The 72,089-nt window shown below is 39.8% G+C and overlaps 2 protein-coding genes and 2 non-coding genes across 4 annotated transcripts; 2 read left to right on the top strand and 2 right to left on the bottom strand.

Annotated features, from left to right (window-relative positions):
- Positions 1 to 32,982: 32,982 nt before the first annotated feature.
- Positions 32,983 to 33,089, bottom strand: LOC140828751 (small nucleolar RNA R71). The gene has a single exon (XR_012117317.1). It is a non-coding gene; the product is annotated as a small nucleolar RNA R71 (small nucleolar RNA).
- A 13,923-nt stretch (positions 33,090 to 47,012) lies between these two features.
- Positions 47,013 to 47,636, top strand: LOC140827134 (uncharacterized). The gene has a single exon (XM_073189741.1). The coding sequence runs from the start codon at positions 47,013 to 47,015 to the stop codon at positions 47,634 to 47,636; it is 624 nt and encodes a 207-aa protein (XP_073045842.1).
- A 2,305-nt stretch (positions 47,637 to 49,941) lies between these two features.
- LOC140827133 (uncharacterized) lies at positions 49,942 to 50,735 on the top strand. Its single transcript, XM_073189740.1, has 2 exons — positions 49,942 to 50,079; positions 50,193 to 50,735. Exons 1-2 carry the CDS (start codon positions 49,942 to 49,944, stop codon positions 50,733 to 50,735), a joined length of 681 nt encoding a protein of 226 aa, XP_073045841.1.
- A 5,705-nt stretch (positions 50,736 to 56,440) lies between these two features.
- LOC140828719 (small nucleolar RNA R71) lies at positions 56,441 to 56,546 on the bottom strand. The gene has a single exon (XR_012117287.1). It is a non-coding gene; the product is annotated as a small nucleolar RNA R71 (small nucleolar RNA).
- Positions 56,547 to 72,089: the final 15,543 nt, after the last annotated feature.

Genomic DNA, 72,089 nt, shown 5'->3' with positions numbered 1-72,089 from the left:
ATTTAAATTTTAAATCTATTGCCTATCTGAGTAAGCATGAACTTGTAACTGGTTTGCCCAAAATAAATTTTTCAAAAGAAAAACTTTGTTCAGCATGTCAGTATGGAAAACAAGTTCGATCCTCTTTCAAAAACAAAGGCTGTAAATCTTCATCCCGATGCTTAGAATTATTGCACATGGATCTCTTTGGTCCAATACCAGTCATGAGCTTAGGGGGAATGAAATACACCTTAGTGGTCGTAGATGACTTTTCAAGATTTACTTGGGTTATATTTCTCAAATCCAAAGACCATACTGCTGCACAACTGATTAAACTCTTCAAAAGACTTTTAAATGAAAAATCAGTTGGGATTGATCGAATCAGATCTGATCGAGGAACTGAATTCATCAATCAAACACTTTCAAACTTTTTAGAAAATACTGGAATCAAGCATGAGTTCTCAGCAGCAAGAACACCTCAGCAAAACGGTGTAGCTGAGAGAAGGAATCAGACTCTTAAGGAAGCTCCTAGAACGATGCTTGCTGATTCAGGTATTCCTCAAAGATTTTGGGCAGAAGCAGTAAACACTGCATGCTACACTCAGAACAGATCAATGATTAATAAATATCACAAGAAAACACCATATGAGATCTGGCATGGAAGAAAAAGCATAATCACTTACTTCAAAATATTTGGCTGTAGATGTTTTATTCATAACAATGGTAAAAATTATCTAAAAGCATTCGATATCAAATCAGCAGAAGGAATATTCCTTGGATATTCATCAGTTAGCATAGCTTACAGAGTATTTAATAAGAAAACCTTGAATGTTGAAGAATCTGCACATGTTGATTTTGATGAAACTGCACTAATCGATAAGCCAACTGATCAAGTTGAGCTAGCTGATCGATTTACAAATATCAGTCTGGAAGATGATGACTCAGACGAAAGTCGTAATAATCAGAATATCTTTCATACACCTGGACCTGAGATATTGGATCAACCAGCTGAATTGAAAGCAAATCTTGACAATCAGTTAGTGGAGCAAACTAATGAAAATCAATTATCAACTGAATCAGCTCCAACTGAAACTGAGAACATTCAGTTACCTAATGAAGAATTTGCTGGCTGTGAAGCACCCAATGCTGAATTTAGATGGAAGAAATCACATCCTCCAGAACTGGTAATAGGTAACCCATCTTATCCAGTAAGAACAAGAAATCAGATGCTCAATTTATTTATTCATTCAGCTTTTGTATCTCAAATCGAACCAACAAAAACTGCCGAAGCTCTTACTGATCCTAATTGGATTAATGCAATGCAAGAAGAGCTAAATCATTTTGTTCATAACAATGTCTGGAACTTAGTTCCAAGACCAGTTTCTAAAACTGTTATAGGTACAAAATGGGTGTACAGAAACAAACTAAACGAAGATGGTTCAGTTGTGCGCAACAAAGCAAGGTTAGTGGCACAAGGGTATAGACAAGAAGAAGGAATTGATTATGATGAAACATATGCACCAGTTGCAAGACTGGAGGCAATCAGAATATTTCTTGCCTATGCATCCTTCAAAAACTTTAAAGTCTATCAAATGGATGTGAAAAGTGCATTCCTAAATGGTCAATTGCAAGAAGAAGTCTACGTTGAACAACCTCCAGGTTTTGTCAATCATAATTTTCCTGATCACGTTTATCATTTAAACAAGGCATTATATGGCCTCAAACAAGCTCCACGGGCTTGGTATGAAACCCTCTCAAAATTCCTAACTGATCATGATTTTTCTGTTGGATCAGTTGATAAGACTTTGTTTAAATTCTCGAAAAATGATCATATCTTACTTGTTCAAATTTACGTTGATGATATTATTTTTGGGTCAACTAACCCCAAATTATGAAAGAAATTTTCCAAGCTGATGCAGGATAAATTCGAGATGAGCATGATGGGTGAGCTGACATTCTTTCTTGGTTTACAAGTGAAGCAACTGGATTCAGTAACATTTATTAGTCAAACCAAATATACCAAGGAATTGCTAAGAAAATTTGGCATGGAATCTTGTTCAGCAGCAAGCACTCCAACGAGTTCATCAGTTAAATTAGACACTGATCAAGGGGGAATATCAGTTGAGACGACACTATACAGAGGTTTAATAGGTTCTTTATTGTACCTAACTGCTAGTCGCCCTGATATTATGTTTGCTGTATGTATATGTGCAAGATTTCAAGCTAACCCTAAGCAGTCACATTTTTCTGCGTCCAAACGTATCTTGAGATATCTTAAAGGCACGGAAAATGTTGGTTTATGGTACTCTAAAGACTCATCTTTCAATTTAGTTGGCTATTCAGATGCAGATTATGCAGGATGCAAACTTGATCGTAAAAGTACAAGTGGATCATGTCAGTTTCTTGGAGACAGACTGATCTCTTGGTTCAGTAAGAAGCAAACATCCATAGCAACTTCCACAACTGAAGCAGAATATCTTGCTGCTGGAAGCTGCTGTGCCCAACTGCTCTGGATTCAGCAACAACTGAAAGATTACGGTGTTGATGCAAAGGAATCACCAATATTCTGTGACAACACTAGTACAATAGCTATTGCATACAATCCAGTTCTTCACTCCAGGACTAAGCATATAGATGTCAGACATCATTTCATCAGAGATCATGCACTAAAGAAGAACATCAGATTAAAATACGTCTCAACGGAACAACAAGCAGCAGACATCTTCACAAAACCTTTACCAGAGGCTAAGTTTTCTTATTTCCGAAATATTCTTGGTTTAATTGATATAACTTCACTAACAGAATTAAGTGCAGAAAATAAGAATACAACAAATTGATAATAATATTTCATTAAGAATACCAACGTTCCCAATTTACAGAAGAAATCATAGATCCAACTGTATCTAGCCATGCCCTAATCCAGTCATTCAACTCATAAATTCGAACTCCAGCAAATGCCCTTGACTTTGAAATCTTATCAACAACATGCCACTCCTTCCATAGCATTGCTTCTAAAAGACATTTGTCTTCAACCAAATCATTCACGTGGCTAACCTCAAAACGAGCAAGGTATTTCAGTGCTCTTCTCTCCTGAGCACGAGTAGGAATGACACCACTGTCACTCACCATCTTCAACTCATCAATCTTTTCCCAGGATGTCAATACCTTCTGAAAAACATATTTCTCCATCTTTCTTTTAATTTCAGCTAAACGAGGGGCTGACTGATCAGTCACATGAACATGCGTGCTACTGCATGCATCAGAATCAGACATGTTGAAATAATTTTGAACTGATCACATTATCACCACTATCATCTCATTTATAAGAAAAAGGTGTTGAAGAAGTTGAAGAATCACAAGTCAATTAAATCGACTCTCACATTACCGAGGACATTTAAGATATCAGTTAATAATAGTTTGAATTTTATTAGTTCATTTACTTTTCAAAACTGATGACTGTTAGCATGTCATTATATCATATAACAGGATTACATAATCATTGATCGTAATTTGTTGTTAACCTTTACTGAATATATAAATGAGTTGCTTACTCTTATGAGTTCTTAACTAATGTCAGCAAGTGTTTGTGATTATATCTCTTCCAGATCATTGCAGGCAGAAATAAAAGAACAAAGACGATAAAACATAATAAATATTTTATTAAGAAGAGGAGCCGGTTACAATTTCATATTCATTCTCCACAGCAATTATCCACAAACTCATCCATGCAGCTAGTGCTTTGGAAGAGGTTTTGCAGAAATTGTGGGAGGCAACGATGCGGCGGAGGATCTCTAGCTCCTTCAGAAGAAAGAGCTTGTAGAGATAACACTCTTTAAAAAGGTCCACCCCCGCAGGAACCTCTAGGAGCTCTCGCACCTCTTGAAGTTGGGCCTTTCGCCTGAAAGAAGAGACCCGCCCAGAGTAATACAGGAACTTCAGTTCCTGCATCTCCTCCCAGTAAGGAAGGCTAGCGTAGAAGACTTCATCTTCTATGGACTGCTTCCTGGCCTGCAGTGTAAACTGAGCGTCGCTTGAGCTTCCAGCTTCTGCCATTTTCCTTATCTTTGAAACTTACTTGCTGAGATAATTTTGGCTAACCCTTTCACTCTTATTTATAGGCCAAGAGGGAAATGAAAGGACCCTTCACTCTGTGACGATTGCTATGCCGAGCACCATACTCACTTTAATCATTACTGACTATAGCCGTCATTTTGCGTTAATGCATTTATTAAGAGGGAATAATGGTTCAAGAAGTTAACTGAGAAGACAGTTGTTAGTGAACTCTCGACTGAAAGAACCCAGTCTTATCAACTGATCTACCAGTCGAATTTTCCACTAATCTTCTCATATAAGTTAACTAATTAACCAATTATATTTCAAATCAAATGATGTGACTGTCTGCTAAACTAATGATGAATTTTAATTTATGACGTGGAATCAATTTTAACCGCTCATTATTTTACAAACACGATTATAGCACACGTACACATATTTTTACTCAAAATTTTATTGGACTGACACGTGTCCAAAAATTCAAACAGTCACAAACATTAGTACAATTACCCGCTTCATTTCAGTTTTACTTTTCGACTACTTCAAATCATCTTTAGAGCAAGAACTACCTCATCATTCGAATTTTGTTTCAAGAAATTTTTCAGCATTCAATGGCGACTCAAATTCCCGCTTTCATGCTAAATGCTATGGCCATCAATTTTGGATCTATCTTATCCTTCGGCGATGCTGAAGTTCAGAAAGTATTTCAGAAACTTGAAGCTGCTGGTCTAAGAACATTTTTGGGACAATCCTCTCAGGATATCTATCCCAAAGAACTTCAGGATTTCTACTCTTCTGGCGTGATTAATTCTGAGGGAAATATCAATTCTACTATCAATGGTCAGTTACTGATCATCTCTGAAGATTCTCTTGGTGACTTATTTCTCTTACCTTCTGAAGGAATGGCACAACTTTCGGATGTCAAAGCATCTGATATTGAGGAAATGCAAACCCTTCTCTCTGCTGATGGACAGAAGATTAAAATTTCTGATCATAAAAAGAAACTCAAGCATGAAGTTCAATTGCTGGCCGATTTAATTGCTAAAGGGCTTTTGGCAAAAGCTGGATCATTTGCTGCCCTAACTTTGGAGAAATTTCAGGCCATAACTGTAATAATGGCTAATCACAAATTTAACTGGAAGCATCTCATATTTAATATTTTGAAGAATATGTTTCTGTCTCCTAAACAATTCAAGGGTTTTGCTGTTCAAATCAGTTATTTGCTGAAAGCAAAAGGTTTAGTGGCTGAGGAATCTGAGAAGACGTCGAAATTTAAGGTGTTCAATGCAAAGAACACGATGCCAATCAAATCCAAAATGGACATATCTCCTACTCAGTTTGTGCGAATCAAACAGGAAATTGGGACTCAGTTAGCTGCTCCCAAATCAGTCAAGAAAACCAAAACGTTGGCTCAACTGAAGGTTGCCACAAGGAAGTTGATTTTGAGTACATCAGAGTCAGATAAGACTTCATCACCTCAAATTGCGAAGAAGCCAAGAACTCAAAGGGTTAAAACTACTTCTGAGGTATCCATTCCTACTGACAAAATGATTTCCTTTACTGATCAGCAGCCTATAGAAGCAGTTCCTCTACAGATTATTCCACAAGCTGATTCAGTAAGTACCATAAAGAAATCCGTTAGGACCCAAGCTCCTGTTACTCAAATACCTCGACCAATTGGTGTAGCAACTGCCAGACCCAAAGGAATAAAGTTTGTAGAACAGATTGAATCAACTCGAACCGGACTGGAAATTCCTCATATCATGAGTACTGATAAAGGGAAAGGGAAGTTGATTGTAGAACCCAGACCCTCCAACCCGATTCAAACTCATATTGATTTGGTATGGGGAAAAGTGAACAGTTTTGCTGCTGCAAAGACTAAGTCCTATGATGCTTGGGTAGCCTATCGTACTGAGGTTTTTGCCAAGCAACTGAAGGAAAAGTCCGAGCTCAGAAAATTCATCAAGCTGGAGGCCTTTGTTCTTCGAACTGTCAAAGCTGCCTCTATTGCTCAAGCCTTAGAGAGGAAAAGTTATTTCTTTGATCAGATGAGAGCAAAGAAGTTGGCTCAATTTGTAGCTAAGCTTAAAAACAACTACTTGCCAACTGGTCCTACTGCATATGCTGATCAAGCTGTAATTACTCAGCTTGACACTGACCTTATAGGGCTACTTTCTAGAATTAAATTTTGGGAATTGGATCAAGAACTAGTAGTCTACCAAGAAGATTCAGATGATGATGTGGAACTAGTTGAAGAAGCACCCTCTAACACAACAGAACCATCATCAGCTTTAGTTCTTGTTCCAACTGAAGAGCCAATTTCTGATAAGCTTTCTTCACCACCTGTTGAACAACAGCTATATACTGAAGCAGAGCTGTCTTTCGCTCATATTGATGAAGTAATTCAAGCCGTGGTAGAGGAATCCCACCTTAGTGGACCAGTGAATGATAAAGTTGATCACTCTGTTGATCAAACCAATCCAGAGGTCACTATTCCTTCAGTGGAAATTGTTCCACTAGATCAAACTGCTGATCAGGTCATACCAACTGATATGCCAGATGACTCAATCGATCATTCCCTAGAGACATCAGTTCATATTGTGTCACCATCAACTGACCAAAAACCTTCCTCACCACCTCGGAATCAATCAGAAATCCCTGCTGCTGATATTTCAGTTCGAAATTTTACTAAAACAATTTCGATTGATCAAGCCTTGATCGTGTCTGAACTTGATACAAGTAAACCAAGCACTTCTCGACAATCCAATCCTCCATCTTCAGCAGATTTTGATCTCATTTTTGAAGAAGTCCAACATATGCAGGACAGTATGAGTCAAATAATTACTGTCTTCCCCAAAATTCAAAATACGCAACTTTCGCACAGTCTGAAGTTGGATGATAATCAGGAATCCTTGAAAAGACTGAAAGATATTCAATCTGCTGTTACCGCTCTCTCTTTTGCAGTTGGTGATATTCAGAAAAATAGAGGTATCATGTCCAGTCTGACTGCCACTCAAGAATTAATTACACAACGCGTCGACAATGTGGAATCGCTTGTGTCTCGGAAAATTGAACTACTGCAAGTCACAATGACTACTGCTATTGAAAATATGTCATCCTCTATCACGGTTCTTTCTTCTCACGTTCGCAAGCTATCTGACAAGATGGATATATTTGACAAAAAGGGGGGAAAGCAGCTGAAGAAACTGATATCATTTGACAAGTTATTTTATGATTCAATTATGCTAAAGAATTAGATGAAGAATTAATCAAGCTATTATTATCAACTGATATCATTTCCTCAGACTTCTATATTATCTACAAGAAACTCAGATATTCTATGATTCAGTTGCGTAATCTATTATCAACAAAGAGCTGAGTTAAATCTCTTGGTTTTGTCAAACACCATAAAGGGGGAAATTGTTGGAAACTAAATTCTGGAGTTTGACAAAACACAAATCAAACGATCAAATCAACTAATACATGAAAGCAAATTCGGCAGCTGGACATTCAACTGAAATCAGTTGACCCAAACTGATCAGTTGAGAACAGATCAGTTAAAACATTCAGCCGAAAACATTAAAGCTTCTCAACTGAAAATACCTCGGGAAAGATCATTCAACAGACAAAAAGACATATCAGACAGCAACTGAATATGGAAAGCCGCACTGCATAGAACAACGTATTTCGGCTATTGAGATTAATACGCCGTCGTACAATAAATGATGAAGCGGCAATCGAGAACATTGTTCAAGAAATGATAAAGTGGCATCAACGGATACGAGAATTCAAAATTACCGTTGAAAGATAAGTCTATAAATATGACTAAAGAGCAGTTAACAACATATACGATTGATCAATCTCAAACTTGCCATTACTCCGTCAAAATCTCAGCTCACACTTATCAGATCTACTCGTAGCAATCAAGGCTACACATTGAGCAAATTAGCACTCTGAAATATTGATAATTTGATAAGTGCTAAGTTCAGTTACTTACAGAGATCATTGTATCATACTAAGAGTTTCAGTTCAGGCAATAGATAAGTCCTAACTGAAGTGGGTCTGTACAAGCGTTGTACTCGATCAAAGTCTTTTAGTGAATATCCTATCCTTGTGATAGAAGGGGTGACGTAGGAGTTATTCAATTTTTCGAACATCCAGAAACATATTGTGTTATCTTTACTTCAGCTCTTTATTTCCAGTTAGATATTCTATCTTTCAATCAGTTTATTTTCCGCAACTGCTTATTCAGTTTAACTGATTGATATTGACCGACGGGATACTTAGTTCAGTTTGTAACAAAACTGAACTACCTTTTTTGAAAAACATTTAAATTCCTAGAAGTGTTTATTCAACCCCCCCTTCTAAACACTCCTTAGTCAATAACCGATCCTAACAGAACTGCTCAAAAACATCGGTCTGCTGCATATGAACCTGCTGGCCTAGCTGGGCCTGCTCCATTATCCCCTCAAGTACTCAGGTAACTGGGTCCCCTGGTGGTGGTGGTGGTGGAGGAGGACCCCTGCCACCCTCAGGGATATCATCATGTCTGTCCATGCTGGGCTTGCGTCTAGGAGGCATATCTGAATATAGTCCAACTTAAAACGTAACCCTTCATGAAATTAAATTATTTCTTAAAACAATAAACCTTAAAGAGCAGTCAAACATGTACAACAAATCATGATAGCATGTATGTGATAACACTAAATCATTTTAAACATTTAAAACATAAAGTTTAAAGACTCGAGGCTTGAAGACTGAGCGACAGAAGCTGGCGGTGGAACAACCTTATACAGGACCCTTGATCTGATACCAATTTTAATGTCTATCGTTTTAAAGTGCGGAAATTTTTTTTTTTCAAGCTCGCAATTACAAAAATAACATTTAAAATGATCGTATTTATTTGCCAATAAAAGTAGCGCAATTTAAAAATAACTAACAAAATCCAAAATCAACGAAACAATAAACGTGAAAAAAAAAATCGTAAAATCATCAACATATATAAATGTTTAACTCCTCTCAAATCTCATAAATAAATATGCGGAAAATCATGCGGTCCTCGGGTCGTGTCACTGCATCGGTGCTGCATGCTCAGAGTCCAGCACCTCCAGTCTCCTCAGTAACTAGCTCACCTACATCACACACGCCTAGTGAGTCTAAAGACTCAACACACCTGTACCATTAATAACAAGTACATATACATGGCACACAACAGTGAAAAATAGCATAATCAACATAGATTTCATGTCTGCCGTAAAATCGTATACGTAATCGTATCCTGTCAAAACGTGGTAAAACTCATAGCATGTATCATCATATCAGCATATACGTGTTAAATTTATTAATTTGAATTCCGTTCATTAGCTGTGACTTTCGTATCATCATGTCAATCGATGGATCCATCTACGTGTAACAGCGGTGCGGCGGGGATCATCAGCGACATCATTATCCGCCTACTGAGTTCCGGCCTTACATGTAATCGTGTCATCATGTTAGTCACAACTAATTAACTTCCTTCAAAACGTGTCATCATATTCATCAGTTAAATAAAAGCATGCATATACGTGATTTTTCCTTTAAACCAAGCATGCACCGTACTTAACATAATTGCGAAAAAATCATAAAAATGATTCATAAACATTTAAAATATCATAAATTTGTGCTCAGGGCACTGCCAGAACCAAAATCTCACAAAAGGTGCAAAATGACCATTTTCCCCATGGAAACCCAAAAATTACCGTTTTACCCTTGTACCTCTAAAATTGACCCGAAGCTAATCAAACTACTTAAAACGTCTCAAAACATATTTATAAGCATTCCTAGACGTAAACTCGGGCCCATTACAAAACGTGATCGATTCGTTTTAAAACTTGGAACGGGATCCAGGTTTTAACCCGAATCGACCCGAAACAAACCCAAATTTTTCCAAACTTGAACCATAAGTTAAACAACTCATTCTAAACCATTTGCTACATAAATTATGTCCTCTAAATCCATCATGTTTCGGCCAGAACCTACTACCCCTCGTTAACACTCGACCCTCTTCTTGTATACTTATATACCAACACGTTTCCAACCCCTTAAATATTTCAGTCCACTTCTATCATCACGTGTCCAGCCTTTAAGGGTCACCATTAAGACCTTAGTGAACCTCCTAAATCAAGCCTAACCAAAGCATAAATTTGCTGTGCAAACTAAACGCAGAAAACGATCGAGCCTCTTCCAAGAACAACTGCCCGAGCCCTTCGATCTGCCTAAGGAACAACACCAGCTGTGCTCAGACATTTCCTAGCCATTCCACTGACCCAAGAGGGTCTGATTTGAGGCTGGTGTTGAGCCATGCACAACTATCACTCCAAAAACTCCCGATCTAGTCCTCAAATACCCTCCCCTACGCTAGGCCGAGTAAGTTTCCTTCGAGCTTGGCAACCTCGCCTCTCCAGCGCCTACACCTCCACACTATCGATCTGCACAGTCCCTTGACAACCTCAAACAGCAGCCCCTTGCACCACATATCAGCAAGATAATGAGCAACCACCGAAAAATTCAAGCTCACAACGGAAAAATGAAAATCGTGCATGTTCATGAATAGATCAAAACATTTCATACATAAGCATTCAAAACAGCAATAATATTGACGTGCATGACGCAAAAAGGAGTAACAAGCCTGCCTTGATGATTTGATGAACAAAAACGAGAAGAGGGAGGCCCGAGGGAATTTTTCCTTTGCAAAGAATGAAGTGGCCGAAGGTGTTCTTGAGCTTACTGTTGAGAAAACCGAGAGGATGGTGTCTAGAAACCCTAATGCATGAACTTCTAAAAATTTCATGAATTACATCCTATCATGCATGAATTATGCATAAAATGCATAAAATAATTAAACACATAATTTAGAATAAAACCCTAGATTGCATGCATTCAGGTTACGTGAATTAAATTCATGGACCTTACAATTCCCCTCCCCCCCCCCCCCCCCCCCCCCCGTAAACAAAATTTTGTCCTCCAAATTTAAAACGTACCGAATAACTCCGGGTAGCGACTCCTCATCTCGGTCTTGGTCTCCAAAGTAGCCACCTCCTTAGAATGATTCGGCCACTTGACCTTGACCATCTGGATCACCTTGTTCCGGAGTATCTTCTCTGCGGTGTCAGCTAAAGCGACTCATAGTTCGGTATTTTGATGATATCTTTCAACTGGATGATTCAAATGACAATCCACCAACTTGATTGATCAGAAAACTCAATTTGGAACAAGTCGTATTTCACGTCAGTGGACAAATTCGGATGTTATCAATGTCACGCCCCGTGTCCGAAGTGTCTGTGACATCCGGCATTATTTAAATATTTCAAAACAATTAAGCCTCGTATCAAAACAAACCTGTCTTTTTCATAAATTAATATTGTCTTTACAATGACAATGAAATGAAAATTACATCAGAGTTTTAGAAGCGGAATTAAAATAAAATCAGAAACTCTTGAGTCTTGATCTGGATTATCGATTCACCAACCCCAGAAAGTTTCCAGCTCCTCTTCATTTATTTGCTCTTCAGTTTTATCTGAAATTTGTAAGGGATGACTGTTTTGGGAAACACTCAACAAGTGGGGGTCGATCGATTTTCAATGATACATAGAGATCTTAATCTTTAAATAGTTCTTTAACAATCTTTCAAATCTTATTACTTTTAACCCATCATAATAGAAACAAATCGAACAAAAGACAGTTTTCTTTTCCAGATGATTCGAAATAGTTCAGAAGCAACTCAGATAATTTCAGACAAAACAGACACAACACTGTTACTCATCTTATTTCCATGGTTAAATTGTCCCCAATATGTTAGCCCTCTAAGGGGTGAGGCAAGAACACGGTTTTATACCCACCGGTGGGCTCCAGACAGAAATGGTTTTATACCCACCATTGGGGGCCAGAACAGAATCACAATTCTCGACCCATTTCAAATCCGAATTTTAACAGTGTACACAGAATTCAGAGACAACTGACAGAACTTATCAGATTTCTCAGAGTTCAGATTTTCAGATAGACACAGCGGAATCAAAGGAATTCGAAGCATAGAAGAAATATATAATCGATCGAAATTTTAAACAGAATAGATAGCAATTTTTGAAAATATGAACATAAATATAAGCATGTCATATTATGTATATCCAAGTTTAAAATACAAAAGATTTCGTAACAAAAACCCACTTACCGTAATTTGAAGGTAGGTTCGAACGTTGCAGATTCATGTACAAAATCTCCTCTTAAAAATCGAGCAGCACTTCGACGTAAACTTAACAAATTTTGTCTTTGATCGAGCAGCACTTGTCACATGTTAGCAACTGCACACAAAAATTCCTTCCTTCTCCTTTCCTTGAGTTCGGCCGAAATGGTTGTAGGGGTGAGGGGAAACCGAATTTCTTGCTTGGTTTTTTGAATGGTTTGCAATGCATGGAGTCACATATTTATAGGCAAAAATTTTCCCCTTCACCTAGCCTCATGGCTGAAATCTTGTCTCTCAAGAAAGAAGTAAATGTGCTCATAATGGTGGTCAAGGTAACTCAAGCACCAAGGGTCATTTTCTGCATCATTAATGTGTCCTAACATCTTAGCTTCTCCCTTAGCTCCTTCATGGGTTAATTCAAAGGTTATTTCTTGCACCATTAACTTGTCCAAACCTTTAGCTCTTCCCTTAGCTCCTTCATTGGTTATCTCAATGGTCACTTCTTGCATAATAAGTTTGTCCAATTCCTTGGCTCCTCTTTTAGTTCCCTTTTTGGTCTTGTTAGGACAAGCTTGGTTGAGCTTCTTTGGGCTGAAAGATCAAGTCCTGAGCTGGGGTTTTACTCCTCTCGTGGCAACTCTTTAATGGATGCGGTTATTTGCAGCTCGGCCTCCCGTTGAGCTAATCCTCGAGTTTTGAAGATATTTTCTCGAGTTAAATTTACTGAAAATCTAAGTTAACATTCAAGTTTTATAGTTAGAATGAAAGTTGTTAAGCTTAGTTTGAGTTAAATTTCAAGTTCGAATTCCTTACATGATTTGCTTCGGATCGGAAAATCCCGGGTTCTCACATCCCTCCCACCTTATTGAAAGTTTCGTCCTCAAAACTTGGATTAGCTCGAGCTTTTGAATAATTGAGGGTATTGTGAACGCATTTTCTCTTCGATTTCCCAAGTGGCCTCCCTCTCGGTATGATTTGACCACTGCACTTTGACGTATGGGATTGTCGGATGCCTCAACACTTGGTCTTTTGTGTCCACTATTCGGATAGGGACTTCTTCGTATTTGAGTTCTTCATTGAGATTTCCTTCAATCATCAATGGTGTGACTTTGAGTACATGACTCGGATCTGGGACATACTTTCTCAGTTGTGAGATGTGGAATACGTTATGTATCTTGGACATATCAGGTGGTAAAGCCAGTCGGTAGGCTAAAGTTCCCACCTTCTCGAGTATCTCGAACGGTCCCACATATCTTGGGTTTAACTTTCCGGATTTACTGAGCCGATCCACTCCCTTCATAGGAGAGATCTTGACATAAGCCTTTTCACCGACTTCCAATTCCAACGGTCTCCTCTTCAAATCTGCCCAACTTTTCTGTCTATCTTGGGTTGTCTTGAGTCTTTCTTTGATAATAGCGACCTTGTCAATGGTTAATTGAACAAGCTCTGGTCCAGTAACAGCCTTTTCTCCGACTTCGTCCCAATACAGAGGTGACCTACACTTTCGACCATACAAAGCCTCATACGGAGCCATCTCAATACTACTGTGGTAGCTTTATTATAAGAAAACTCTATCAATGGCAATGGCTCATTCCAATTTCCATGACAATCCAGTGCACATGCTCTCAACATGTCCTCAAGGGTTTGAATTGTCCTCTCAGTTTGGCCATCAGTCTGAGGATGATAGGCTGTGCTGAGATTGACTTTGGTTCCCATCGTCTTTTGAAAACATTTACAGAACCTTGATACAAATCTTGGATCTCTGTCAGATAATATACTTGCTGGAACTCCATGTAGTCTCACTATGTTGTCCATATACAAAGTCGCTAATTTATCCAAATTATAATTCATCCGTACTGGCAAAAAATGGGCAGACTTGGTCAATCTGTCAATGAATACCCATATTCCATCATGACCCTTCCTTGATCTTGGTAGCCCTACAACGAAATCCATGGAGATGTTATCCCACTTCCACTCCGGTATTTCCAATGGTTGTAAAAGTTCTCCAGGCCTTTGATGTTCCGCCTTGACTTGTTGACAGACTAAACACTTTGCAACAAAGGTAGCTACATCTTTCATCATCCCGTTCCACCAGAATTATTTTTCAAATCCCGGTACATCTTGGTGCTTCCTGGATGTACTGAAAATCTCGATTTATGTGCCTCGGCCATTACTTCTTCTCGAATTCCATCGATGTTTGGCACGTACAGCCGTCTTTTCATCCAAAGGATACCATTTTCATCAATTTGAAATTCTGGAACTTTTCCTTCTTAAATTTGTTCTTTAATTTTAAGGATGAATGCGTCTTGACTCTGCTTCAATTTGATGGTTTATCGGAGGCCTGGTTGTACTGATAGTGAAGATAAGCTCACCTTCCCAAGGTTCCTTCGGCTCAACGCATCTGCTACCTTATTTGCCTTACCCGGATGGTAATTGATTGACAAATCATTGTCCTTGAGAAGTTCCATCCACCTTCTTTGTATTATATTTAATTCCTTTTGAGTGAAAATGTACTTGAGGCTTTGGTGATCAGTAAACACCTCACATTTTACTCCATAAAGATAGTGCCTCCAGATTTTGAGCGCAAATACTACTGCGGCTAACTATAGATCATGCGTGGGGTAATTCTGCTCATACAGTTTCGATTTCCGTGAGGCATAAGCAATTACCTGACCCTCTTGCATAAGCACACACCCTAATCCTCCCTTTGAAGCGTCACTGTATACAGTGAAATTCTTACCATCCTCGGGAATTATTAGTACTGGTGTGGATGCTAGTTTGATCTTCAGGGTTTCAAAACTTCTTTCACACGCTTTATTCCAGATGAATTTCGAATTTTTCTGAGTAAGTTTGGTGAGTGGAATGGCTATCGAAGAAAATCTTTCCACAAATTTTCTATAGTAGCCCGCTAAACCCAGAAAACTCCTTACTTCAGTCACTGTCTTTGGTTGTGGCCAATCCTTGATTGCCTTTACCTTTTTAGGGTCTACTGACACCCCTAATTCAGAAATTATATTACCTAGAAATGCCACACTTCTTAACCAAAATTCACACTTCTTTAATTTGGCATATAGTTCCTTTTCTCGCAGTGTTTGCAACGTGATACGCAAATGTTCTCTGTGTTCTTCCTCACTTGGTGTGTATACCAAGATATCGTCTATAAAAACAACTACAAACTTGTCGAGATATGGTTTGAACACTCGATTCATAAGGTCCATGAATGCCGCAGGAGCATTTGTTAGACCAAAAGTCATTACCATGAATTCGTAATGTCCATATCTTTTCCTAAAAGCAGTTTTAGGGATATCCTCTGCTTTGACCTTCAACTGGTGATAAACTGATCTTAGATCAAGCTTTGAGAAAAATTTGGCTCATTTTAGCTGATCGAAGAGATCATCTATTCTCGGGAGTGGGTATTTCTTCTTTATGGTGATCTTGTTTAACTCTCGGTAGTTAATACATAGCCTCATGCTTCCGTCCTTTCTCTTTACGAAAAGCACCGGGGCTCTCCACGGAGATGCACTAGGGCAGATCTGCTTCTTGTCCAATAATTCCTGAAGTTGCTCCTTTAACTCCCTTAATTTAGCTGGAGCCATTTGGTATGGTGCCTTTGAGATTGGTGCAGCACCAGGGACCAAATTGATTTCAAATTCTACTTCTCTATCGTGTATCTCACCCGGTAGTTTTTCGGGAAAAACGTCTGGAAATTTTTGAACAATTGGAATATCTTCCAACTTTGGGGCCTCTTCTACTTTTATCTCATCGATCATTGCCAAATAAATTTCTTCTCCTCCTTTTATGGCCTTCCAGACTTGTGAGGTCGATAACAGAGATTTTATTTCTTTGGATTTTCTGTGATATATGACTTCCTCTTGTGTCGGAGTCTGAAGTCTAATATCTTTCTTTTGACAATCTACTATGGAATGGTTTTTTGCTAACCAGTCCATTCCAAGAATGATATCAAACTCAACCATATTGAGTTGAATCAATTCCATTTCAAAAGTTTGTTCACTGATACAAATTTTACAATCCCGATACACTTTGTGGGTCTCAATTATTTTACATGCCGGTGTTGCCACTCTTAACGGTTCACTAAGAGTATCATGCTCATGTTAAGTTTCTTAGCAAATCTTCTAGATACAAATGAGTGTGTAGCACCACAATCAAACAAATTGTATGCAGGTATTTCATTGAGTAAGATAGCACCTGCCACCACTTCATTGGTGTAATCAGCTTCCTCCTGAGTTATTGCATACACCCGGGCATTAGTCTTGTTTTCATTCTACTTTCTGGGTCTCGTTCCTTTTTCTTTGTTTTCCGGACATTCTTTAATTCGATGATCCACCTGTCCACACTTGAAACATGCACCTATCTTCCGATAGCATTCTCTGGTATGAAACTGTTTACAGGTGTCGCACCACTTCCCTTCCCTATTGCCAGTATTGCCAGAGCTTCCTTTGAAAGGCTCACTTGAATAATTTGGTTTCTTAAACTTGGGACCATTCTGAGTAGATTGATTGACCATCGGTCTTTTATTCTTGTTTTCTTCCTCGCGGCGTTTGATGTCCGTTTCTGCGCTCATTGCCGCCCCCATCAAATCCGCGAAATTTTGGCTTGAACACTGCCAAAGCCGATTGAATCCGGCTGTTCAGTCCCTTCTTAAAGCGATGCATTTTCAACATTTCATCAGACATGATTGTTGGTACATAGGTTCCCAAATCGTTGAACCTTGAAGTGTACTCCATTACTGTCATGTCTGGGGTCTGCTTGAAGTTTTCAAATTCATTCAACTTCTGCAGACGAAATTCAGCTGGGTAGTATTGTTTCAAAAATTATCTCTTAAAAATCTGCCATGTGATCTCTTCCACTTCAACTAGAGATGGTGACACAGTCTCCCACCACTTCCGTGCTATGTCCTCTAGAAACAGTGTTACAACCTCCACTCTCAATTCTTCATGTATTTCTAGTAAATGCAGTTGTGTTTCGACATTTTTGAGTCAGTTGTGGCTGACTTCCCCATCTGGGTTCCCATCGAAAGTTGGAACTCGATTTCTTCTCGGAGATTCATAATGGTATTTAATCTCGTGCGGTTGTGGTTCTTGTGGTGGTTGGATGGCGTTGGCCAATGGGTTCACAAACCCTTGTAATGTTTCAGCTACAATAGTAGCTATTGCCATCATATCTTCTTGGCTGAGATTTTCTCTTGGTGGTGGTGGTGGATTTTCATTTTGGTTGGCACCACGAGGGTTACGGTTGTTTCGAGGTGGTCTGCCTGCCATTTCCTATAAACATATGTTTTATCAATTTATTTGCCACAATGTAAAAATTAAAATAATTTCATTAAATTTTGAAATTCGTACAATCAAAAGTTTTAAAACAATCAATTAATCAAATAATTCTGAATACAATCGATGTTTATTCTAAAGTTCTCTCCCTACTCGTCTATAACTTCAATGTCTCCTACTGCCTCATTAATTTCTTCCTCTTCAACAAGATCTTCTTCTTGGTTATCTTCGAGTTCCTATAAGAGCTCTTCCATAATGATCATGTTATTCTGTAGCTGATCAATATGATTTTGCAACTATGTGTTGTGGTGGTCAAGGTTGTTTACTTGATCCTGAAGGTGTTGTATTGTTGATTGATTTACTTTTTCATCGATTTCTTGTTCGTCGATCCGTTCTTGAAGACGGCGTGGTGTTTTGAGAAGGCTCTCATCCCGGATTTGGAGTGTCAAAATCCTATCTTGAGCTTTGTTCAATTATTTCTTGGTGATTTCGTGTTGTCGCTCAGACTCTAGGTGGTAGGCAGCATAGCGCCCGTCGTCGCACAGTCTTTTCTCTTGCACTCTTGCCTCATGAAGATCCTCCATCATGCATACGTTATTCCAATCCAACTCGTAGTTATCTCTCTCGAGTTTTTAATTTTTTCTTTCAATATTTTAATCTCTGCCTCCTTTTCCTGGAGCTGTTTTTGAAGTTCAGTTATAATGCTTTGAGGATCCATGTTTGCTTTCCTATAAAAGTTAAAAGAAATTAATTTCTTATAGACAGATTTATAAAATACTTTATCAATTTTGATATGTAAATGCAATAATAATAGAATTTTAATTTATAAATAAGGTGATACACATAATATTTTCTTAATCATAATTTTATTACAATCCAAATATAATCTTGATACTAACCTATCATCTCTCCTCCGTCGCTGTCGCTATCATTGTCGATGTCGTCATCGGCCACCATCGCTGCTTCCTCCTCTTCCTCCATGTTCTCTATCACCAGATGCAGGTAGTTATTCTGATCTTGAAGTCTGTCCATAGTGCCGTGGAGCTTCGCAATATACCTATCCTGCTTGGCGCTGAACTCCTCTTGGCGCTGACGGGCCTGAGTAGCACGTCATCGCTCTATCTCTGCTCTTTCCAGCAAGTCCTTGTTGAGTGAAGCTAAGCACGCGATGTGAGCTGAATCAGTCGGTATTTGTAGAAGTTGGCTATCAGCCAAGTCCAAATGATGAGTCAATCGTTGTACGTCAGTCTCAAGTATGTGTCTGATCTCACTAAGCTCCTGCTTTTACAATTTTTCCTTAGCCAGTTGTGCCTTCAAAGTCGCAATCTCTCTATCCTGGTTATCTATCGTAAGATGTCGCATGCGAAGGGCAGCCTGAGCGCGAGTACGTGGAGCAGCCATTTTCCTAGGATAAAAATCGAGGTAAAGCATCAGAATCGTATAAAGGATAGAAAGGCACAACTAATAGAAACAAAGTTGTCGTGGAAAAATTTTCGATACTAAGAGTTTTCAGAACGATTGAAGGGATATATTTTTGAATTTTGATCGAAAATTTAGGGAAACAGATGAAATTTGGACTCAAATTGGGATGCACTAGGCTTTTGCCAAAATTTGACTTCGTCAAATTTTGTCTATCAAAATCCCAGCGGGATTATGAACCTGACGGCTCTGATACCACTTAAATGTCACGCCCCATCTCCGAAGCGTCTGTGACATCCGACATTGTTTAATTACTTGAAAACAATTAAGCCTCATATCAAAACAAACCAGTTTTTTCATAAATTAATATTGTCTTTACAATGACAATGAAATGAAAATTACATCAGAGTTTTAGAAGCGGAATTAAAAGAAAATCAGAAACTCTGGAGTCCTGATCTGGATTATCGATTCACCAACCCCAGAAAGCTTCTCGCTCCTCTTCATTTATTTGCTCTTCAGTTTTATCTGAAATTTGTAAGGTGTTAGTGTTTTGGGAAACACTTAGCAAGTGGAGGTCGATCGATTTTCAATGATACATATAGATCTTAATCTTTAAAGAGTTTTTTAACAATCTTTCAAATCTTATTAGTTTTAACCCATCATAACAGAAACAAATCGAACAAAAGACAAAGTTTCCTTTTCAAGATGATTCGAAATAGTTCAGAAGCAAATTGGATAATTTTAGACAGAACAGACACAACACTGTTACTCATCTTATTTCCATGGTCAAATTGTCACCAATATGTTAGTCCTCTAAGGGGTGAGGCCAGAACACGGTTTTATACCCACCGGTGGGGGCCAGAGAGAAATGGTTTTATACCCACCATTGGGGGCCAGAAAAGAATCACAATTCTCGCCCCATTTAAAATCCGAATTGTAACAGTGTACACAGAATTCAGAGACAACAGACAAAACTTATCAGATTTCTCAAAGTTCAGATTTTCAGATAGACATAGCGGAATCAAAGGAATTAGAAGCATAGAAGAAACATATAATCGATCGAAATTTTAAACGGAATAGATAACAGTTTTTTAAAATATGAACTTACACATAAGCATGTCATATTATGTATATCAAAGTTTAAAATACAAAAGATTACGTAACAAAAACCCACTTACCGTAATTTGAAGGTAGGTTCAAAGGTTGCAGAGTCTTGTACAAAATATCCTCTTAAAAATCGAGCAGCACTTCGACGTAAACTTAACAAATTTTGTCTTTGATCGAGCAGCAATTGTCACAGGTTAGCAACTGCACACAAAAATTCCTTCCTTCTCCTTTCCTTGAGTTCGGCCGAAATGCTTGTAGGGGTGAAAGGAAACCGAATTTCTTGATTGGTTTTTGGAATGGTTTGCAATGCATGGAATCACATATTTATAGGCCAAAATTTGCCCCTTCACCTAGCCTCATGGCCGAAATCTTGTCTCTCAAGAAAGAAGTAAATGTGCTCATAATGATGGTCAAGGTAACTCAAGCATGAAGGGCCATTTCCTGCATCATTAATGTGTCTTAACCTCTTAGCTCCTCCCTTAGCTCCTTCCTGGATTAACTCAAAGGTTATTCTTGCACCATTAACTTGTCCAAACCTTGAGCTCTTCCCTTAGCTCCTTCATTGGTTATCTCAATGGTCACTTCTTGCATAATAAGTTTGTCCAATTCTTGGCTCCTCTTTTAGCTCCTTTTTTGGTCTTGTTAGGACAAGCTTGGTTGAGCTTCTTTGAGCTGAAAGATCGAGTCCTTGACCTGGGGTTTTACTCCTCCCGTGGCAACTCTTCAATGGATGCGATTATTTGCAACTCGGCCTCCCGTTAAGCTAATCCCCGAGTTTTGAAGCTATTTCTCGAAAATTTACTGAAAATCTAAGTTAACATTCAAGTTTTATAGTTAGAATGAAAGTTGTTAAGCTTAGTTTGAGTTAAATTTCAAGTTCGAATTCCTTACATGATTTGCTTCGGATCGGAAAATCCCGAGTTCTCACAATCAAGGTCTAAGTGATCGCTGAATTACCGAACTGATTACACGAAAACAGCAATCAGTTGAGTATGAGCAGTTGCAGTATTTTTTTGGTCATATCTTTCAGCTCGATTATTAGAATGAAGCGATTAAGTATGCGTTGCAAAGACAAGACGATGATCTACAAATCATCTTCTGAAGTCAAAGTCTGAAACGAAGTTTAAGATGCTGATAAATGATGATGAAGCTACTGGTTCTGTACAAACTGAAATCTGCTAGGCTGATTTCAGAACACTAGCTGAACTGAACTGAACCGAACCAGCTGAACTGAACCAGCTGTTGACCAACTGAACTAGACCAGCTGAATTGAACCAGACCAACTGAACCAGTTAAACAAAACCAAACCAACTGAACCAGCTAAACTGAACCGAACCAGCAGCTGACCAACTGAACTGAATTGAACTGAACCAGCTGCTGACCAGTTGAACTGAACGACCAGTTGAGTTGACCAGTCGGGAAAATGTCCAGTAAGGCGAATATGACCGTTTCAATTTCAGAAACAGTACATAAACTTTCCAGATGTTCATATTCTTGTGTCTAACGTATATACCATTGTTGGAGATTATAAATCAACATCTTGAAGATCAAACAAGAGCTTTTTGAAGAGGATTAAAAGCATGGGCAGTTATCATGGAGAAATAATCTAGTTGAGATCACAAGCCCTTGTGTGAGGATACATTTGAGATGTACACTATAAATGATAAATTTCTCACACACAATCACTCACACATATACAAGAGAGTTGAAGTTCAAAGATTAGTTGAGTGAGTCTTGGACAAAGACAATAAACTTGTGTATGTAGTCTTTGCATATAAGACATTAAACAACATACTGATTGTGAGGTGCTGCCTACAATCTTGAGAGCTAGGAGTTCAGTTAAGCAGTAGTGTAAGTCCTAAGCTGAGTGGGTTTGTACAAAGAGTTGTATAAATCAAAGTCTTCTAGTGAATCCTTCCCAAGGGGAAGAAGGGGTGACGTAGGAGCATTTGAAGTCTCCAAACATCCATAAACAAATTTGTGTATATTTATTTATTGCATTACTGTTCATTTCCACTGTTTTTAAAGGAGCATTGTTGAAGCATTTTGTGTTCTTCAAATACAAAATTATTGCATACCAAGTGTTTGATAAAATGCTTCAACTAAAATATTTTTACTCATTCAATTTACTTATATTTTAAATGCTTTACAAAATATTTAATTGGTTTCTACGAAGGATTATTTCGAGTGTCTTCCGCTTGGTTTGAAAACCAAACTCGATTTAATTCATCGGTGTTCAATATTTCAAGAACCGGGCTATTGTATCTCAACGATGATCTCCCTAATCGATCATGTCATGTCATCTTCTGCTCCTAAATCTCCTCCAGCAGGTCTTCAACTATACACCAATGTCGAGTTCTCACTGGCAAATATCGATGAAGTAATACAATCAGTTTCCACTGACATCCATCTGAACGTTTCAAGTGATGAACCAGTTGAAGACCAGAACATAACTGAACAATCAGCCTCTTAGACTGTTTTACAGAACCTGAAGAACTATTTCAGTCGGCTGCCATGACTGAACAAGTAAATCAAACATACACAACTCAGTTGCACTCGGACCAAACAGAAGATGTGCCAGTGCAAACTAAAGAGCCAACTGAAGTGCCAGCTGATAAACCGACTGAAGAGCCTACCAGCTCAATTGCTGCTCAACCTTGCACCTCTGCTGAAGACACGCATCAGAAATCGGCTGAAGATACTATTCCAACATTAGTTCAAACTGAAACTAAATCAACAAAATTGGCCTTTGTTATTTTCGATGACGAAGAAAAGTAGAAAGAACAGGATCCATCTGAATCTCAGTCTCCTGAAATACCAGTGGCTGCTGAAATTATGCTCGAAGGAATTCAGTCCGATTTGCACATCTCAACCATTTCCGATATGAAGTCAACCCAGTTTCTTTACACATTGAAGATTGATTCTACAAAGGATAGTACTTTGAAGAGCCTTAACCAGGTCACCAAAGACATTAATAATTTAGTCATCCTAGTAGATCAGTTGAAGAAGGACAGAGTGACGGTTCCAGCTGTTTTCCAAACTAAAGACGCTCATAAACTGCATTAGTTTTATGCAAACAACAATGACAAAGAGAATGAATTTGATGCAGTAACAATTGTTGAATGCTATATCCCACGTTACTTCAGGTTTCTTTATCTTATCCAATAAATTGATGGTGGCAAAAAAAAGGAAGAAGAATAGCAGCAGCAACTATCTAAGAAGAGAACAAGTCAACCAACTGATCAAGGACCAGCTGATAAAAGAACCAAGAAGTGAAGAATGATTCAGAACAGCTAGAAGATAGTCTTCTCTAAATTCAGTTATTAATCTTGGCAGATTTTCAGTTAGAAGAAGATTCTTTTATTATGAGATTCTTTTATTCTTTCATTTTTAGTACGAATCTGTATAGTGAAAGATTTTTCAATAAAAGATTACTTCATCAACAAAATTTCAATTTGATCAGTTCATAAATACTAAGTTTTGTCAAACACTAAAAAAGTAGAAATTGTTGGAATTATAATTTCGGATTTTGACAAATGGAGCGTAAAAAGATTGAATAACTGATCAAGACAACTGAAGATAACTGAACTAAAGATGTGTAGAAGATAAATGCACAAATTATTAAAGGCAACTGAACTATTCAAAGCTGACTAAATCTCTGTAGTCAACTGGACGATCAATTAAAACTGATCAGTTACACATCAATCGGTTAATCCTCTCGGCTATGAAGAGTAAACCGATAAATCAGCTTGACACATCATCATTTATGAGCGAAGCCAACAACCGACAGTTTGTAAAAAAAATCAGACTGCAACTTATAATAGGAACGTTGCATTTTAGAAATGCTACAATGTACGATTGTCAGAAAGAATATTGACGTTTTTAATGGATATAAAGATTCAAACGCTTTCGTTGTTACCATTGGAGAAAAAAGCCTAAGATCAGTTGAGAAAACAATTAGAAGCGTTCATATTCATTCTTAAATTACACGGTCAGTTACGAAGTTACCAAGTTAGCAAGAACTCTGCACATATTTATTCTAAGTTAACCTTCGAGTTAAAGCTCTAAAAAGCCCAAGTTTATCATACATATCCATAGCTTTCAGGATATATTTTGAGTTGAAGCACAAACATTCATTGTTGTAAAATTCAATCTTTTATAGATCTGTTGTGCTTAGAAATTACATCAGTTGAGTACTGATAAAATTGTATTGATACTAAGAGTTTCAGTTTTGGCATTGTTAAGTCTAAATTGAAGTGGGTTTGTACAAAGTGTTGTATAGATCAAAGCCTTTTAGTATACATCATATCCTCGAGATAGAAGGGGTGAAGTAGGAGCATTTGAAGTCTCCAAACATCCACAAATCTTGTGTTCTTTATTCTCAGTTTTATTCTAGTTGTCATTCAGTTTATTTCCGCACTTCCATTAGTTAACTAATTGGCATTGACAACAAGATTCGTGAATTCAGTTTATCACTAAACTGGTTCATTCTTTGAAAAGTTATGAAAATTGTCAAATGATTATTCATCCCCTTCTAAACATTTCATCTCACCCAACCGATGGTCAATCTAGTGTAGAACATGTGGCAAGGTTTACGATACAGTGTGGGGAACTATCAAATTTGGATAACTTTTCCAACTACAAGTTACATTAATTTCCCAATTCATTGACTAGCACTGCGTTCACTTGGTATGCCACACTGCCTCATAATTCTATTATAACTTGGCATTACATGGAACGCACGTTCCATACACAGTTTTTCAGAACAGTGCCTGAGATTAGTATAGTGAAATTGTCCAAAATTGTGTAGAAGTCACGAGAATCTGCTAATGATTTCATATGCAAATTCAAAATAGCGAGGATTAGATGCAGAGTTTACCTTCCGAAATCAGAATATGTGAAAATGACGCAACAAGGACTTGATTTTGAGCTGAGAAAGAAATTCCAAATGATGGAGTTCCGTGATTTTTATGATCATGCCACCAAAGTATCAGAGTATGAGGAATTATTGCATGAGGAAAATCATAAAAGAAGTCTACTATTGGCTCTTACTTCCAGGAAGTTGAGAAAGTTGCCTTGGTAGAAGTGCAAATTCAGAATCACGTACAGTCCTGTTATTAAAGCGCAAGAATGAATAATTTACCAGAAAAAATGCTTCTCTAGTTCAAACGTCTTATACCTTTGATGCATCAAAGGCAAAAGAAATTTTTTATCATTTGGTGAAGGAAAATTCATAACCTTCCTCCGAGATCATAAAGTACCAACTAGAGAGGAGATCAAGGGAATGAACTACTGTAAGCATCATAATTTCTTCAACCATAATACTAATGCTTGTTGGGCTTTTAAATTCTACAAGAAGGAATCAACAAGTGTATCGTGAGATTCCCTGAGAAAAAAGAGACAATGATAGTGAATGAAGACCCTTTTCCACCGGTAGCCAACGTGAATGTGAATAATACCGACTTGCGATTTCTAATCCATGAGAAAAGAATTGTAGTTGAAAACAGATCCTTCTGGCCAAGGGTTACCATAAGGAAATGTTGGGTACCCAGTAAGATGATATTTGACATCAAAGACAGAAGAAGAGAAATTTTTCATGAAATAGATCATCATTACAACAGGGAAAATATGCCTTACAGAGGGAGCAATGTAGGGGGAATCCATGGCCAAGAGGCAGGTGAACCATTACTTCGAAAGGAGCTCGTATACTAAAGTCATGAATGATGAGAGAAGATATGACCACCACCAAAAGATGCTTCAGGGGTCCCATTCCTGAATAATCATAAAAAAATATGAAAGGAAATCTCGTTTTGTTGTTTTTCCGATGGTAACCCTCAACAGACAATAGAGACATGTAGAACATCCAAAGTTTCCAAAGCATCCTTTTCGAACCCAAAAAAGAAGCTTTTTGAGAGAAAAAGATGTGGAGCGAAGGTTGAAAGTAGAAGAGTCGTTTAAAGAGAAGAAGAATTTTGGTAGGAAGGCTAATGAAGATAAATAAGAGGAAGGTGATGACTTGCTGTAAAAAAAACAATAATGTGGTCAAGAAACCTACCTTCAAGGTAAGGCAGATTCTTGTTTCATTTAAATGTGCCACAGGCTCATTAATGTTACTTATAAGTTCAAACGGAAAATAATGTTTGAGTCTGATGGCTTCATGGGAAATGAAATTACTACAGATTCTATCCACAATAATGTTTCGAAAGATTGTGCTAGAGTTCTTGTTGATGAAAAGAAATAGTGATTATGAAGAAACCTACCAATGAGATGACTAGACATATCAAACCACTTTATATCACGCCACATGTTAATGGAAAATTGGTATCTAGAGTATTGATAGATAATGGATCTGCTTTCAATATTATATCCTACCGAAATCTCCAGAAGTTGGGTAAAAGTGTGGAAGACTTGATTCCGACAGAAGTCTCAATAGCAACTTTTACTGGAGAATGCACCAAAACCTTGGGAGTTTCACCAGCAAATGTCACTGTGGGTATTGATCCTCTCTGTCAGCCTTCTTCGTGGTCAATTCCAGTGCTAGATTCTATGCTTTATTAGGGAGGATTGGATTCATACCAATCGTTGTGTGACATATCCATGCGCCTGTTATTGTTAATGTGTAAAGAGGATGAGGTTGAAGTGGTACAGGTTGATTCACTGTCATATCAATCTAATTCCAGTGCCGTAGAAGCTAGATATTATGATGGATATTTTGGTCCAATTATGTTTCGCAACTACAAGGTACGTGGACAACCAGGAACAATATACATGGACACTCAGAAAGTTAAAGAAGCAGTTGAGAAGGTCGTCAAGTCTACTACCATGGTCTCTCCTAGACACATGGTCCGACCTATTATTGAGGAGGTTGATGACTAAGTTTACTAAAGAATATATTGAAGTCGCTGCAACTTCCGACTGGAAAGCCACATTGCAGCATCTGGTGAACGAAGTGCAGTCTCAAGAGCTGCGGGATATCGATGGAGCCGAAGTAATATTTGAGGAAGAATGTGGAGGTTGTGATGACAAAGAGTTACAAATGGAGGATCTAATCTTAGATCCGGCTCAGATGAAAGATCAACAACCAGAGACAGATGGTTCATAAAGCTGGAATAGATAAGAAGTATTGTACAAATGGGCCGGATGGCCACTTTGGTGGATTTGGTCGTATTGACTTGTAAGATAATTCTGTAAATGTGTGAAGAATTGGTCTTTAAGCCATTTCCTTTTTGAACTTGTTTGTAAATAATGATGGAGTAGTTGTGAATAAATAAAAATACTTGCTCATGGAGTTTACAATAGTTAATAAATTTTGGATAAAATGTTTGTTGTGTTAGTTGGCTAAATCGATGACAAAATGAAGTTCTTTTAGTGCCTGTCTTGAAACTTTGGTTAGCTGTTGGTTGGTGACAAATGTTGACTAGCACTGTTTGCGTCAATATTGAAGAAAAATAGGCTTTTTGTCGTTTGTTTAGTTTTAAAAATTTTTTACAGAGTTTACTTTGTAAAGGTGATACGGCAAAAATGTAAATACCTGCAAATAAATCCCAAGCAACAAATACAAGAACAACAATGTATTTTACCAGTAAAGTTTGACTTTCAAGCCACTTTTCCTACTCTACACATCAGAAAAAGACATTTGCCAAATCACGGCAAACAAGTGTAAAAAAGTACACCTACTGTCCTTAGCCTACATATTTTATTTCCTCTGAATGCGTATAACACTATGTATGTATATGCTCAGCTGCTTGCAAAGATATTCATCTAAACTTGGTAATTTTCTTTTCGATTGGCCAACTACACTATCATGAGGAGTTTTCATCTCCATTGGTTTTTAAGGTATTTTCTTGCATTGGTCTTTGAGGTTCTCAAATCCTTGTTTTCTCGAACTATGTTTCCTGAAAAATAAACGAGAACCACATGAGAAATAATGGAATTTTGATCAACAAAAATATGTTGTGTGTGCGCTATGTGTTTTCATTGATGTGGCACTTATAACTTCTTTGCGAGATGGAATGATTCTTGTCAGTTTTGAGTCTATAGGCAGCTTGCCAAAATTCTAGAAAATGGGATCTCATCCTTAGTGAATTTGCTGGAGCATCACAATCCCTTGGTGCTGGTGCATTTCTTGTAAGCCCATGGAAGATTACATAAGTTGCACAAGCTATTGACCAACCGAGGAAGGAGCTTTGTTGAGGTGTAAGCAGTTGGTGTTACAAAGGGAGATGATATTGCAAGAACACTGGGATAGATAGTTCACAGTAAGCTATTAAGAAAATATGGCATATACAAGAATCATTTGCACTCAGACAAATCATCGAATGCCTTAAACGCAAATGAAAGTGGAGGTTACCAATTTACTCGTGTCTATGAGGGTGATCGAATCTGGATATCTAGATAAGGGAAGGTCGCTTCACGACAAGTAGGATAAATGTGATTCTTGCTGGACTTGTGGGTGCAACCACCACCGAGAAACGAGACCACATAAGAGTGTGATGAAGAAAGATGTGAACTTGGGCTGAAAAAAGAAAAGAAAAGAAGAAATGTGCAAACATGATATTTCCTGGAATAACAGAGAGGTGTTTGAAATTAGATGGAATAAATAAATCAAACATATAATGAAGAGTTTAAAGATTGTGATAGAAATATGGGAGTGTTTTGTGAGGAAAGGGGAATTTGAAAAGGAGATGCTGAGGAACAAGTGTTTCTCATTGCAAATGGGTTACACTAATGAATCTTAGGTTGAGAAACACCAGAGGAATTAGGGGATTCAGGAAATGGACACTTGGATTTAACATGTTGAAAGAAGAACACGTGTCTCAGCTATCAATTCATCTTCAAGTCCATAGAATCATTCCTTTCAACCATATGATTCTATGATGGGCTCATATTTGAATAGCTTGAATTCCAAACGTAACAGATTAGACATAGCCACTTTAGCCAAATAGTTAAAATTGGGCCAAATTGGTAAATGGCCCAAATTTGCTGGGGGCTTCTATTGTCATTTGATTTCAAAAATTTGGACTAAAATATCTTGTTCTTATGGGCTAAATCTGCATCACTTATTAATAGGTATATGAATTAAGGCTTTTGGATCATTATTGACTATTATTTTTAGATATTTATTAGTTTATTGCTTTTTGTTATTCTTTATCTAAGTTTTAATGGGTTTTTGTTCTTGCTCTTTTTTGGTTCTTCAAGGGATGTGGGGAGTGTGAAATCTTTAATGTGTGTTGATTTTTTTCTTTGATTATTGACAAATATTAAGTGAATGACTTGTTTTTGTGGTTTTAGACCTCTGCCACCTCTCCCAAATCTTGAGGTTTCCGAAGAGACTGTTGTGCATGCTGCTGATGAGATGCGAGTCTGGGTAAACTTTGCATTGTCAATTGCACGTAACATTGTGATTGCTGGAAATCTTATACTCTTTTCTCAGGTGTTCTAGCTTGTTTTCCTACATTAATACAATATTCTTATGATCAGTATTATACATGTACTGATTGAGGGATTATTCATGTCTTCTTGGATTTTTGTTTGTTAGGATGCTACAGGCCTATGTATTATTTCTTATGTTGGTAGTTTATTCAACTTTCTGACTTTGCTCTACATTGGTAAGTGTTGAATTCTCTGCAACGGATTACCTTATTTTTTGTTCTTCACAATAATATTAATGTTGGGTTTTGTCTTGCTGTGTTCTTCTTAGTCTGTCACTCCCTGTTTTGTACAACAAGTTTCAAATTCCAATAGATGAAAAGCTGAATGTTGAATATGATGTAGCTCGAATACAAAATCAGAAAATTGCTGACATGATGCTGAGCAAGAGTCTACTGAGCCTACAAACAAGGAGAAGAAAATCCAGTAGATCCACTTTAATCCTACAATTGAATGTGTCTTGTCATAACGTTTCTTATTGCTTTACACATGATTTATTCAAGCACATTTTTGTTAGCGAAACACAAAATGAGCGTGTCTTGTCTAGATAACATGGTTTTGTGTCATGGATTTTTTTATTAATTGATACACGAAATCAAGCATCAGGAGAAGCATTTCTCAAAGAAATATTTTGATTGCATATTTCTTGGTTGATGCTGCATTGACTTGCCAATTAAAACGTTATATTTTCTTTGTGCACCTGGTGTTTATTAGTTGTGGCAGTTGAGTGAGAGGCTCCCGGGATACAAATTTAATTTGAAGTTAATTAGATTTGTTAATTGATTAGACCTCAGTAAAAGAAGAGATCTTCACTTCTTTACATATATGGTATTTGCATTATGATGAGCTACGAATAGCACATACTAGAAAAACCTACCACCCTATCACCTTGATGCAGCCTTTTTTCTTCTGCCGTTAAAGGATAAGAAAAATATGCAGCTTCTGCTAAGGTGTGTGGGATAGTTTTACTTACAATTCAGCGATATCAAGTGCCCTTTTTTGGTTTTCATTGGAAACATGTAGAAATATCATATTCTGTTGATCAGAGAGCTTTCAGTAATTTATACTCTACCTATTTTTTTTGAAACGGTATCTTTGTTCCTGTAAGGAGGACACACTACCATCAAATTTTTCATTTTTTATTTGCATGTGTATGATTACTACGTCCACGGAAGATGAGTTTGTTAGCTGATGCAAAATGCACACGAATACACACCACACACAATTTGAATGTTAGCTTATGTTTTTTCAACTCATATAGGATAAATATTTGTGACAGAACATATTACATTGGAACCGGTAGATGTAGAATCTGAGTTGCTTGAGCTTGATAGCAAATACCGTTGACCCCAGAGCTGTTGTGCATATATTTACCCTCTAACATGTCGATGTAATTTTTAGGTAGCTTTTGCTTGTTACGTAACGGCTAACAGCACTGTGAAATGAGTTTTGCAAAAGATATGGAGAGGAGGGTGATAGGACTCGTTTTTCGTGTTTTTAGTGTTGGTTTTGAGTCGCATTCATGCATCATATTAGTTTGTTTTAGTTTAATTTAGCATTTTTCTAGCATTATTTAGCATATGACTGATCTCGTGTAGTTGGTGGTTATTTTGTAAGAATTGAACCAAAAAGTCGGAGAATATTTGCCAAAGCATCGAGAAGGACTCGCTAGGGCGGTCAAAATTGACCGCCCCAGCGAGCATGTTGGTCTGGCCGAGGAGTTGTTGCGCAAGCGTCTCGCTAGGGCGGTCAAAAGTGACTGCCCCAGCGAACCCAGGGACATGGCCGAGGAATTTTCTGCGAGAACCTCTCGCTAGGGCGGACACTTTTGACCGCCCTAGCGAGCCGCGAGATTTGAAAAGATTTGTTTCATTTTTTATAGACTCTATCCTACACCATAGACCTAATACACGAGGGGGACGCCTTTTTTAAACTTTATCATTTTTTTCATCATATTTTTCTTGGAGAAAAGGCTAGGAGCAAAGGAGCTTTCGAAGACCTCGAGATTTCCACGCGTCGTGGCCGTCATCCGTCGTCATCTTTAGTATTTTCATTATTCAGTTTTTAATTCTTAGATTGTTGTTGGTTTTTATTATGAATTTTAGTAGCTAAACTCTAGATTTGTTGGGATTTGAGGGGATCCTACCCCGTACTCGTTGTTTAACATTATTTATCGACGGTTTTATTAGTGATTTGTTTATGTTATTGTTCTTTCTTGTTTCAATCGAAGCCTAGCTAACTTCCTTTGATTATTTCATGTTGTTAATGATTTCGATAGAATAATTAACAATAGGATCGAATAGTATAGACCACGGATTTACAATTTTAGTAGATATACGGAATTGGATACGTGTCGATAGCGATAATTCACCCGGATGAAAGCTAGTGGACTCCATGGAACGTAATGCAATCTTGAACTGTTAAATAATTGAGGATACTTGATTACTGCATGTTTATGATTAGTATTAATATAGCTCGACAGATTATATTAATTAGTCTAGGGAATTCCGTCGAATGCACGATTAAAAGTCGAGTGTAATTATTTAAACACGAGTGGTAGGTGAACTGAAAATTCCCAACAGATTCGTTTCTCATTTGATTTTAATCCAAATTAATCATTGCTTTCTTTGAAACGTTTTCTTTGCATTTTAATTAATTTAGTTATTTGATATACAGTAGTTAATCATCAACTCATTCTATCGTTGCTAAAGAGTTTTACTTGAAAATAAAAATATTGTAACGCAGTCCTTGTGGATCGATACTCGTATTCACTTACGTTTATTATAACTTGACTATCGTGCACTTGCGATATTTAAATCGAGCGTTCAATTATAAAATAAATTTTGGGACTATTCACTGTGCAAGTTTTACTCGATCAAGTTTTTGGCGCCGTTGCCGGGGACTGTTGATTCACAAATTTTTATTTTTCATTTAAATTCTTTAGTATTATTTATTTTATTGTTATTTGATACTCTCATTGTGTTGCAGATTTTTCTTGTGGTGCATGCGAAGATCACTCGAGTGTAAGCTTGAGCCTTTTGACCCCGAGATCGAACGCACAGCTAGACGTCGACTGCAGTAGCAAAGAGCGAAGAAAAGAATGGAAGGCGATCAACAAAGAGAGGAGCCAAGGCGTATACCGATCTTGGATTATGCACAGCCGTCTCTTGATGGAGCACGTCCAAGCATCGTTAGACCAGTCATCCGAGTCAATCAGTTTGAGATCAAGCCAGCTATCATTCAGATGATTCAGAACACTGTCCAATTTGGGGGAAGTGCACTTGACGACCCCAACTCTCATATAGCTGACTTTCTTGAAATTTGTGATACTTTTAAGTTTAATGGCGTGTCTGATGATGCTGTTCGTTTGCGTTTATTTCCATTTTCACAGAGAGGTCGTGGTTAAACTGTTTACCTGTAGGGTCTATTACTACATGGGAGGATATGGCAAAGGCATTCCTAATCAAGTACTTTCCTCCGTCGAAGACTATGAAGCTTAGAGCCGACATTACTACTTTTGCCCAATATGAGCAAGAGTCAATTTACGAGGCATGGGAGCGCTACAAGGACTTGTTGAGGAGATGTCCACACCATGAGCTGCCTCTTGGGTTAGTTGTTCAAACTTTCTACTACGGTATGCTTACTCCTAACCGTACTATGATAGATGCTGCTGCCTGTGGTAACCTACTGAGAAAGACGGCGGAGGAAGGATATGAGTTATTGGAGGAGATGACTGCTAGTAGCTATCATCCTCAGTCTGATAGGCAGAGACGAGGTGCTGGAGTTAATCAAGTTAATGATTTGTCGGCGGTCTCAGCACAGTTAGAGGCTTTGAATAGAAAGATTGATGGGATGAGCATGAGTGGGTCGGCTATGCGTCTGCAAGAAATTTTCTGTGATAAGGGTGGGGGTGAGCATGATGTGCAGGATTGCCAAGATGGCAATCCATTCTATGTGCCTGAGGGAGCACCGGTAAAACAAGTGGGATTCCAGAACCGTCCTAGAAATGACCCTTATTCAAACACATATAATCAGGGATGGAGGAATCACCCAAACTTTTCATGGGGAGGTCAAAACAACCAAAATCGCCAACAAAGAGGTCCACCATATGGGATGCACCAAGGATTCAAGCCAGAACCGCCTCGGGAGGAGAAGTCCAATTTAGAGCAAATGATGACTAAATTTATTTCTGCAACAGAGACGAGATTTCAGAATCAAGATGCATCCATAAAGGGGTTAGAGAATCAAATTGGACAATTGGCTAAGTTGATTGCTAATAGGGAGCAAGGAGCTTTGCCAAGCAACACGGAAACTAACCCAAGAGAACATGTGAAGGCGGTGGGTAGTGGAAAAGCACTCGAGTCTAATGAGGAAAAGACCAAGCACGGTGAGGATGAGGTGGAAAATCGAGGAGGTAAGTCTTCTAACTCTTCATCTACACCTATTGCACAAAATAAAATTATTATCCCTCCACCTTTTCCTGCAGCAATGAAGAAAGCTAAATTAGATGCACAATTTGGTAAATTTCTTGAGATATTTAAAAAATTGCATATTAACATTCCTTTTGCTGATGCTTTATTGAATATGCCAAGTTATGCAAAATTTTTGAAAGATATCTTAGCAAATAAGCGGAAGCTAGAAGATCATATGACGGTGAATTTGACCGAAAATTGCTCTGCTTTAGTTCAAAACAAGATGCCTCCTAAGAAAAAAGATCCAGGGAGTTTCTCTATACCTTGCATTATTGGTGACATTAATTTTCATAAAGCTCTATGTGATCTTGGTGCGAGTATTAATCTGATGTCTTTTTCTGTGTTTAGGAGACTGGGATTAGGCGACCCCAAGCCAACTAGGATCTCGTTGCAGCTGGCTGACAGATCTGTCAAGTATCCACGTGGGATTATCGAAGATGTTTTGGTGAAAGTGGATAAATTTATTTTTCCTGCAGACTTTGTGGTACTTGACATGGAGGAAGATTTAGAGATGCCTTTAATCCTAGGGAGACCGTTTCTGGCTACAGGGAAAGCACTGATTGATGTTGAGGAGGGGAAATTGAGACTGAGAGTTGGAGAAGAAGAAATTATTTTTGATGTTTTCAATACTCTCAAGCACACAATGCACAATGATAGTTGCTTTCGTACTGATGTCTTGGATTCTCTTGTTTGTGATTTTGTGCAGGATGGATTGAAAGAACCATTGGAGGCCACTCTCACTACTGTAAAGCAGGAGGACGAGCTAGACGAGGAAAAGATGGAGATGGTAGCTCATTTGAATGCCATTCCACCTTGGAGAAAGCAAGTGAGGCTTAGACTAGAGGAATTGGGAGACAGAAAAGATTTAATGCCTCAAAAGTCAAGCCTAGAGGAGCCACCTACTTTGGAACTCAAACCACTACCTCCACATCTCAAGTACGTATATTTAGGAGAAGATAATAAATTGCCTGTTATTATTTCCTCTTCTTTGACAGATGATATGGAGAGTAAGCTCATGGGAGTCCTTAAGGAGCATAAAGGAGCATTCGCTTGGAAGGTGTCGGACATAAAAGGGTTAAGTCCTTCGATCTGCATGCACAAAATTCTGATGGAAGATAAATACTCACCTCTAGCACAACCACAAAGGAAACTAAATCCAAAGATGCAAGAGGTAGTAAAAGCTGAAACCATTAAACTTCTGGATGCAGGTATTATCTATCCTATCTCTGATAGTGCGTGGGTAAGCCCTGTGCAATGTGTGCCTAAAAAGGGTTGGATTACTGTTATTACTAATGAAAAAAATGAGTTGATTCCCACTAGAACTGTTACGGGTTGGCGTGTGTGCATAGATTATAGGAAATTGAATGATGCAACCCGTAAAGATCACTTTCCCTTGCCATTTATCGATCAAATGATTGAACGATTAGCAGGTCATGAATTTTATTGCTTTTTAGATGGATATTCGGGATACAATCAAATCACAATTGCACCTGAGGACCAAGAGAAAACTACTTTCACTTGCCCTTATGGTACTTTTGCGTTTAGGCGTATGCCCTTTGGTTTATGCAATGCACCTGCAACATTTCAAAGATGCATGACCGCTATCTTTCATGGCATGACTGAAAATTTCCTTGAAATCTTTATGGATGACTTCTCTATTTTTGGCTCATCATTTAATGAATGTTTAGAGAATTTGAACTTGGTGTTAGTTAGATGTGAGGAGAGCAATTTGGTGTTGAATTGGGAGAAGTGTCATTTTATGGTTCAAGAGGGGATTGTGTTAGGACACAAGGTATCAGAGAATGGAATTGAGGTTGACAAAGCCAAGGTGGAAGTAATCAAAAACTTACCCCCACCTTCATCAATAAAAGGAGTTAGAAGTTTCCTAGGGCATGCTGGTTTTTATAGGCGTTTCATTAAAGATTTTTCCAATATTGCTAAACCTTTATCCTCTTTGTTGATGAAAGATGGTGAATTTAATTTTGATTCTACTTGTCTCCATGCATTCGAGATACTCAAGGAAAGCTTGGTGACAACACCTGTTCTGACTGTCCCTGATTGGGAGTTACCGTTTGAGGTGATGTGCGATGCTAGTGATACAGCTGTTGGTGCGGTGCTGGGTCAAAGGAAGAACAAGGTATTTCATACCATCTACTATGCAAGTAAGACTCTAAATGATGCTCAATTGAATTACGCTACTACTGAAAAGGAGTTACTTGCTATAGTATTTGCTTTCGACAAATTTCATTCATACCTTGTTCTGTCTAAAGTAACTGTGTATACAGATCATTCTGCCCTCAAATACTTGCTTGCTAAGAAAGATGTGAAACCTAGGTTAATTAGGTGGATTTTATTATTGCAAGAATTTGATCTCGAGATTCGAGATAAAAAGGGTGTGGAAAATGTAGTTGTTGATCATCTGTCTAGGCTTGAGCATGTTAGAATTAAGGGCGTTGATGATGATATAGATGACTGGTTTCCTGATGAACAATTGCTTGAGGTAAAGGCGTGCCCTTGGTATGCCAATTTTGCAAATTTTCTTGTCACGGGCACACCTCCACCTATTCTATTGTTTCACCAAAGAAAGAAATTCTTTTCAGACGTGAAATATTATTTTTGGGAGGAACCGTTTCTGTTTAAGATATGTGCAGATTCCATGATACGAAGATGTGTGGCAGAGGAGGAAACCAATCAAATTCTGAACCATTGTCATGACCGTGAGGTAGGTGGTCACTTTGGACCCATACGGACGGCATCTAAGGTACTTGAATGTGGCTTCTATTGGCCAACTCTTTTTAAGGATGCTCGTTTGTATGTTCTCAATTGTGATTGATGCCAACGCACAGGTAATATTTCCAACCGTCATGAGATGCCCTTAAATAATATTGTTGAGTGTGAGATATTTGATGTGTTGGGGATTGATTTTATGGGTCCTTTTCTTGCATCTTTTACAAAGAAATTTATTTTGGTGGCAGTGGAGTATGTATCGAAATGGGTGGAGGCGGAGGCTTGTGCCACTAATGATGCACAAGTGGTGTTAAAATTTTTGAAGAAACATATTTTTAATCGATTTGGTGCACCACGTGCAATCATAAGTGATGGTGGCACCCATTTTTGCAACAAAATTTTTGATAAACCGTTGGGCAAATATGGTGTCACCCACAAGGTTTCCACTCCATACCATCCCCAAACTAGTGGACAAGTTGAAGTGTCCAATCGAGAGATTAAGAGGATTCTAGAGAAGACGGTCAATGTGAATAGGAAGGACTGGTCCATTCGGTTAGATGATGCTTTGTGGGCTTATCGTACTGCTTTTAAAACACCTATAGGCACTACACCATATAGGCTACTTTTTGGTAAAGCATGTCATCTACCAGTAGAATTAGAGCATAGAGCATATTGGGCGACCAAAGCACTAAACTTTGATTTTGCTCTTGCAGGTGAGAAATGATTTCTGCAGTTGAATCAGTTGGATGAGTTTCTAGGAAACGCTTATGATCTGGCACTATCTTACAAGGAACGCACCAAACGAGCCCCTGATAAACGCATCATAAGAAGGGAATTCAAAGTGGGTGAAGCGGTGTTGTTATACAATTCTCGCCTACAACTCTTTCCGGGCAAGCTAAAGTCAAGGTGGTCAGGACCTTTCACTATAGCCAAGGTGTTCCCATCAGGTGCAGTGGTGTTGCATGATGGCAAGGAAGGGACGTTCACTGTGAACGCTCAAAGATTGAAGCACTATATCGGTGGCACAATTGAGCCACAAATTGGAGTCACTCGGCTCCATGACAGTCATTCAGGACATGGGTGAAAAGTCGAGATCTAGACTGTAAATTGAGAACTACTTCTACTCCCTATGTTGATTTTATCTTTTAATCGCATCATTTGCGTTTAGGTAGTTGCATGGCATAGCATTCATTGTTTTTATTTTTTTATTTATTCATTTTTCGAGAATGTCTCGCTAGGGCGGTCAAAACTGACCGCCCCAGCGAGCCCTTGCTTTTTTTCAAAAACATAGTTGCCGAAAACGCCTCGCTAGGGCGGTCACTTTTGACCGCACCCGCGAGCGATTTTTTAAAAAAAATGGTTTTATGGCGAGAACCACTCGCTAGGGCGGTCCAAAGTGACCGCCCCAGCGAGAACTCGTATTTTTCAAATAAGTTCGAGGCGAGAACCCCTCGCTAGGGCGGTCAAAACTGACCGCCCCAGCGAGCACTCGTATGTTTCAAATAATTTGTCACCGAAAACTACTCGCTAGGGTGGACACTTTTGACCGCCCTAGCGAGTCGCGCAGACTATAAAAAAATTTTTTTTTTCCCCTTTGTTCCCCACTTCGAACCCTACTCCTCCTCCTCAAATAATCGGTGCCTCCCTTGCTCTTTTGTGCTAAAGACCTTTATTTGTTGATTTTTCAGGGCAAAGACTCGATCTTGCTTTCTACAATCCACCCGGAAGCATTTAGACTACAATTTTTTTCAACTCCGGTCATCTTCCACAAATTCCGGCGAGCTTCTCCGGCGACCTTCAACAATTTTCCGGCGGTTGGATACTTTGTGCACTCCACTCTCTACATGGCACCCAAAAGATCTAAGATAACTCATGGTGCTTCTAGCTCTCGGTCCACTCCGTTTATGTTTGTGAATGATAATGCTAGGGAGAGATATGAAAATGCTAGACTACATAGGAAACCAATCCCTGAGCGAGGATTTAGCTCGTCTATTATCCATCATTTTGCGGAGTTCCTAGTAGCAGGAAGAGGGTGGAATGCCTTTGTGGCGCAACCGAACGCAGCAGTGGTTCCGGTTGTGCGTGAATTTTATGCCAATGCTCCGGAGGGGAATGAGCACAAGGCATTTGTGAGGGGACGTCTAGTCCCGTATGATTCCCATAGTATCAATGACATGTTGGGTCTACCGCTGGTGGATGATTCGGTGTTTCAGGCGTGGGTGCTTAACCCGGATTATGATTTGATTATTCGCACACCCTGTTATCCGGGCACCACGTGGAAACAACCGGGGACGTATATGGTTTTTCTTGAAAAATTTTTGAAAGTGGACGTGGCATTGTGGTATGAGTTTTTGTCTAAGAGATTGATGTCGGTCGGTCATACGAGTGATGTGCAGCGTGAGCGGGCGGTTGTTCTTTATGCCATCTATACTGGGATGGTGATTGATGTGGGCAGGCTCATTTTCGGACAGCTTAATATGTGTATAAACAGCAGCAATTTGGCTTTTTACTTTCCGACGATAGTGACTGAGCTGTGTGCCCGAGCGGGGGTGATATTTGCAGATGATGACGAGTGGTTACCGTCGATGAGAGCCATTGATGAGGCTCTTTATAGAGCGAAGAGGGAGAAAAGACAGGCTGAGCTGCCCGAGGAGGTAATTTTCGATTATGGGGGAGCAGCTCAACCACCTCCGGCCTTAGGACATGCACCACCACCTCCGCAGCCACGCCGCTGTGCCATGCGAGATCGCATCAACGAATTGGGCGCTTGGGCCACTTATCAGAACCAGTACCAGGCAGTTAATCAAGCTCACATTCAGAACATCGAATACCTGGTGCATGGGATCTCATCTCATTTGGGCATCGACACTTCCGGCCAGCCACCTCCACCCGGATACCCGCCACCCTTCCATTTTCAATATGATTACCCTATGCCGCCACCAGCTGACGAGGGAGTCCCACCGCCTGAGCATGACGAGGAGGATGATTTCTGACCAGGGGAGTTTACTGTTTCCCCTTTCTTTTTATTCTTTTTGCTTATTCTGTCGTTGCATTTGCATTCATGAGTTTTTTTTGGTTTTTAGTGTTTGTTTCGTTTTCTGCACTGAGAGCATTGCACAACTCTAGTATGAGGGGGGGTAGATTGTTTTGGTTGTTTAGTTAATTGGTTTAGTTTCGTTTCATTTCTTTTGTTTGGTGTCGTTTATGGTGAGAAGACATAGTTTATGAGCCAATGATGATGTTGAATTGATAGTTTACAAAAGTATTGATTGGGTCACTTCGTGAATGGTACTCTTGATTGTTAAAGCATGAATTTTGGTACAAAATTTGAACTTTTTGAGCACATATGTGTGGGGACTAGAATTTTGTAGGAATAATGGTGAAATTTGAAAGTTTTGTGTGGTTAACTTGAAAGGCACCATTTATGAGTTGATTTAGCATGTAAACCCGTGAAAATAAGTCGCTAATTGGGACCTTGAATGAGAAAATTTTATTTGCCTTGAACTTTACATTTACCTCCTTTCCAATGCACTGAATTAAAATGTCATACTCCTAACCAGCTGTAATCCAAAATATTATATTCTTAGCCTAGGGAGTACATGTGTGAAAATTAAGCATTTAAAAAAAAAGAAAAAGAGAAGAAAGAAGGAGATGTAAGGTGAGGGGGAGCCGAAATAAAAGGAATGAAATTCTATTCCTAGGCTAAAAGTTGGAGATGTAAGGAGACGAGGAAAGTCACACGAAAAGTCTTGACGATTGCACAATGAAAATGATCGGTGTAGTCCCAACTTTTAGCCACTTGAGCTTATTTTCCTTCTTTTCGACACCCTTATCTGCACTTAAAAGTTGAATAAAGTTCAATTTATGGCTAGTGATAAATGGACACGGGGATGCATGCTAGTGAGTCTTGTATTGAAGTGTTAATTGAGTGACTCGCATGATTTGATAATTGATCTATTTGAAGTACGAATGACTAGACCCATCATGACACACACACACACGTTCAAATTAGTGTCGAGATTTATGTGTAGATGAGAATGAGTATTCGGTTGCGATTGACTTGATTATGATTGGTAGTGGGAAAGTAAACTGAGGCATGAACATAAACGTTGTTAACTCACCATTGACATTTACTTGTGTTAGTTATTTCTTGTTTGAGTAATTTTGTGGTTGTTGAGTTTGTTTAGTATCTCGTGCTTTAACCTATTTTACTCGAGGGCGAGCAAAAGGTTAGTATGAGGGGGTTGATAGGACTCGTTTTTACGTGTTTTTAGTGTTGGTTTTGAGTCGCATTCATGCATCATATTAGTTTGTTTTAGTTTAATTTAGCATTTTTCTAGCATTATTTAGCATATGACTGATCTCGTTTAGTTGGTGGTTATTTTGTAGGAATTGAACCAAAAAGTGGGAGAATATTTGCCAAAGCATCGAGAAGGACTCGCTAGACCGCCCCAGCGAGCATGTTGGTCTGGCCGAGGAGTTGTTGCGCAAGCGTCTCGCTAGGGCGGTCAAAAGTGACCGCCCCAGCGAACCCAGGGACATGGCCGAGGAATTTTCTGCGAGAACCTCTCGCTAGGGCGGACACTTTTGACCGCCCTAGCGAGCCGCGAGATTTGAAAAAATTTGTTTCATTTTTTATGGACTCTATCCTACACCATAGACCTAATACACGAGGGGGACGCCGTTTTTCAGACTTTATCATTTTTTTCATCATATTTTTCTTGAAGAAAAGTCTAGGAGCAAAGGAGATTTCGAAGACCTCGAGATTTCCACTCGTCGTGGCCGTCATCCGTCGTCATCTTTAGTATTTTCATTATTCAGTTTTTAATTCTTAGATTGTTGTTGGTTTTTATTATGAATTTTAGTAGCTAAACTCTAGATTTGTTGGGATTTGAGGGGATCCTACCCCGTACTCGTTGTTTAACATTATTTATCGACGGTTTTATTAGTGATTTGTTTATGCTATTGTTCTTTCTTGTTTCAATCGAAGCCTAGCTAACTTCCTTTGATTATTTCATGTTGTTAATGATTTCGATAGAATAATTAACAATAGGATCGAATAGTATAGACCACGAATTTACAATTTTAGTAGATATACGGAATTGGATACGTGTCGATAGCGATAATTCACCCGGATGAAAGCTAGTGGACTCCATGGAACGTAATGCAATCTTGAACTGTTAAATAATTGAGGTACTTGATTACTGCATGTTTATGATTAGTATTAATATAGCTCGACAGAGTATATTAATTAGTCTAGAGAATTCCGTCGAATGCACGATTAAAAGTCGAGTGTAATTATTTAAACACGAGTGGTAGGTGAACTGAAAATTCCCAACAGATTCGTTTCTCATTTGATTTTAATCCAAATTAATCATTGCTTTCTTTGAAATGTTTTCTTTGCATTTTAATTAATTTAGTTATTTGATATACAGTAGTTAATCATCAACTCATTCTATCGTTGCTAAAGAGTTTTACTTGAAAATAAAAATATTGTAACGCAGTCCTTGTGGATCGATACTCGTATTCACTTACGTTTATTATAACTTGACTATCGTGCACTTGCGATATTTAAATCGAGCGTTCAATTATAAAATAAATTTTGGGACTATTCACTGTGCAAGTTTTACTCGATCAGAGGGGCACATGGAAATTCATTAATGTTGCATGGTTTTCCCATATTACGATGACTAATTCATTGTATTTTTGTACGCTTCTTTCATTGGTATGAAAACGACATCGGATTACTGGTTTTGGTTGTTGGCCTGTTTATTGCCTATTTTGACCTATTTATCTGTGAGTAATCGAGGCGATGGCTGTTTTTTTCGAAGTACTATGATTTTGGTACAAGTGTATATGAAAATTCAGAGCTTTCCCTTTCCCTTCCATAATTCTCGACCAAATGGTTGATGGCTTAATGGTTGATCAAATCTGATGGATTCACCTTCTGAAACAAGAAGTTCTGGTCCAGGAGGTTTTATTTCTCAGATACAATGCCGTCCATCCGTTGAAACGTCTGTTTATTCGTTTTCTTAAAAAATATTAGAATTTTTTTTTTAAACTCCCAAACTTTCGGCCTATACATATATATAAAAATACTTTTACACCATTTTAAAATAAATCATCCAACTAGTATTTGAAAATCCAAAGAGAATAGTCAAAACCAGAAATTGTAAAACGTTTTACTAAACCTAAAAAACAATAAATGTTGAAAAGTGTAGCTCATACTAAACATCTCAAAAATCTCTCAAAAGCCTAAATAAAATGTCATAAAAATATTTAATGTAAAATCATAGACTTAAATGAGGAAAATAGAAGCGCTGATCCTCGGGTTATGTGCACCGACAGTCCAGCAAGTCACCCATCAAGACCTCCAATATCATAGTTATTAATATCTCCTGCATCATATACACCTAGTGAGTCTAAAGATTCAACACATCATATACTTGATAACAAATAATACGTAATACATTTAACATATAACAATGAAAAATACTTGTACTTAAAATATCATTTTCATAATAATGCATAAACTTTAAACTTAAACATTTTCATAAACATAATCATATTAACATATTTATATTCATATCCATATCCATATTCATGTTCATGTTCATGTTCGTGTTTGTTGAATTTAGATCGTGATTGTGACTCGCTTAATCGTATTGGGCGATGGATCCATCTAGAGTAAACCACAGTACTGGGCGGCGGCGGACACCAGCGACGCTCTCACCGGTCAACTGGGCCCTGGCCAACGTATTAACATATTCGTATTCGTATTCGTATCCGTATCCAAAGAAACACGATCGTCGGGCTCTCAGTGGAAACATAACCCTCACGATATTTCCAACATATCACATATTTAGTCACAATCCCTTCACGTCCTTCAACATGTCGTATTTCAATCATTTAATTAAAAACATTCATATAATATCATTTTATTTTGAAACCAAGCATGCAACATATCTTTTAAATGTCCAATTTAAACCTTTAATAAATCTTGAGCATTTAAAATTCATAGTTTAACATATAAACATTCTTAAACATCCATAATCATTGTAAATAATCATATCAGCATATAAAACAACATTTAGGGTACTACCATGACATTTACTAATTTTTCGGTGTAAAAAGACCGTTTTACCTTGGTCGTGACATTTTACGTTTTTGACTTTTTTTTGATTTCTTTTACTCTAACTTGTCCCAAATAATTATTTAAGCTTAGATTAAAATTCTCATAATTTTATTAAGATTAAAAACTAGGATTTTTAATTAATTCATAATTAGACGTTTTGTAGGCGTTTTAATCCCCAAAAATCCCAAACTTTAATATAAAATTCATAATTTCAAAAAACAGTCTTTTTATATTATTTTAGCCCTTATGAACCACGACTTGACCCCCCGTGAGCCATGGGTTGATTTATTTCCCAACTTAAAAAACCTAAGCGCTCGAACCTCAACCATCTTTGAACCAAGGCGATGTTTAGTCGAGTCTTGCTTGAACCATCATGAGACAACCCCTTCCTAGACCACTTAGGAACCCACTGGATGTGAGCTAACCCACAGGACCCGAACCCAGACCCAAATCAAAGCTTGCAAACCCCAACAACTGCTGCCGAGAACCCCCTTTGGTGGAGGATTCTTCATGTTTTTTTAGGATCTAGCCAACTGACTTAGCCCCTGGACCTAACCCTTAAGCACTCTCTTAGGACCCTAAGGTCGCACCCTAGCCTAGCCCGAAGACCCTAGACTGAGCCCCTTAACCCTACTCAAGCTCTGAACCCTGCGCATATCTGATTCCTTTCTCGCGTAGGAGTCCTCGATGGATAGGACTCCTCCCAGCCATCTAAGCTCGCGTCCTAGCATTGCTTGGACCCTGCTCCTGCCTTACCCGTGGTCTTAGCTCGGTCTTGGTCTCAACCAAGCCCCAGCTAAGCCATCCCTCGTGAGAACCGAACCTTATGATCAACATAGGCCAGGTTTGGTTCCAACTTGTGTTCTATTCAAGTTGCAGTGTGTTGTGTAGTTCTAGGACACCTTAAATTCGTGTAAAACAATACCATAACACTTCCTAATCATGGCAACCCCTTTATGCACATAAAGAACACAATTTGGATCAAATTGAAATTTCATGTTATATGCAAAAACAACTTGAACAAAAGTGTCACTTGTTTTCAATCTTTTCATGCATAAAATCTTAATATGGTGTAATGATGAGTAAATGGAGAATATGACATGCCTTTGCATAATTAACGCACGAAATACCGTTGACGATTTGCGAAGAATGGACAAGAACCTTGGCTTGAATTCCCTTTGAGCTTTTTCCGAAAATTTCTTCTAATTTGTTGTGTTGTGTGCTGTGTGATATGGTGTGCAATTTCAGAAAAGTGGGCGTGTGAAGTGTAGGATTTTGGGGAAGGTTTACCATATTTATATACTAATTAATTACTAACAAGGCTTTAGGCCTATTAAGCCAACAATTTAGGCCCATTAGTCTTAATTAAGATTTAATCAAAATATGATAATAGTTTTGTTTAAGTAAATTTGTGAATTTATTTCCCGGGATGCCAAGAAGTTCGTATTTTTGTTGAAATATCAACACCGATAAAATTTACGTCCCGGCGTATAAAATCACCTCAAAACTCCTTATTTTCAAAAATATGAAAAACCAACACTCATATTTTAAATAATTAAAAAAATTATTTAATAAAAACATTTTACGTTTTTCCGTCCTCGGTCTCCGTTCTTCGATCGCAACTTTAATAATCCTTAAAAAATACAGTTTTATGCACAATGACAATAAAATCCTATTTATCATATAATCATGCATGTCACATCATCAATTAAATAATTAAATCAATTAATTACTTATTTTCATATTTCCTAGATTTGCATGCAATTGGATTACGTCGTCTTAATTTTGGACCTTACATCCGTGGTCCATTTAGATTTTCATGATTCGATGTATCCGTTTTGTGCATGAAGATGCAAGATGTATCCTTGAATTTGAATGTAAACATGATTTATTGTATATCATTTATTCATTCATAAAAATGAAAAAATATGGAAAAACGAAAGAAATTGATACCCCTGTAAGGGCCCGGGTCATTATTGACCTGGGATATCAATTGGATAGCCCAGATCAGAAGCCAGCTTCCCGGGCACTTCACTTCTTCCCGGGCACTTCTCCTCTTCTCGGGTAGTCATCATAGCCCGGGCTCTCATATAAGTACTCGGGTAACCAACTACCCGGGTCATCTCGAGAATTGTACCACAATCGAGTATGATTGATACAGACCGTCTAATCTGTGAGAACAAATTGGGCTTGGAGTATCCTAGAAGCCATCAGAAGCTAGAGTATGAGCAACCGACTTGCCATACTGAGTAGGTGGCACGAGAATCGAGGTACCTACCCCATTTTCTACTATAAATAGAAGGTATACTTTTCATTTACTGATTCTGAAATCTTTGAACTCTCAAGCATTATATATATTTTCTCTCAAATATTGCTTATGTTCATCTTCAACCTGGTTACTTTAGCATCGGAGTGGCTATGTCGGACACCCCTCCGGCGCCCATTCACGAGTTACTTTCTTGTTTGCAAGTGTTAGTCCCAGCAATTACCTTCACTCAAAATTCTCAAACATTATAAATTGTTGATTTGATTCGTTAGAGCTCCTTACCCAACTCACCTATTTCAGCGAGATCACATCATTGGCGCCGTATATGGGAACTTGAGTTCAAGACGTTGATATGGCTCGTACCAGAATAACCAACCAAGATAACTCTCGGGCCCCGGAAGATGAAGGGCAGACTTCGAGGCAAGTTGATGTTAATAATACTGGGCCAAACCTCATTACCATGACCCTGAATGGGTTGAAGAAGATTGTATCTGATGTTGTAAAGAAAGCTATGGCCATGAAAGAAATTTCTCAGCATGTTACACCACCCGAAAACAGACAGGAGCAAGAGCAGGAGCAAGAGCAAGAGTTGAGAGAGGAAGAGGAAGCAAGAAGAGAGGACGAGGAGTCCAGCGCCGGGTCCAAATCTCCCACTGTGACGGAGGAGTTGTTAGAGTTGAGACAGAAGATGAAGGTGCTGGAAGGTCAGTTGGAGAGTCGGGGCACTTCCCGGGTAGTCATCAAGGGATGCCCATTTGCTGAGTTCATTGTCCGGGAACCTCTTCTCGAGAATTTTAAATCGGCCAAAATAAAAGACTTTGATGGCAATGCAGATCCTGAGGAACACTTGGCCAGATTTTAGAACGTGACAATGCTGCACTGTTACACTGATAGAATAAATTGTAAAGTGTTCCTAACAACGATGGTAGATTCAGCCCAGAGATGGTTCGAAGGATTGTCCCCTCAAAGTATACATTCCTTCAAAGACTTCCAAAAGGTTTTCTCACACCATTTCAGTAGCAGCAAAAAGTACAAAAAGACTGCTTTCAGTCTTTTCGAGGTCAACCAAAGCCCGGAGGAGTGTTTAAGGGCTTATATCAGAAGATTCAACAGAGTGGCTTTGGATGTTCCAGCTTGTGCCACTGAAACAAAGACTACCGCATTCACCCAGGGCCTGAGGGAGGGTGAGTTTTTCAAATCATTGACCAAGAAGCTGCCCGGAGATTTCGAGGACTTGTTGTCCCGGGCAGAGAAGTATATTAATATGGATGAGGCTCAGAATCAGAAGAGGGAGGCTGTTAAGAAGGAGAGAGGAGATCGGGTGTCAAAGCCCGAGGAGAGGGGACAGAAGAGCGGTAATCCAGGGCACTTTTCTAATCACGTGCCTTTGAATATTGCCCGGGAGAGGGAGATCCAAGAATGTAGCAGAGACTTGGACCCGGATCATCAATTACCCCGACCAGAGAAGAGAGGATTTTGCTCTCTCCACAAAGTGTGTTACCATAACACCGAAGACGGCAAGACACTGAAGGGAAATTATGTCTGACCTTCCATCCCAAGACCTAGTCACAACAACAAAGAGCCGAGATTGCCACCTTGGACATCTCGGAAGCCAGGATCCAATGCCCAAGGAGGAGGTACGAGAAATATTCCGAGGGAAGAGCCCGGGAGAAGAAGAGAACTCAAGTTTGAAAGAAAAAAGAATTCACCCCCTGCTACGGGGCTGATAAAAATGATATCAGGAGGCTCTATTGACGGAGACTCTAACCGGGTGAGGAATTCGAGAAGTAGGAGAGAGTGTATGGAGGTAGAGGGGATGAGGAGGAATGAGGCGGTCATCAGTTTTGGCCCGGAGGATTTGAAAGGGGTGAATCTACCCCACAATAATGCCCTGGTTATTCAAGCCCGGGTGGCAAATTATGACATTCTGAGAGTCTTTGTTGACTCGGGCAGCTTTGTAAATATAATTTTTAAAGATGCCTTTATACAGATGGATTTGCAGGGCTATCACTTGGAAGCTGTGAAACTGCCCTCTTTGGTTTTGCTAGTCATGTAGTCTACCCGGAAGGGGAGATTGTTTTACCATTAACTCTAGGCTCTCAGGAACTCAAAAAGACGGTGATGACTTTCTTTCACTGTGGTGGACTCCCCCTCATCTTATATTACCATTCTAGGGAGGCCAGCTATGAACGAGCTGATAGCTGTAGCATCCACTTACCACCAAAAGATAAAGTTTCCAGTGGGAACCCGGGTAGGAGAAGTCCGGGGAGATCAGCCATCTTCTCGAAAATGCTATGTGGAGGCAGTCCGGGCTGATCAGAGCAAAACCAAGAGGGAGGGGAAGAAGGCAAGGGTGGATGAAGTTGGAGGAAGAATGTTGGAGAAATGGGAGGTCCATTTTGTAGCAGAAGAGGAGCGGGAGATGGTAGAAGTCGGACCAGGCCAGCAAATCCGGGTGGCTCGGGACCTCAGTGTATCCACACGGATTAGTTTGATTAACTGTTTGAAATCTAATATTCATGTGTTTGCCTGGTCTCAACAGGAGTTGACAGAAATTTCTCTCTTGATATCGGAGGACCAACTCAATATCCTCCCGGAATCTCACTCGGTGAAGCAAAATAAGAGGCACTTTGGTCCTAAAAAGGACAAATTTATTGATGAGCAAGTGAAAGTACTCCCGAAGGCCGGCCACATTCGGGAAATTCAATTCCCTACCTGGCTCTCGAATGTAGTATTGGTGCCCAAATCTATCGGGAACTGGCTCATGTGTGTAGACTTCCGCGATCTTAACAAGGCTTGTCCCAAGGATCATTATCCTCTGCCCCGTATTGATCAATTGGTGGATTCCACATCGGGCTTCGAATTACTGAGCTTCATGGACGCATACCAGGGGTATCATCAAATCCCCCTGGCCAAGAGTGATCAAGATAAAGCCAGCTTAATCACCTCGGGAGGTACATTTTGTTACATTGTAATGCCTTTCGGATTGAAGAATGCAGGGGCTACTTACCAGCGTCTGATGAACAAAGTCTTTGAGAAGCAGCTGGGGCGAAACGTGGAAGTCTATGTGGATGATATTCTGGGCAAGTCCCAGGAGGTTGCGAGCTTTATTGTTGATCTGGAGGAAACCTTTGCCACTCTCGTGCATTACGGGATCAAGCTTAACCCTGCTAAGTGCATTTTTGGCGTAAAGAGTGGCAAATTCTTGGGATTTATAGTGACAGATCGGGGGATCGAGGTAAATCAGGAGAAAGTCAAATCTGTGCTATGAATGACATCTCCCCGATCTGTCAAAGAAGTACAGAAGCTGACCGGGAGGATTGCTTCCCTTTCTCGATTCATTTCCCGGTCAGCACATAGGAGTTATCCTTTCTTTCAAGTCATGAGGAAGGCCCATCAATTTTGATGGGATGAGAATGTGAACAGGCCTTCCAGGACTTGAAGATTCATCTTGCAGAGCTCCTTGTATTGGTAAAGCCGGAGCCCGGGGAGAAATTATTTGTTTATCTGTCTACTACAGAGTATGCTGTCAGTCAGTTCTGATAGAAGAAGAAGGTTTTGATCAAAAGCCTGTTTATTATGTCAGCCATGCTCTGAGAGGACCCGAGCTCCGATACAGTGGAGTGGAGAAAATTGCTATGGCCTTGATCATTACCGCCCGGAAGCTAAGGCCCTATTTCCTGTCACATCAAATCATTGTTCTTACCAATAGTCCTCTCGGTAGGATTATGACTCACTCTGAAGTGTTCGGGCGAATGATCAAGTGGACAGTAGAGTTGGGGGAGTATGATATCGAATACAAACCCCGGGTTGCCATCAAAGCGCAAGCTCTATCTAATTTTTTATCCGAGATGGTCCAACCCAATGAGGAGGAAGTATGGAGAATATTCGTGGATGGGGCGTCTAGCCTTGTAGGGTGTGGAGTAGGGGTTGTAATAATATCTCCCCCGGGAGAAAAGATTAAACTAGCACTGAAGATTGGCTATCGGGTAACCAACAATGAGGCCAAATATGAGGCTGTTCTGGCTAGTATTCAAGCTGCCCGGGAAGTCGGGGTTCCCGGATTATTCTATATTCTGTTTCACAACTCATTATTCAACAGATAAAGGGTTTGTATGAAGCTAAGGATGACAGGATGCTAAAGTATTTACAGCTCATCAAAGCCCGAGTAGAAGTTTTTGCGGATTGGGGTATTGAACAAATACACCGAGAGGAGAATAGCGAGGCAGATACTATGGAAAAAATGACTGCTTCTTTGTCAGAAGTGAGCACCCGGGAGGTCTTGCATGTTTCCCGGTTGATCCTTTCTACTGAGGAAGAAATGTTACTAGAACCAGAAGACTCCTGGATGACACCTCTGATCAAGTTCATTGTAAAAAATGAACTGCCCGAGGACAGAGCCCAAGCTCAGAAAACTAAGAGACAAGCTCCCAGGTTTGTTCTCCTAAATAATATTTTGTATAGGAGATCATTCCAGGGACCTCTTTTAAAATTCTTATCTGAGAAGGAGGTGGATTATGTCCTCCGAGAGATTCATGAAGGATGTTGTGTCGAGCACCTCAGAGGAATGTCTTTGGCCCGGAAAACAATGCTTGCTGGTTTCTGTTGGCCGACTTTAAGTCAAGATGCTGCTCGGGTGGTCTAAGGCTGTGAGGGCTGTCAACATCACTCGAATTTCAAGAACAGCCCGGCCACTCTCATGAAGCCTATCGGGCATCTTGTCCCTTTGATCAATGGGGCATAGATATTGTGGGTCCTTTCCCAATTGCCCAGGCTCAAAAAAATTTCTTGTTAGTAGCTGTGGATTACTTTTCCAAGTGGGTAGAAGCTGAGCACTTGGCAAAAATCACTGAGCAGGAAGTTTTGAAGTTTCTATGGAAGAAGATTGTGTGCCGGTTTGGAGCGCCCAGAAGACTAATCTCAGATAATGGGAGACAATTTTAGGGCAAAGGAATTACGTCATGGTGCCGGGAAATGAAAATCACTCAATATTTTACCTCTGTTGCATATCCTCAAGCTAATGGTCAAACAGAAGTTGTCAATAGAAATATTGTACAAGCACTGAAGACGAGACTACAAGGCAAAGGAAAAGATTGGGTGGAAGAATTGCCCAGTGTTCTCTGGGCTTACAGAATTTTTCCCAGGCACCTATTCATGATCCCCGGCCCAAGGCTCCCTACCTTGGTTCTTAAAAGCCCAGGGCACTACACCCTGGCTCGGGGCACCACACCTCGACCATTCCCAAGTCCCGGGACATGATCCTTGGCCCGAGGCTCCGTACCTTGGTTCTTAAAAGCCCAAGGCACTACACCCTGGCTCGGGGCACAACACCTAGACCATTCCCAAGTCCCGGGACATGATCCCCGGCCCAAGGCTCCGTACCTTGGTTCTTAAAATCTCAGGGCACTACACCCTGGCTTGGGACACCACACCTCGACCATTCCCAAGTCTCGGGACATGATCCTCAGCCCAAGGCCCTGTACCTTGGTTCTTAAAAGCCCAGGGCACTACACCCTGGCTCGGGGCACCGCACCTCGATCAGTCTAAACCCAGAAATATGCTCTCTTGCCCAACTTTTCTACTTAGTATACACGCCAAGGTTTTATATCTGAGTTTTAGGTTGCTTACAGTCACTTGCGGAGTATGAGGCATTTTATTCATTACGGGAATCAAGATCCCGGATACTTATTTGAAGTTACCGGTTAATTCGCAACATTTAGAAAAATTTCTGGTTATTTACAGAAAAATTTCTTGTTATTTACATACAAGCAGTTATATCAGCCGAGTTATTGAAGTCTTATCAAGATATGATTGCAGAGAAGATAAGGGGAAATGAAAATTTTCATTAATAAAAGCCCAAAGGCCGAAAGATTACAAGACAGGAAAAGACAAAAGAAAAATACAAATCCTAGTCTATATCTACATGTTCAGGCCCGGGCTGCTTTTCTCGGGTCGCCTCCTTCTCCTCCTCGCCATCCTTGGGAAGGGATGCAATGGACAGACCAAAATCATGAAAATTTTCCTTATCTTGGGGTAGGAGTCCGGCTTTCTCAAATTGTTCCCGACATTTTTCAAAGCCGGTCTGAAAAAGAGGGTAGGCCTTGTCTACCACGACCTTTTTAAACTCAGGCAATTGGAGGAAGGAGGCATGCCATTGGTTTTTGTTGTACTCAACCAGGGCCAGAGTGTTCTCGGCCTTCTCTGCCCGGGAGCTTCTCTTCTATCTGCTCGGAGAGAGCATGGTTTCTCGCCTCCGAAACGGTTAAGGTGCCTCGAAGGTTTTCTTACCGGATGACAGCCACGGTAAGATCTTCCCGAGCCTTTTCTAGTGCCATTTGAGCCGAATCCAAGGAAGCATTGAGGATGGCAATTTCCTCTTCATGAAGCTCTTTAGCCAGGGCAAGCTCCCCGTGCAATTGATCTTGGATTTTTTGGGCAGCCTGGGCTTGGTGGCCTTTCTTGGTAGCCACTGCCGCCACTTCCTCAAAAGCCGAGATCATCATTTGGGCAGCCTGTACAAAGCAAGTTAATAAAAAGAGAAAAGAAAAGAAAGGAAAGGAGAATGAAGAAAAGGGCTCACAAATAGAATTCGGTTGGATCCCTCTAGAAACCGGGCAGCAGGCCCAGAATTCTTTAGAAAGGCCTCCTCTTCAGGAGTGAGCATGTGCTTAAGGCGCCAAATGCCCGTTGAAGTGGCCCCCTCTAGGAAGATGACGGGCCAGGTGGGTTGATCAGTCAAAAGAGGATCTTGGGGAGGCTCCTCTGTGGATTGTTGCCGGGGAGGGGTGGCTGACCGAGTCGCTTGGGACGAGTTTTGGTCCAACTCTTGGTTAGACTCACCCAAAGTCCGCTCCGGGCTTGTGATAGCCTTTCGCTTCCTCTGGATGAGGGGAATATGGTCTTCAGGGTGTTCCCGGGATTAATCCCGGGTCGCCTCTTCTTGTTGGGTCTCCACCCGATTAAACTCAGCCTGCCGAGCTGCCTTCTCCTCGGCCTGTTTCTTCTCTAGAGCAGCTTTCCGGGCTTCAAATTTCTTCTCTTTGGCCGCCTTTTCAGCCGCCCACTTTTTGGCAAAGGCCTCTTGCATTTTGTAGTTATCTACACAGGAATAAAAATGGGTCAGTACGAATGGCAAGTATTAAAACTCTAAAAACAAGATTAGGATATCAAGAATTACCGAGTTGAGCGCCCGATACAGCAACCTGATCAATTACCCTGTTCAAGGGGTCATCAGCCCAGGCACTCAACCCGTATGCAGACAAGTTCTCATCTGAAATAAGAATAGAGGTGGAAAATTTCTGGCCTTCCACCAAATCTTGGCTTCGGGTGTAGAAGTCCTCGAATTTATAAGCCCGGGGAAGGGTAGGTTGCTGAGGAAGGGAAGGAAGAAACCCGGTCAAACAGGGAAGAGGACCCTAGAGTTGAATATACAAAAATCATCATTTCCATCCCTTGTGGGAAGAAGGAATGTCATCAAGGAACCGAGAATTAAAGCGAGCAGTCAAGGAGAAAGCATTATCTCCAAGCCTACAGGAAAAATAATAGTGGAGTATCAAGGGGGAGATGGCTAAATTATTCATTTGGAAGAGGACGTAGGTTTCAGCCATAATCCTAAAAGAGTTGGGGTGAATTTGGTTAATGGGCACGCCAAAAAACTTGGCAACTTGGATATAGAAAAGAGGGACAGGGAATCGAAGACCATTTCTAATTTGGTCCCGGAAAAAGGTAGTATAGCCCGGTGGAGGGTTGTTTGCCCTGTCAGAAGCCTCGGGAATTATAATGGAATAGGAAGAAGGAATGGACTCCAAAGTTCGAAGTTCCTCATCCACCCCCAAGCGCAAAGTGCTGCTCATTGAGGAGAACCAAGGAGCTCCCGGGGCCTCAGAAGAAGGGTGGTCAAAAGCCCGGGCTTTACCCTTGCCCTTGTCCTGCTTTTGGACTCGGGAGGTGCCTGAGGAAGAAGGTTTTGAAGAAGAAGTTTTCTTTTGATGGGTGATGGGTTTTTTAGAAGATCGAACACGATGGGGAGGAGAATAAGGAGAAGAATCAGAGCGCATCGCGGTGAACTCGTCACTGGAAGAGCCTCGCGCATTCTCTCCAGATGTTGAAGAAGTTGAATTAGACATAACTCGAAAGAAGAACTTACAAATGTGGGGAAGAAAAGATGGCTGAGGATCGTCGGAGTTAAGTACTCTGTGCGGAGGAGCTTCGAGAGAAAAATTTGCAAGGGCTTTGATAGAGGTGGATTTTACTTGTTTTTCATATCGTGTTTTGTTGCATTGTGTTGCATTTATCACTTAGATTTCGTGTATTTTGTGTTGTTTTAGCATAATATATGTCTTTGTGTCGCTCATGTGTTTAGTGGCGAAAATGCAGGAGATTTGCGAAGAAACTGAAAAAAAGAGGAAGAAAGTCGAGAGACCTCCGCCCGGGCGCACATTTGCATCCGCTCGGGCGCGTTCAAGCTCGGAGAAAGAATTTTTGCGAGAACCATCCGCCCGAGCGGATATTTACATCAGCCCGGGCGCGTCAAAGAAAAGAAAAAAGATGAATTTGTGAAGACCCTCCGCCCGGGCGGAAACTTACATCCGCCCGGGCGTGCCAAACAAAAATAAAAAGGCAAGATCTGGGAGAGTTATCCGCCCGGGAGGAAACTTACATCCGCCCGGGCGCATTCGTATTTTTGGAAAAAATAATGGACGATTTCTTCCCTTAATTCTGAAGAGGGAAGAGATGGTAGGGGCATTCAGACAGATTCAGAGATTGTTCTTGAGCCGCCGCAAGTTTGGAGAGCACTTTGCGCTTGGAGTGAAGATTTGAAGTTTTCCGGGCGTCGTTCTTCGCGTTTTTCGTCAACTCTAGTATTTCTAACTTTGTTTTCATCTTTTAAACTTTGTTTTCTTGATTTTCAATTATGAATTCTAGTAGCTAAACTTTATTATTTGCTGGGATTAAAGGGGATCCTACCCCGAATGTTGATTTGAATTAATTTATATTTCGATTGTGCATTATTCTTGATTTTACTACTGTTTTACTGTGTCATTAAAGCGTAGCTAACTTTAACGACGTTTTCATATCACGAGTGAGTTCGAGAGAATAACGAGTGATAGGATCGAGTAGTATAATCCGCGGATCTACAATTTATATAGATATATGAAATTGGATACGTGCCGATAGTCATAGTCCTTAGGGTCGAAAATTAGGGGATTTCATAGATCGAAATGCGATTTGCTCTTGATAAATAATTAGAGACATTTAATTACTTCATTGAGTAGAATTAGTATGGCATAGCTCGAGAGAATATGTTCAATAGATTAGGAAATCTTGTCGGAAGCGTATATCACGATCGAACGAATTGATTAATAAACGAGGGGTAGGTGAACCGAGATTCCCAACAAATCCATTTCTCATTGAATTTTAACTCAACATTTTAGATTAAATTCTCATTCATTACTTGTTGAATAATTTTAATTGCATATTTATTTGAGTATAGCAGGAATAATCACACAACTCAATTTTCGTTGCTAAATGTTAAATAACTGAAAATAATAATTGTTAAACACAGTCTTCAGTGGAACGATACTCGTACTCTTGTACACTATATTATTACTTGACATCGTGCACTTGCGATTAATTTTGAGCATGCAAAATCATATTTTTATTGGGGATTTTACTGTGCAAGTTTTGCTCGATCAAGTTTTTGGCGCCGTTTCCGGGGACTGTTAATCTACAATTTTATTTTTTTGGTTATTTTCTTTAGCATTATTTCATTTGTCTTGAGCTAACACTCCATATTTTATTACAGATATCCCTTCCAGTGCATGCCAAAGTCACTTGACGTGGAGCTTGAGTTTGATCCTGAAATTGAAAGAACTTTCCGAAGGCGGAGACAACAACAAAGACTTAAAGAACTGATGGAAAGACACGAGCAAGAACGTGGAGAGGAACAGCGTGACAATAGACAAGTTGAGATACCACGCCGCATACCGATGCTGGAGTATGCCCAGCCTTCTTTTGAGGGTGCACGCCCTAGCATTGTGAGGCCTATCGTGCGGGCAAATCATTTCGAAATCAAGCCAGCCATAATCCAGATGATTCAGAACACGGTACAATTTGGAGGAACTGCAATGGATGACCCAAACACGCACATCGCGGATTTTCTTGAAATTTGCGATACTTTTAAATTCAATGGAGTTTCTGATGATGCTGTTAGGTTGCGTTTATTTCCTTTCTCCTTACGTGATAAAGCTAAAGCGTGGTTAAATTGTTTGCCTGTAGGTTCGATCGCTACGTGGGACGACATGGCGAAAGCCTTTCTCATCAAATACTTCCCTCCCTCCAAGACCATGAAGCTGCGGGCAGACATTACAACATTTGCTCAATTCGATCAGGAATCTCTATATGAGGCATGGGAACGCTTCAAGGATCTACTACGAAGATGCCCACATCACGAGTTACCACTTGGGTTAGTCGTTCAAACATTTTATTATGGTTTGCTTACTCCTAACCGTACTATGATAGATGTGGCTGCATGTGGAAACCTGTTGAGAAAGACCGCGGAGGAAGGATATGAATTGTTAGAGGAGATGGCTGCTAGCAGCTATCATCCTCAATCTGAAAGGAACAACTAGCGGAGAAGTGCAGTAGTTCACCAGGTAACTGATTTTTCTGCTATTACTGCACAACTTGATGCTTTAAACAGGAAAATAGACAGCTTGAATGTGAGTGGCACGGCGATGCATCTTCAAGAGATATTCTGTGAAAAGTGTGGAGGAGAACACTATGTGAAAGACTGTCAAGATGGAAATCCCTTCTAAGTGCAAAATGAGGCGCCAGTGAATCAAGTGGGAGTCCAAAACCGCCCAAGGAATGACCCTTATTCGAACACATACAATCCTGGGTGGAGGCAACATCCCAACTTCTCATGGGGCGGCCAAAACAGTCAGAATAGACCGCAAGGAGGACAACAATATGGGAAACAACCGATGTACAGATCCGATCCTCCTACAGAAGAAAAGTCCAACTTGGAGCAAATGATGTCTAAGTTTATTTCTTCCACTGAAACTAGACTTCAAATCCAAGATGCATCGATAAAAGGGCTCGAGAATCAAATTGGACAGTTGGCCAAGATGATAGCAAGTAGAGAGCCGGGCACCTTGCCAAGTAATACTGAGACTAATCCAAAAGAGCAAGTGAAGTCCATTGAGTTGAAGAGTGGGAAAATCTTGGAGTCGAAGGGAAAGGAAAAAATTCAAATACCGGATGAACCGACTGAGACATCCAAAGGTAAGTCTTCTAACTCCACACCAGCACCCACTGCACAACCTAGAATCGTTATACCTCCTCCTTTTCCTGCAGCATTGAAAAAAGCAAAACTAGATGCACAATTCGGTAAGTTTCTTGAGGTATTTAAAAATTTGCATATCAATATTCCCTTCGCCGATGCTTTAATGCAAATGCCTAGTTATGCTAAATTCTTGAAGGACATATTGGCTAATAAAAGGAAGCTGGAGGATCACATGACAGTTAACTTAACTGAAAATTTCTCCGCTTTGGTGCAAAACAAAATCCCACCAAAACTAAAAGACCCAGGGAGTTTCTCTATTCCTTGCATGATTGGTGATGTTGTTTTTCACAAAGCTTTGTGTGATCTTGGTGCAAGTATTAATCTTATGCCTTTATCTGTGTTTAGGAAACTTGGGTTGGGAGAGCCAAAGCCAACGAGGATGTCGTTACAGCTGGCAGACAGAGCTGTCAAGTATCCACGGGGAGTTATTGAGGATGTGCTAGTGAAAATAGATAAGTTTATTTTTCCTGCTGATTTCGTGGTGCTAGACATGGAGGAGGATATGGAGATGCCCTTGATTTTGGGGAGGCCGTTCCTTGCGACTGGCAAGGCACTGATTGATGTGCAAGAAGGGAAGTTGAGATTGAGAGTGGGCGAGGAAGAGATTACTTTTGATGTTTTTAATGCACTGAAGCACACACTGCATTCTGATAGTTGTTATAGAATTGATGCTTTTGATGCCTTTGTGTCTAACTATGTGCAGGATGCTTTGAGAGATCCTTTGGAGGCTGCTATCACTACTGAATTGGGAGAAGATGATTTGGACGACGAAAAAGCTGAAATAGTGGCATACTTGAATACCAACCATCCATGGAGAAAGCCAATGAAGATGAGGTTAGAAGATTTGGGAGATCGAAAAGACTTGATCCCACAGAAATCAAGCCTGGAGGAGCCACCGCCGCTCGAGCTGAAGCCATTGCCTCCACACCTAAAGTACGTATACCTAGGTGATCATAACACTTTACCTGTCATTATTTTTGCTGCTTTGACAGATGTGATGGAGGAGAAACTGTTGAAAGTCTTGAAAGCGCACAAGGGTGCATTTGCGTGGAAGGTGGTAGATATCAAAGGGATCAATCCATCAGTCTGTATGCACAAGATCTTGATGGAAGACAAGTACTCATCTCTTGTGCAACCTCAGAGAAGATTAAATCCAAAGATGCAAGAGGTAGTAAAGGCAGAAACGATTAAGCTTCTCGATGCAGGTATTATCTATCCTATATCTGATAGTGCATGGGTAAGTCCGGTTCAGTGCGTGCCAAAGAAGGGTGGGATTATTGTGATTGCAAATGATAATAATGAACTAATACCCACCAGAACTGTTACGGGATGGTGTGTGTGCATTGATTATAGAAAATTGAATGATGCCACCCAAAAAGACCACTTTCCCCTTCCCTTTATTGATCAAATGCTTGAGAGGTTAGCGGGTCATGAGTTTTATTGTTTTCTAGATGGGTATTCGGAGTATAATCAAATCACCATTGCACCTGAGGACCAAGAGAAAACCACTTTCACTTGTCCTTATGGAACTTTCGCTTTTCGCCCGATGTCGTTTGGTCTTTGTAATGCTCCTGCCACATTTAAACGTTGCATGACCGCTATATTCCATGATATGACAGAAACTTTTCTTGAAATTTTTATGGATGACTTCTCTATTTTCGGCCCTTCTTTTGATGACTGTTTGCAGAACTTGAGGGTGGTGTTGGTGAGATGTGAGGAGACGAATTTGGTGCTGAATTGGGAAAAGCGCCACTTCATGGTACAAGAGGGAATTGTCCTAGGGCACAAGATTTCGGAGCACGGAATAGAGGTGGATAAGGCGTCCATAAAGGGAGTTAGAAGTTTTCTAGGCCACGCCGGTTTTTATCGGCGTTTTATAAAAGATTTTTCAAAAATTGCCAAACCTCTATCTTCCTTACTTATGAAAGATGTGCCATTTGATTTCAATTATGACTGTTTACAGGCATACAAGAATCTGAAGGAGCGCTTGGTGACGGCTCCTGTCTTGGTAGCACCGGATTGGGATCTACCTTTCGAGATCATGTGCGACGCCAGTGACACTGCAGTGGGGGCCGTACTTGGCCAGCGGCGAAACAAGGTATCTCACACAATTTACTATGTAAGTAAGACCTTAGATGAGGCTCAATTGAATTATGCAACAACTGAAAAGGAATTACTTGCAATAGTATTCGCACTTGACAAATTTCATTCATACATTTTTTTGTCCAATGTAATTGTATTCACTGATCATTCTGCCCTTAAATACTTACTTGCTAAAAAAGATGCAAAGCCACGCTTACTTCGGTGGATTTTATTATTGCAAGAGTTTGACTTAGAGATCAAAGATAAGAAAGGGGTTGAGAATGTGGTAGCAGATCACTTGTCTAGATTAGAATTTATTTGTGGTGATTCTGTCGATCGTGCTATCAATGATTGGTTCCCTGATGAGCAACTCTTTGAGGTGAGAAATTGTCATTGGTATGCAAATTTCGCTAACTTTCTTGTCACAGGCACACCCCCACCAAACCTATCATTTCACCAACGAAAGAAATTCTTTTCTGACGTGAAATACTATTTTTGGGAGGAACCGTTTTTGTTCAAAATTTGTGCAGATGCCATGATAAGAAGGTGTGTTGCAGAGGAAGAGTTCGATCAAATTCTCAACCACTGCCATGACCGTGAGGTAGGTGGTCATTTCGGACCAACAAGAACGGCATCCAAGGTACTTGAATGTGGCTTTTATTGTCCAACCCTCTTTAAAGATGCTCGTTCTTATGTGCTACATTGTGATAAATGCCAGCGGTCAGGTAACATCTCTAACCGTCTTGAAATGCCTTTAAATAATATCATTGAGTGTGAGGTTTTTGATGTGTGGGGGATAGATTTTATGGGACCGTTTCCTAGTTCTTTCTCGAAAAAATACATCTTGGTTGCCGTGGATTATGTGTCTAAGTGGGTAGAGGCGGAAGCGTACGCCACTAATGATGCTCAAGTGGTCCAAAAATTTTTAAAGAAAAACATTTTCAATCGATTTGGAACACCACGAGCAATCATTAGTGATGGTGGCACGCATTTTTGCAACAAACTATTTGAAAAACTTTTGAGCAAATATGGTGTCACACATAAGATCTCTACCCCCTATCACCCCCAGACGAGTGGTCAAGTGGAAGTGTCGAACCGAGAGATAAAGCAAATTCTGGAGAAAGTGGTAGGTGTCAGAAGGAAAGATTGGTCGGTGAGATTAGATGATGCTCTTTGGGCATATAGGACTGCTTTTAAAACACCAATAGGCACTACACCATATAGTTTGTTGTTTGGTAAAGCATGTCATCTACCTGTAGAATTAGAGCATCGAGCATACTGGGCTACAAAAGCATTGAACTTTAATTTTACTGATGCGGGTGAACGACGTCTGCTGCAACTGGATCAGTTGGAGGAGTTCCGGAATTTGGCATATGATCTTGCACTGTCATACAAAGAAAAGTCAAAGTGGGCTCACGACAGTCGAATCATCGAAAGGGAATTCAAGGAAGGTGAAAATGTCCTGCTCTACAACTCCCGTTTGCGACTATTTCCCGGAAACTAAAGTCACGATGGTCCGGTCCATTCATGATTTCGAAAGTATACTCATCGGGAGCGGTAGAGTTGAAAGATGGGAAGGATGGGACATTTACGGTCAATGCCCAGCGCCTGAAGCATTACATGGGTGGCACAATTGAGCCACAACTTGGAATCACTCGGTTCCAAAACATGCCGAACTGAGACGGACCAACAGTCAAGCTCTCGACTATAAATTGAGAACTACTTTTCTTCCCTTTCTCTTGCATTTGATTTAATTTTTCTTTCATGTCAATTTGTTTATTTTCTCTTGCTCTTGTTTTGTTTTATATTAAAAAAAAAAACAGCCGTGAAGCTTCCGCCCGGGCGGGAATTTACATCCGCCCGGGCGCAACTTTTTTTAAAAAAAATGCCGTGAAGCTTCCGCCCGGGCGGGAATTAATATCCGCTCGGGCGCACCCTTTTCAAAAAAAATTCGAGGACCATCCGCCCGGGCGGATCGCGCAGATTTAAAATCTGCTGTTATTTTTTCTCCTCTCCCCATTCCAAACCCTCGCCCCTTTCCGATTTTGTTCGCCCCTACCCTCTCCATCTCACTCAATTCATCTATTCTCACCCAATTTCAGGTACAATCGTGCACCTTTACCTTCACCGAGTGTCAAGACGCGATTTTTCCGTTCAAGAACTCAAATCTCCGGCGAACCCAAGCGATTTCCAGCCGCCGCCGCCTCTTTTCCGGCCGCCCCTTCCGTTCCCGACCGCCACCAAGTTCCGGAAAACATCCCCCTACTACGGACTACTTGTGCTCTTCTCCAATCTTCCACAATGGCACCTAAAAAGGCTCGGGTAAGTCACGATGCTTCTTCTTCGTCATCTCATAATGCTCAATTATTTGTGAATCCTGCGGCTAGGGAACGATATGAGCATGAAAAAATACATAGAGCTCCGCTTCGTGAACGAGGTTTCCAATTTGAGCAATATATAGATATCAACAATCAAATTGAGAAAAGAAGTTGGGGTAAATTTTTCCGTCAACCGCAAGCCGCGGTGGTGCCAGTGGTGAGGGAATTCTATGCCAATGCTGCTGAGAGGAGTGACGGTAAGGCTTTTGTGAGAAGGAGGTTGGTTGATTTTAGTTCAGCGGAGCTTAATTAGGGTGCTTGAGACACCGGCGGTAGACGACTCAGTTTATGTGGCATGGGCGGCTGAACCGGATTTGGACTTGATGATGCAGCGAATATGTTATCCGGGGTCTCCATGGAAGACACCGGGCTCATACACCTATTTTGCCAAAAAATATCTGCTGATCCCGGCTTCGTTGTGGTATGCATTCCTGGCCACACGTTTGATGCCAGTCGGGCACACGAGCGAAGTCTAGAGGGAGCGAGGGCTACTGCTTTATGCTTTGATCACTCAATTGCCACTCAATGTGGGCAGGATAATCCATTCGCAGATCCAGCTGAGCATTCATAATCAGAATGTGGCATTGTTCTTCCCCCACATTATCACAGAGCTATGTGCGAGCACTGGAGTCATTTTTCAGGATGACGATGAGTGGCTACCACCGACCAAGGCCCTCGATGATGCCAGCTGGTTACAGAAATTAGCAGTGCGGCGGAAGGCTTTACCGCAGTTTGGCCCAATCTGGGACGGCTACACTTTTGATCCCGTGCCACAGCAGCCCCCACCACCGGCCCCGTGACCTCACCGTCGCCTACTGCAGGACCGGATGGATGAATTCGCTGCCTTTGCAGACCATGGCAGGCCGTGAGTCAGACGTACCAGACGGCTACTGATGCCATGCTTCGCCTCTCGCTGAGTCACAGTGGTGTCGACCCAGCCCTTCTCCCACCACCCATGCCAGCGTTCCCGCCACCATTCCAGTTCCAATTTGCCGATGTCCCAGAGCCGGAGGATGGTGTCATTCCCCCCGAGGCACACGAGGAGAATGATCTTTGAGAGGGGAGTTACTTCTGTCCCCTCCCTTTCTTTCGCGCATTTCCTTTCGATCATTTTGTATATTTCTAATTTTGTTGCATGTTTCAGTCTTATTGCATCGGTTTTGTTATGCACTATCTGTCGCTGTTCTATCGTCTGTTTCATTGGGGACAATGCTTGACTTTAGTATTGGGGGGTGGATGGGTGTTGTGTCGTTTTTGTCGTTTTGTTCTTTGTTCGTATTGTTCGTTGGCATGAGTTTTAGTTGTTTTGCATATGTTTGTGTGTCAGCCGACAATATTCGATATAGTACTTGTTAGCCAAGGATGATTAAGAAGTGATGAGACATGCCCTGTTGATCGTCTACTCGCATTTCTTTAGCACTTACTGTGGTAGAGACATGAAGTTTTATTTTGAGTATTGAACTCTCTTTACACGAATGTTAAAACTAAAAGCATGCATGATAAGATGGTGAAAATTTTAAACTAAAGTGGGGAACAAAGATGTTTGACGGTGTGAATTGAGCTTGACTATATTCTCTTGAATCGAGGTATCTATCAGCAAAAAAAAAAAAAAGAGAAAGTTGGAGATGTAAGGTGTGGGGGAGCCGAATAAAGGAATGAAATCCTATTCCTGGCTACAGTTGGAGATGTAAGGTGTTGGGGGAGTAGAATAAAGGAATGAAATCCTATTCCTGGCTACAAATGTAAAACATGGATTTGAATCTGAGATGAAAGTTCAAATATAGTGCTTTCATTGCTGCAATCCTATTCAGGAAAAAATTAGGAAAATAGTTGCATGCTGATGGATACCGAGTGCAGAGGAATAAAGGAGAGTAAGATTTACACTAACAGGCTGATTTAATTCTCTTACAATGGTTGGAAATGGATCTCTCTGTCATGAGCGCTGCTAGGACTAACATGACACACACACACACGTTCATGCTTTATTGGACACCATGTCTAGACCTAAGGAAGTGCGAAGATTTTATGTTTGTATTGATCGACCAGGGAATATGTTGAGTTTCGCTGAGGCTAGTTGATGATTATGAGTTCACTGTCGGGTTACTTTGTGTCACGTTCCAGTTTTGTCTTGTCACCTGTTTTGCTCGAGGGCGAGCAAAAGGTTAGTATTGGGGGGTTGATAGAGGTGGATTTTACTTGTTTTTCATATCGTGTTTTGTTGCATTGTGTTGCATTTATCACTTAGATTTCGTGCATTTTGTGTTGTTTTAGCATAATCTATGTCTTTGTGTCGCTCACGTGTTTAGTGGCGAAAATGCAAGAGATTTGCGAAGAAACTGAAAAAAAGAGGAAGAAAGTCGAGAGACCTCCGCCCGGGCGCACATTTGCATCCGCTCGGGCGCGTTCAAGTTTGGAGAAAGAATTTTTGCGAGAGCCATCCGCCCGGGCGGATATTTACATCCGCCCGGGCGCGTCAAAGAAAAGAAAAAAGATGAATTTGCGAAGACCCTCCGCCCGGGCGGAAACTGACATCCGCCCGAGCGCACCAAAGAAAAATAAAAAGGCAAGATCTGCGAGAGTTATCCGCCCGGGCGGAAACTTACATCCGCCCGGGCGCATTCGTATTTTTGGAAAAAATAATGGACGATTTTTTCCCTTAATTCTGAAGAGGGAAGAGATGGTAGGGGCATTCAGACAGATTCAGAGATTGTTCTTGAGCCGCCGCAAGTTTGGAGAGCACTTTGCGCTTGGAGTGAAGATTTGAAGTTTTCCGGGCGTCGTTCTTCGCGTTTTTCGTCAACTCTAGTATTTCTAACTTTGTTTTCATCTTTCAAACTTTGTTTTCTTGATTTTCAATTATGAATTCTAGTAGCTAAACTTTATTATTTGTTGGGATTAAAGGGGATCTTACCCCGAATGTTGATTTGAATTAATTTATATTTCGATTGTGCATTATTCTTGATTTTACTACTGTTTTACTGTGTCATTAAAGCGTAGCTAACTTTAACGACGTTTTCATATCACGAGTGAGTTCGAGAGAATAACGAGTGATAGGATCGAGTAGTATAATCCGCGGATCTACAATTTACATAGATATATGAAATTGGATACGTGCCGATAGTCATAGTCCTTAGGGTCGAAAATTATGGGATTTCATAGATCGAAATGCGATTTTCTCTTGATAAATAATTAGAGACATTTAATTACTTCATTGAGTAGAATTAGTTTGGCATAGCTCGAGAGAGTATGTTCAATAGATTAGGAAATCTTGTCGGAAGCGTATATCACGATCGAACGAATTGATTAATAAACGAGGGGTAGGTGAACCGAGATTCCCAACAAATCCATTTCTCATTGAATTTTAACTCAACATTTTAGATTAAATTCTCATTCATTATTTGTTGAATCATTTTAATTGCATATTTATTTGAGTATAGCAGGAATAATCACACAACTCAATTTTCGTTGCTAAATGTTAAATAACTGAAAATAATAATTGTTAAACACAGTCTTCAGTGGAACGATACTCGTACTCTTGTACACTATATTATTACTTGATATCGTGCACTTGCGATTAATTTTGAGCATGCAAAATCATATTTTTATTGGGGATTTTACTGTGCAAGTTTTGCTCGATCAGGCTTCGCGGAGTTGTGGAAATTGCGAGTGTTTTTTCGAAAATAGGGAGCCTAATATATATAGGCGGTGGAGAAAAACCTTAGCCGTTGATCTAAGCACACGTGGACGATCAGGATGCACCTCGGAAATTGTAACGGGTATATGAGAGGACGTGCATGCATATCATGTGTCAAACTTATCTGGTTCTCGGAATACGAAATGATTTTCGGCAGGAAGTTAATGCTAAACGCACGTGCCATTATGACACCACATTAATTCCCCGAGAATACTAAACGACACAATACCTAAAGCCCATGAGATATGAGGCCTCGGCATCTCAGTAAAAGCCCGGGAGATATGAGGCCCCGACATCTCAGTAAAAGCCTAGGTTGTATCAGACCCCAGTATCCCATTTCATATTTGGGATATTTAAAGCCCCCGATGCTCTTACCCATTCCGAGTTGTGTTTCAACAAAAGAATGAGTACGACTGATCGAGACAACCAGTCAAGCTCTAGTCCGACTATTTTAGAGATGGGTGGTGATACCCCTGTAAGGGCCCGGGTCATTATTGACCCGGGATATCAATTGGATAGCTCAAATCAGAAGCCAGCTTCTCGGGCACTTCACTTCTTCCCTGGCACTTCTCCTCTTCCCGGGCAGTTATCATAGCCCGAGCTCTCATATAAGTACTCGGGTAACCAACTACCCGGGTCACCTCGAGAATTGAACCACACTCGAGTATGATTGATACATGCCGTCTAATCAGTCAGAAAAACTCGGGCTTGGAGTATCCTAGAAACCATCAGAAGCTAGAGTATGGGCAACCGACTTGCCATACTTAGTAGGTGGCACGAGAATCGAGATACCTATCCCATTTTCTACTATAAATAGCATGCATACTTATCATTTACTGATTCTGAAAACTTTGAACTCTCAAGAATTATACATATTTTCTCTCAAATATTGCTTATGTTCATCTTCAACCTGCTGACTTTAGCATCGGAGCGTCTACATCGGACATCCCTCCGGCGCCCATTCACGAGTTACTTTCTTGTTTGCAGGTGTTAGTAACAACCATTATCTTCATCAAAATTCTCAAACATTATAAATTGTTGATTTGATTCGTTGGAGCTCCTTACCCAGCTCACCCATTTCAACGAGATCACATCAAAAAAGAAAAAATCTCTCTGATTTACGGTTACCTTACGCTTCATCATTCTCTCGGTCAGATATCTGATCTTCCTCCTACATTCCTTTTGTATTCAACCTCCTAACCAGCAAGGTGATGATCTTTCTAATATCGTTAATAAATAACAGTACATGAAAATGATAATCATGTGGATATATAAAGTATATAAGAATAGAATAACTGTGGGGACCCGGACGCTAATCATCTTATTTATCATCTGTTGGGATTTAATTATCAATTAAGATAAAACAGGGTCTAAAAATTTTTCTTTTAAAATGCGGAAGGTAATGGAATCTATGTATTATACAAACCAGTATAATAATACAAATCTTGTACAACATGTTTCTAGATCAAATTAATCTAAGGTTTAACTACTAAATTCAAGTATTAAACCGGGTCTACAATAAGTCTGGAATCACCACTCTAAACTCGTCTTCTCACATCATCTTCTGACCCCGATCTTGTCCCACCTGTTGTCATGCACACATACAAAACAAGACAACAGTCGGATACTCCGGTGAGAATAAATCCCAGTATAAAACATGGTAAACATGCATATATATAAAGTAAATCATGAAATATTCTATCATGAATAAAATTAAAAACAATAGATTTCATAATCTGTGAAATCAACTCAAAATAAGCATGCAACTCAAATCAGTTAAACATGGTACTCAAATCAACTCATAAAAACATGATATCATGCCTGAAAGCAATAAAAATGGGTTTCATAGTCTATGAAACCACATCCATAAACGCATGCAGTTCTAGTCAAATCATGTCTAGACTCGACTCAACTATAACTCTAGGGATCCCGGTGTGAATAAGACGATCTATCACCTACCCTCCCAATCGGGGTGACTGTACGTCTTATTCCTAGACTTCGGCCTGATCTGTATCCACATCTACAATAGGAGAATGATCTTCCCCTAAGCTGTGATATCACCGAACGTCTAGAAGTCTGACTGTTCTGTCAAGACTTTCCTATCATATATGCAATGAATATTAATCTATACAAAGCATACACATTTCAAAGGATATGAATATAACATCTATAAACACATCAAAATCATATCATAAAATAAACAACAATAATTCTAATATGTGATTTTATTGGGAAACTCAAATGGGGTCTCACTTGAGTTGTATTTTCCCGAATATCACATGAATTATACCTTTGTCGTCCCTGTCTGACGAAGACGATGACCTGTATTCAAATCTGTCCATATCAAATCTGAAATGACAATATCGAATACGCTGTGTCATTGAATAACTCAATACACAATCTGTTCTGATCAATACTCAAATCAGTACATAATCTGATCAATGTCTGAACAAGATACAATCTAATTCATATCATCGACGTCACAATATAATCGAAATCATATCTGAATCTGATCAATCTAAATCAACTGATGTTTCGACGGCATAGCAATACAATCTGAATAACCCCGTCAATCTCAACATCACAGATACAATACTAGAACTCATAATCAATACTGATACACATCTGATATGAAATTTCAGTCAAATCGACTCCAAAAATCATAACAATTGTATAAACAGTCTACTCGTCAATCTGACTTCGATTATACAATACCTACGGTAGTAGAAACACCATATCTGAATCATATTCAGTTCTGACAACGTCATAAATTCAAATCATGTCTAAACGTAACAAAACTTACGTCTTTGTATAGCCCGTAGCAAAAGGAGTACGGTACTGCGTTCAGATTCGAATTCTGATACACGGATTCCTCAAAATCACACTTTATAACAATTGAAAAACTTTTAAGGAAAAAAGGGAGAGGAACTCTCGGCTTTCTTGTTCTGATTCTGAAGGGAGATGACAATATAAATATCTCGATGCATTCAAGGCAAGTGGCTCATTCTTCAACCTGCACGTTGCACCGCGGGTGCGCTCCTCTCCAGACCGCGGGTGAGCTCAGTGCAATGATAAACATCACATTTCCCGAAAGCTTCGACCGCGGGTGCGCTTGGGTTTAGACCGCGGGTGCGGTCAGCAGCACCGCGGGTGCGGTCTTGCTACTGTAAAAATGTCCAACTTACTGCCACTCCACCGCGGGTGCGGTCTCTTCCTCACCGCGGGTGCGGTCCTTCATTTTTCAAAATATTCAATTTTTGCAACATCGTTTCTTCCAGTCTGTTCTTGCATTTCTTATTCATACTATATATTTCAATTCAAAAGTATCAAACTTAAATCTCGGGCCTTACAATAACAAAATTTTAAATTTTCCTAAACAAGACATTAATAGAAGGCACATCGTGTAAAACTCACAAGATCCCTGATTTGCATGCTTATTTCTTTCACTTTTTGTAGGCTTTGAGAAGCAGTTGAAACTGGGAACATGTGTGTTTTAATATGTTTTCTTGCATATATTTTAGCTACTTATATGTGACGAATATATTTTCAGTGAATGAAATAAAAAAAATTATGAAGATAGATGTAGTTGAAACGCATATGGATGTAATTAGAATTGTTGGTCAAGCTAAAAAACTCATTCTTGTTTATTAAATTAATAAATTTCGCTTTGGATAAAACCAAGATTATAAAATTCGCTAGGCATTAGTCGTGCGCCAGCCTAGCACCTAGCACCTAGGCCGCCTAGGCGGGGACTGGGTGCTGCTAATCGGATTCTACGATATCAAAACGTAATAAATCATATACTAGAACTTCAATACAATAACATCGAATTTAAAATATGTTCAAAATATTCCCAACATAGTTTAATGTGTCATCTCAATAAAATAAGAAATAATTCAAATTTCTTTCAAAATTCAAAATAAAATAGCCTAATGTGTCGTCACAAATTTACTCCACTTCTTCTTCTCCGAAATTTTCAACAAATTGTTCTTCATTGGACACAAAATTAATATCATCATTTTGATCATCATCTTCTTCTTCAGATTCAAAATCATCCTCATGAAGTTCTCTAACTCTAGAGCTTCTTCTGGGTTGGAGATTTTCATCTGCCCCAGTTGCTTCATCAACTAATTTCCATGTAAGCCCCAAACCTGTTTCAGCTTCATTTTCTTCCCTACCATCCACAATCCAACCTTGTACATTTGAAGCATCTTTTTCAAGAAGGACGTCGACGTCCCTTTCTTCCTCTCTTTTTTTCTTGTTAAACAATCTAGCATTATTTGGAAAAATACTAGATTGTTCAACCTATGGACATCCAACCTATTTATTTTCTTTGTATGAGCATAAAAAAAGCGAGAAAGTAATTAGTATAGTTAGGAATATGAACATAAACTTTAAAAATTAATAATTTATTTTAATTAAAGTTTAAACTTACTCCTTCAAATGAACTCCAATTTCTTTCACATCCAGATGAACTTGTAGTTAATGAAAGAATCATCAATGCCACTCTTAGCAAGTTGGGTGTGCGAGAACCGTAGGTACTCCACCATTTACATGGATCAAATGTATCGTCATTTTTTTTTTCACATGCTTTTGCAGCCAAAGCTTTCCCAAATAACCTAGTCTTATCTCTATATTTTTCAAATTCCTTATTAATAATTGTAATTTGCAGTTCAAACTCATCGGCATGCAAAATTACATGCATTCAAAAATCCCTGCCGCGATCTCTCCACAAAGAGCAATAGAACTATCTTTGTAGTAGCAGTAGGGACTCAATAAAAAGGTTTTGGTATGCAATGATGTATCGTCTATCCTTCATTTTTTGATAATTTGATTCAACATCGTTCAGGGTCACCTTGATATCTTATTTAGCTCGAAGAAGCCCCCCCATGTAAGGCTTTCTATCTCCGTCAAACAATCGGAGAATTCTTACAAAAGGAGCAAATATTTTCAAACAAAATGTCATACCATTCCAAAAACTCATGGTCATCACAGTATAGTTAGCCAACTTCCCTTTGTTTGTCTTTCACCATATACAGTTCTCCCACATATCACTTGTAAACATGGCCCTTAAACAAGATTTTTTTAAATCAAACTTTTCAATGTGAAGAAATTTGATGCAAACCTGGTAACTCCTGGCCGGATTATGTCTCTTTTATTCATAAAACTTCTCATCAATGACAAAGTCTTATTGTAATGCCCGAGATTTTGATTTTGCTAATATGAGATTATTGATTTTGAACTGATATGATTATAAACGGGTTAGTTTGAGACTAGATTGGCCAAAGCATATGAAGGATGCCATTTTTGGACAGAACTATTGGCGCCCGAGTGGTTGAAAGTGACCGCCCGAGCGCCAATGTTCAATAAGCTAGGCTTCGGGGAGAAGATGTGGCGTCGGGCGGTAGTTTTTGACCGCCCGAGCGTCAATGAATAATCGTGAGGACAGAGTCTTCCGCGCTCGGGCGGTAAGTTTTAACCGCCCGAGCGCCGAGCGAGCGCCCGGGCGGAAATTCATGACCGCCCGAGTGCGAGACGTGCAGCAAGAAGAACGAGACACCTGGTCTTAGATGCATGTGATATATATATTGCATCTCCTTTTAGCAATTCATAGGAAGCAACGGGAATTCCGAGAGAAATCGAGAAAAGGGCCGAAGAAGGTTGTGAAAAATCCTTACGCCTTTTGTGAGAAATCCGCCCGTCCGATTTTGAATCCGACTTTGGTATTGAGTTCCTATCAACGTAGGCTACAACTGGACGTAAGTTTTGCTACGTTTTGATATGTTTTGAAATTATGGTATTGTTAGAATCTGATATGATTCATATATGATGCTTTTGGCATGGTAGACATCGTATAATCGAAACCGGACTGAGGAACAGATACCATATGAAATTGTTATGATTTTTAGAATTGATATCAGAATTGGAGTATTATCGAGTATGAGGTGTTAGGAGTGATATCTGACTGATATGGTAGTGCTGGATATATTGAAATTATGACGTTATGTTGTTAAAACAGGATTTGATTAAATTCTGATTATATCCAGTATTGATTGAGTAGTGTATTGGTACCGTACCCTCGATATTGTTATTATCAGATTGAGTATTGACAGTCTTGGGGTTCGAGACTTCGACCGAGTCAGAGTATCAGAAAGAAAGGTATAAATTAATGTTGAGTTGGGATTGCACAACTCGAGTGAGGTTTGACTCGAGTTTCCCTAAATCACATACTTAGATAATTGCATTGATATTGTAATTGATGAGATTGGTGTTTGTAGTTTATTGATTTATAGCCACTGCATATGTTGACTAATGATTTGTTTAGTCATGGGCTGATTCGCCTAGTCACCGGCTGATTCGCCTGGTTATTGGCTGATTCGTCTAGTTATCGACTGATTCGTCTAACTTTCGTTGATTCTCTTAATTACTGGCTGATTCGTCTAGTTATTGGCTGATTCGCTTAATTTTTGACTGATTCGTCAATTCTGCGGCTGTTTC

This window comes from Primulina eburnea, chromosome 3 (genome assembly GCF_022965805.1).
Source record: "Primulina eburnea isolate SZY01 chromosome 3, ASM2296580v1, whole genome shotgun sequence".
Classification (NCBI taxonomy): Eukaryota; Viridiplantae; Streptophyta; class Magnoliopsida; order Lamiales; family Gesneriaceae; genus Primulina; species Primulina eburnea.
This window is presented reverse-complemented; position numbering and strand designations above follow the sequence as displayed.

What these genes read in the sequence shown, in the direction of transcription:
- LOC140827134 (XM_073189741.1), top strand. Translation starts at nt 47,013, where the DNA reads ATGGTAGATTCAGCCCAGAGATGGTTCGAAGGATTGTCCCCTCAAAGT.
- LOC140827133 (XM_073189740.1), top strand. Translation starts at nt 49,942, where the DNA reads ATGGTCCAACCCAATGAGGAGGAAGTATGGAGAATATTCGTGGATGGG. An exon ending in CACTGAAGATTGGCTATCGG is followed by an intron (nt 50,080 to 50,192) that starts GTAACCAACAAT and finishes ATTATTCAACAG; the next exon opens with ATAAAGGGTTTGTATGAAGC.